At 46.7% G+C, this 61,085-nt stretch overlaps 12 protein-coding genes across 12 annotated transcripts; 6 read left to right on the top strand and 6 right to left on the bottom strand.

The window, feature by feature from the left end:
- Nucleotides 1-3,400: 3,400 nt before the first annotated feature.
- Nucleotides 3,401-4,501, bottom strand: fabG2 (putative oxidoreductase; the record flags this gene model as incomplete). The annotated part of the gene is made up of 4 exons (XM_031152294.1): nt 3,401-3,913; nt 4,049-4,076; nt 4,131-4,287; nt 4,336-4,501. 4 exons carry the CDS (start codon nt 4,499-4,501, stop codon nt 3,401-3,403), a joined length of 864 nt encoding a protein of 287 aa, XP_031003857.1.
- A 902-nt stretch (nt 4,502-5,403) lies between these two features.
- Nucleotides 5,404-5,724, bottom strand: LHYA1_G007364 (uncharacterized protein; the record flags this gene model as incomplete). Its single annotated transcript, XM_031152293.1, has 3 exons — nt 5,404-5,501; nt 5,557-5,649; nt 5,703-5,724. The coding sequence occupies 3 exons, from the start codon at nt 5,722-5,724 to the stop codon at nt 5,404-5,406; spliced, it is 213 nt and encodes a 70-aa protein (XP_031003856.1).
- Nucleotides 5,725-6,178: 454 nt separating this feature from the next.
- Nucleotides 6,179-8,962, top strand: prp4 (Serine/threonine-protein kinase; the record flags this gene model as incomplete). Its single annotated transcript, XM_031152292.1, has 6 exons — nt 6,179-6,885; nt 6,936-7,156; nt 7,208-7,853; nt 7,902-8,193; nt 8,243-8,596; nt 8,753-8,962. The coding sequence occupies 6 exons, from the start codon at nt 6,179-6,181 to the stop codon at nt 8,960-8,962; spliced, it is 2,430 nt and encodes an 809-aa protein (XP_031003855.1).
- Nucleotides 8,963-16,184: 7,222 nt separating this feature from the next.
- On the top strand, nt 16,185-17,707 carry ran1 (Negative regulator of sexual conjugation and meiosis; the record flags this gene model as incomplete). The annotated part of the gene is made up of 2 exons (XM_031152291.1): nt 16,185-16,941; nt 16,998-17,707. 2 exons carry the CDS (start codon nt 16,185-16,187, stop codon nt 17,705-17,707), a joined length of 1,467 nt encoding a protein of 488 aa, XP_031003854.1.
- A 9,561-nt stretch (nt 17,708-27,268) lies between these two features.
- On the bottom strand, nt 27,269-28,261 carry LHYA1_G007361 (uncharacterized protein; the record flags this gene model as incomplete). The annotated part of the gene is made up of 2 exons (XM_031152290.1): nt 27,269-28,079; nt 28,155-28,261. The coding sequence occupies 2 exons, from the start codon at nt 28,259-28,261 to the stop codon at nt 27,269-27,271; spliced, it is 918 nt and encodes a 305-aa protein (XP_031003853.1).
- A 332-nt stretch (nt 28,262-28,593) lies between these two features.
- Nucleotides 28,594-29,617, top strand: LHYA1_G007360 (ADIPOR-like receptor; the record flags this gene model as incomplete). Its single annotated transcript, XM_031152289.1, has 3 exons — nt 28,594-29,127; nt 29,179-29,409; nt 29,459-29,617. 3 exons carry the CDS (start codon nt 28,594-28,596, stop codon nt 29,615-29,617), a joined length of 924 nt encoding a protein of 307 aa, XP_031003852.1.
- A 2,164-nt stretch (nt 29,618-31,781) lies between these two features.
- LHYA1_G007359 (uncharacterized protein) lies at nt 31,782-33,440 on the bottom strand (the record flags this gene model as incomplete). Its single annotated transcript, XM_031152288.1, has 3 exons — nt 31,782-32,166; nt 32,382-32,896; nt 33,009-33,440. 3 exons carry the CDS (start codon nt 33,438-33,440, stop codon nt 31,782-31,784), a joined length of 1,332 nt encoding a protein of 443 aa, XP_031003834.1.
- A 1,026-nt stretch (nt 33,441-34,466) lies between these two features.
- On the top strand, nt 34,467-35,999 carry anxa7 (Annexin; the record flags this gene model as incomplete). The annotated part of the gene is made up of 3 exons (XM_031152287.1): nt 34,467-34,689; nt 34,742-35,658; nt 35,715-35,999. Coding segments are annotated over 3 exons (1,425 nt in total), but the record flags the coding sequence as incomplete, so codon positions are not given.
- Nucleotides 36,000-48,605: 12,606 nt separating this feature from the next.
- On the top strand, nt 48,606-50,026 carry dus4 (tRNA-dihydrouridine(20a/20b) synthase [NAD(P)+]; the record flags this gene model as incomplete). Its single annotated transcript, XM_031152286.1, has 6 exons — nt 48,606-48,667; nt 48,731-48,809; nt 48,875-48,931; nt 48,996-49,041; nt 49,088-49,363; nt 49,431-50,026. The coding sequence occupies 6 exons, from the start codon at nt 48,606-48,608 to the stop codon at nt 50,024-50,026; spliced, it is 1,116 nt and encodes a 371-aa protein (XP_031003842.1).
- A 113-nt stretch (nt 50,027-50,139) lies between these two features.
- gld2_1 (Glycerol 2-dehydrogenase (NADP(+))) lies at nt 50,140-51,165 on the bottom strand (the record flags this gene model as incomplete). The annotated part of the gene is made up of 2 exons (XM_031152285.1): nt 50,140-50,721; nt 50,743-51,165. The coding sequence occupies 2 exons, from the start codon at nt 51,163-51,165 to the stop codon at nt 50,140-50,142; spliced, it is 1,005 nt and encodes a 334-aa protein (XP_031003843.1).
- A 1,146-nt stretch (nt 51,166-52,311) lies between these two features.
- LHYA1_G007355 (putative CDP-alcohol phosphatidyltransferase class-I family protein) lies at nt 52,312-53,820 on the top strand (the record flags this gene model as incomplete). The annotated part of the gene is made up of 1 exon (XM_031152284.1): nt 52,312-53,820. One exon carries the CDS (start codon nt 52,312-52,314, stop codon nt 53,818-53,820), a length of 1,509 nt encoding a protein of 502 aa, XP_031003840.1.
- A 3,488-nt stretch (nt 53,821-57,308) lies between these two features.
- On the bottom strand, nt 57,309-60,664 carry het-6_11 (Heterokaryon incompatibility protein 6,OR allele; the record flags this gene model as incomplete). The annotated part of the gene is made up of 2 exons (XM_031152283.1): nt 57,309-59,263; nt 59,407-60,664. 2 exons carry the CDS (start codon nt 60,662-60,664, stop codon nt 57,309-57,311), a joined length of 3,213 nt encoding a protein of 1,070 aa, XP_031003841.1.
- Nucleotides 60,665-61,085: the final 421 nt, after the last annotated feature.

Genomic DNA, 61,085 nt, shown 5'->3' with positions numbered 1-61,085 from the left:
CCCCGGAGCCAGCGGAGCGTCACCCACTAAATTCAAGTATGCATATACTCCGCATTTGTAATAATATATATTTACATATCGTGGCGTTAGGTGACGCTCCGCTGGCCCTCCGGGGGCACTGCCGTGGAGGCCGATTAGCTTTATCTATCCCATCCTTACCTATGGGCAGCTTTATTATAGCTTTTTTACCGCCACATTGTAGTTCATGGGCAGCTTTATTTTGACACACTATTATATCTTCAGGTAAATCGGCCTTCTATTACCCGGGTTTATGCAGCGCTGTAAATTGCTCATCCTTTCACGTGCCACCCCTTTAGGCCAACCAGATTTGTGTGAATTGGAGTACCAAAAGAGTTACACCCTGAACGGTTCCGCGCTCAGGTGAATGAGTAGGTGGACTGCTGCCGCCAGCATGTTGCTCAGTAGCATGGCATGACATGTTAGCTAGTGTGAATTGCTTGCCACAGCAATCTCTCATTCCCTTCATAAACCTGCCAAAATCAAACCTCTTTGCACTGCTCCGTACCTTCGTCCCGTGGACCCTTCTTCAACCCTTCGATCACTTGCTGGCGGATTTCGAGACTCAAGAGCATTGCGAGAAGTCTACCAAGATGTCCCAGCACGTGCAAGTCATCTTCCATGCTCCACTCGTGGATATGAGGATGGATGGAGCGGATCCAGCACCTGAAATCCAATGTCTCAGAGAGTCTACCACACCGGCAGATTTACAGGATTACGATACATGCGCCCCTGAAGCCGATGTCTTATTCTACAATCGCAGTAAGTCTCCCCCTGCCATCCGTATAATGGGACTGACAATATCAATCAAGGTGAATGGGCAATTACGACGACCGCCATGACAGTCATGCCCGATGGCTCGTTCTCTGAAGAGGGCTCTGGGACCTCCAAATTCGTCAATTGGTTTCAAGAAAAGCCAGCTTTCCATCCATTTCCAAGACTGCCGCTCGAGCTTCGTCGACAGATTTGGAAGCACGCCCTACCAGCTCCATCCATCTTCTACGTACGCGAAAGTAGTTACATCTATGCCCCGTATATCATACGCGTTGATATATACCGGCAGAAACATTCCGTCGCAAAATCACTGATTCTTGCTTGCCGGGAATCAAACAAATTGTTTCTCGAGAACTACACCCACGTTCGTCACCTAGCCGATCATGAATCCGCCAGCCACCTAGGACCTTACCTTCAGAATCTCGAATTACAAGCGGAAGGCCAAGCTGTGAATGGTCTTGGAATACACATTCAAGGTCGTAACGAATACTTTGATCTTTCCCGAGACACAATTTTTTGGGGGGAAGTATCCGCAGATACACTGCATAGATTTGGATTTATATTTGACGCCTCAAGAATAAAGCATCTCGCTTTCACTCGAGTAACTCTTAAAGAAGAGTTACAATCTGTGGAACTCGAAGATAGCATGAAAGAGCTCATACAACAATGCTCTCGGCTCGATTCTCTCCGCATAGTATTACAGGAACTCGATGGCGACGTGATTAGCTTGAGTCGCCCGGCCCCCGCTGTTGGCTACGAACCATGTTTTCTTGAGGTCGATAAGGATTTTCTGGAAATGCTTCCAGCGCATCCAGCGCAGGATATTTCCAGCTGCTGCAGAAGATATCACTGGGAAGCAGAAAGATGCAGGACTCGGGTTTCAGCACTCGCGGACGAAGAAGGGAACACCATATGGAAGCATATCAACTTCAAGGTGTCCGTAGTGGCATTGAAGTATGACGCAGCGTGGTCTCTTGAACGCACACCCGAGCGTCTGGATCTAGTACCGTTGCATCCTCGATACTATGGAGTTCGATATTGGACCAGCAAGCCCAGAGGAAAAGTGGATACTACAATGTTAAGGATTGAGGTGCTGGACAGCGACGTCTTTTGCTTTAGAGATGGAACTTTAGTCACGGATTTTGACCAGCAGATTTTGGACTGGGATGGGATGTACTAATACATATCTTCCTCGATTACAACTAGTATATGGTTGATCAGTTCATTGCTACAGTCGCTCTTCTGTAAAAGTAATAGAAATCCTAGTCTTGAAATTGAAGTGCTCGAACATTAACTCGATGGTTCTTTTTCCCTACTATATCAATTCCATTTTTGACCCTGGAAGAAACTGTCGCTTCCAGAGCCGAATGCCAAGACAATACCAGCATTATCTCGCTTAATTAAGGGGTTCCATTAGCATTCTATAATATTAGACATTACTTTGTAAGTTTTACCTAGGCAGATTCAGTATCTAAATCTACATCTTGCCGCTTCGGTTTAAGCTGACAGCTCTACGACGTAGCTGGACCTGTCAAGCAAAGCCTTGATTCCGTTTTCTGTGTTCCGCCCTAGTGATCTGTTCATGCAGGGTTCTCGGAAGGGAAACAGTCATCGAGAAAATAGGGACATTTGAGAGACATTCGGATCTAGAACTGTATACTAGACAATCATCCTTAGATTGGAATGCAGTGGCTAACTTACTTTACTGTTCTTAATTTCCTCGCCAACGTGATCTCTGATCGTGGAATTGCGTGAGATGATAAGCTATTTTGGTATCCATTTGGGCACGCTCAGATGCTACTCAGGGATTGCAGTTGCGTCCCACAGGGCTCCAGTTATAGTCATTCTCGATCTCCTCAACGAGCTCCGGGGCCGTCTCCCACTGCATCAAAGCCCTGCCATGACACCGAATCAGGCTCCAATAATGAACAGCAATGTTCCCAGTTTCAATTTAAAAATTCTTGCGATAATTCCGCGATTCTGAATTGGCCCTATAGCCATTATTAATAGCCATTGCAAAGCCGTTGTTACCAAGGAGCCTTGCAGGTATCATTAGCTCTCACCCGTAAGGAGCATATCGCGGAACCGGCAGCGAAAAGCAGCAACGAAAGAGAGAGTTCAAGACAACTGACCACAGCCATAATCCCCTACTACTCCACCCTGAAGATGCTAATCTGATCGAAGGCAGCAAAGTCTGCCACACAATGTCATTACTTGTACTTAAAGTGCCCTCCAAGCCTTCTCCATCCTCAATATCGCTGTCCTTCCACCTCGTACCTTGCAGGGACTTCTCAAGAAGATGATAGTGCGAGGAGGGTGGTCGGATTATGATTTCGTGGCTTTCAATAATATGTAAATGAGAGAAGGGGGGTCAAAGAAAGGGTTGTAGCTTGAAGATTAGACTGACTGTACACTATATTGCAAACGAGTTGGCGGGAAATATGCAGTCTTGACATCGTGGGATCGGAGGGTTCTGTTATCTTACCGGGGAACTTCTGATTAGTGAGAATGGAACTGATAACGGAAGAAACCAGACAGTGCGGGACCAACCACCAAGATGCCGAGGAGATAAACGAGCGGGAAACAGTGAAAGTCATTAGTTTGTCATCTAGATATTCCTACCTCCAGTAACCATGATGACCTGCCCAGTGATGTAACTAGACAGCGGACTTGCCAGCATAAGAATACTGCTCGCCGCCTCTGTAGCCGTACCCGCCCTCCTCAATGGAATATCAAGATTCGCATCCGTGGATTGCGAGCCCTGTCCCTTCGGTATGCCCAGAGCAATAGTCTCTCCATCAGGCGTAGTGACAAATGCACCGTCCTCCTTTGCAGCCGTTAACCTAGTCAAGATATGTCCAAAGGCAATCGAGTTTGCTCGAACACCGAACTTGGGGCCCCATTCCTTTGCAATCGTTTTTGTGAGGCCGTTGATTCCAGATTTCGCGAGGCTGTAGTTGGCTTGTCCGGCATTGCCGTGGACGCCGGAGGTGGAGGAGATGTTTATGATGCAACGTGGCTCGCCGTCGGTAACGCGAAAATAAGGGGCGGCTTCGCGGACGAGCTTGAAGGGCGCGGTGTTGTGGAGGGCAATTATGTTGTCCCATTGTTTGTCCGTCATCTATCACACCCCGCATCAGCGTTGCTCGTTCAATTCCAAGGGATCTTCTTGTTTTGGCATATTCAGGCCTAGCATTTCCCACGGATCTGCCAAGCAGCGGATACCTATGTGGTGTTGAAGGGTCTCGAGTCTTACTTTATGTATGACGCCATCCCAAGTATAGCTATTGAAGATATCAACGGGAGGTCTGGGAGCGGGGGGAGGATTGCTTGCTTACCCAGCATTGTTCACAATAATGTTAATCTTGCCATTTCCGAAGTCTACTGCCTTCTTGACAAGAGTCTTCAGGTATTCAGCATCTAGCATATCCCCAACAACGGCAATTGCATTTCCACCTGACTTGTTGATGCTCTCAGCCACACCTTTTGCTTTAGCTGCACCGTGTAAGCAGGTATCTACCATTCGAGTCTAATTATGCCTACCAGCGTCGATATCTGATATAACAACCCTGGCACCCTCATTTGCAAAGAGACGAGCTGCTTCAGCACCAATGCCTTGCCCACTGCCTGTGATGATAGCTACTTGGCCGGCAAGCAGACCCTTGGGGTAGTTGAGATGGCCAGCAATCTGTGACGCGCGTTCTGCCATGGTGGATATATTTGAGATATGTAGGTTCAAGATATGATTAAATTAGAGAGGTCTTTTAAGTGGGAGGGACATGGCATGTTAAAGCACAGCCGTTGAGTCGAGTTGTGATATAAAGATGTGGGGAAATACTAGTAACTTCCCCGGATTTTAAAGCCGAGGCTACTATAGAGAGAGATGCCGATGCCGATAGCCTCGCGATGATCTTACAGTATTAAACTTTGAATAATTCGACTATCAAGATACCAATTACCTTATGCATCTAATATAATTTCAGCTTATACTTTCGGTTCCTCTGTGATATTTCAGGTATTTGCTGCCATACTTTCGTCGTATAGGCAGACTCCGACTAAATCTCGACACGCGGTCTTAAGACATCTCCCGAGAATCCCCGAAGTCTTAGGATTTGTTTTGGGGGAGGACGGGAGGGGTTCAAATAGCTGGCAGACCTACCTACCCATGGTTGACACGATCACTTAGTATAGTGGATAATCCCCCTAGGTCATTGATGGTATGGGCAGCTCTCTCTGTTGAAGCCCAAGACGGCGAATTTCTGGCCGGCAGCAGGAATAACAGGTACTTGAGCCTCAGTTAGATATACCTTGGCTAGCATCTGCAGTCCAGCAAGCTTGTATCCACAGACACCTGTGTGCTGTATGCTAAGTCACAGATTAGGCAGTAATAGCCAGTTTTCTCCCCACAAGCTGCAAGGCGCCAGGGACAGGCCTCGAAAGAATAGAACAGCACAACATCAAGTATGGTCAAAAGCATTCATTTAAGGTTCGAGACTGGTGTATCTGCTGCCTCATCCATGTTACGCTTCCATCCTAAATCCCACGAACGCCATATTCTCCATGCCTTCGACCGTCCATTCGTATCGCTGCAAGATCTCCTCATCCACAGACTTATTTCTTTCCGCTCTTCTTGATTCCTTGGCTTCCGGTGTTGAGGGGTCCTTTGCTGCCTTTCGCCTTTGCGGCCATCTCAGCCTTGGCTTTGGCATCTGTCGCAAACAAATTAGTAGGAGTGCACGTCGTTTGAGATAAATCGTTACCTACCAGCTCTTGTCTTTTCAGCGAAGGCCTTGTCTTCTTCATCCATCTCGCCCTTTGGGGCCTTCTTTGGGGCCTTCAAAGGCTTAGCCTTGCCACCTATATATTTGATTAATCTGCGGAAGCAGGCTGATAAACGACGCTTAGCTTACCTGCTCTGTCGGCGCCTCCCATTTTGTATTTTGATAGTCTGAGTGAGTGTGGTGTGGGGTGGGCGTGTAGAGTTCTGTGGCCGTGGAAGTGAAGTGGGATGTTTTGTGTACAGAATAGAACTTTGGAGGGGCAGATGGGTTTTGAGGTTTTTATGCCGCCGCCCTGCGCCTGGACCCTTCCCGCTAGTGACGAATAAGGCTACTCCAAAAGTTTGAATCCTTTGATATCGGCGGGACGTCTTGTAGTCATTCAAACCTGAATACTTCAATTTCGCGATCATATATCCCCACCGCCACATAGAGCTATTCTCGATTCCAATATTATGCGCTGAGAGTCTAGAGGAGACGTGATAGATTCCCGGTTGGACTCTTCTCACATTGAGACTACACTTTCTGAGCCTTGGCTAACACAACTTTTCCACCACAAGGGAGGGGGTCTACCGTCCGGGTACCGCAACTGCATTTGCACACACAATATGGCTTCTCCAGCCAGTTCTGATGAGGGAGAAATACGGGACGGGGGTGTAGAGAAGGCAACTACGTCGCTGGCTCAGTTCGAAGGCACTTCCGTTGACCGTCAAGACAGAAACCGAACCAGTAGCTCTACCTCGAGGTCGCCTGAAAATGGATACAGATCAAGAGATAGGAGATCCCACGAGAGGAGCAGGTCTCCACATTCCGAACGCCAACCTCGAGGCTTTAAGCGTCCGCGGGATGATGACTACCCCGACAGGTCTCGAGATACTCGGAGATTTAAAGTTCACTACGAAGACACGCCCCAAGATTATCATCGCCGCTCACGAGTATCCTATGAAGACCTAGATCGAACATCCGGCGCTTCTTCCGACCTCCGGTATGATGAACGCGATAGGCACTCCGAGAAACGTCCCCGAACGCGCAGCCGGTCGCCACCATATAGATCAAATCGTGGTGGAGATGTTTGGACACGAGGTGGGCAATCGAGGAGGGATGTAGGCCATTCTAGGGGCTCTGGCCACAGGGATACCAGAGGAGGTTATCACGCCAATGGTTATGGAGGAAATCGGGAAAATAAGGACCAGTCAGTGAGCAAACGAGGACAAAGCCCGCTGCCTGCTGATAATGCAAGACACGAGGCTAAACATACGCAAGGGAATCCACAGCAGTCTTCTGATAGAATTGCAAATAATAGCGAGCTAGCAAAGTAAATATCTATGCTTCCTCTAAGTAGACTGATGGCTAATATTCTTACAGGAGAAACAGTGCCGCCGAAAATCTCACTATCGAAACCCCTGAGGAAGAGCCTCTTGATGAAGAAGCTCTGATCGAGCAACGACGGAAGCGTCGTGAAGCAATCAAAGCTAAGTATAGAGGTTCTGCTACACCCTTGCTGGTACAAGCCTTGCAACTGGGAGATAAGACAGGAGAATCCATACCTTCTCAGCAAACCAGCAATACTTCTTCGGCTCGGTCAGGTGAGCAGGTCTCTTTGCGGTCAAAAGTACTCACTAATCTAGCCTTGTCAGCCTCGCCTGTTGTCTCGGCTGCGTCTACTCCTGCTGAAATGCAGGACGTAGGTTCGCCGACAGACTTCGCAATTACAAATGATCAGGATCTTGCCAATACAACCGGAGAGACCGCAGGTGGTGGCGAAGATGATGATGGGCCATCAGCAGCTGATTATGACCCAACAGCAGACATGAGAGAAGACAGTCAGCGAGATGTCCAGAGACATAGCGATGAAGTATCCTCCGGGGCTTACGATGAGACCAAGCCAACCACCGATCAAGATGTTTTGCTTCCTGCTGAGACTGCTCCAGCCGTAGAAAACCCAAAGAAGTCTGCTGATGAATTTGACATGTTCGCCGACGACGACGATGATGATATGTTTGCTGAAGATCCCGCTCCCAATGCAAATGCTGCTCTTAGACCATCCGATGATGGGGCCAAAGCTGTTGCAATCCCCACTGCCAAGGAGCTTGACATTGGGATGCTTGACAACTGGGACGATATCGAAGGATACTATAAAGTCATTTTGGGAGAATTGCTCAATGGCAGATACCACGTCCAGGCAAATCTTGGGAAAGGTATGTTCTCCGGGGTCGTTCGAGCTACGGATGTGACGACGAAGAAACTGGTGGCGATCAAACTCATTAGAAACAATGAAACGATGTAAGTTCTATGACCAATTATTCAGAAGGGATGCTGACTGCTTTACAGGAGAAAAGCCGGTATGAAGGAGATCGAGATCCTTCAAAAGATCAACGAGGCCGACCCAGAAGACAAGAAGCATATGATTCGACTCGAGCGACATTTCGAGCACAAAGGTCACCTCTGTATGGTCTTTGAAAATCTGAGTATCAATCTGCGTGAGGTCTTGAAAAAATTTGGCCGCGATGTGGGCATCAACCTGAGGGCTGTTCGAGCTTACGCTCAGCAAATGTTCTTGGGTTTAAGCCTGATGCGCAAGTGTAACATTCTCCACGCTGACTTGAAGCCCGACAATATCTTGGTAAGCAGCTCGCACCGTGGATTCAACCGAAATTTCTAACCATGAATAGGTCAACGAGACACGGAACATGCTCAAGATCTGTGATTTGGGGTCAGCATCCGATGCATCGGATAATGAAATCACTCCATATCTTGTCAGTCGTTTCTATCGTGCGCCGGAAATTATTCTAGGAATGCCTTATGATTTCGCCCTTGATGTCTGGTCCGTTGGTTGCACCCTCTACGAACTATACACGGGTAAGATTCTATTCACGGGTCGCACCAACAACCAAATGCTCCGCTCCATTATGGACTGCCGCGGCAAATTCACGACCAAGATGTTGAAGCGTGCACAATTCGCTCACCTCCATTTCGATGAGATGGCCAACTTTAGAAGCGTCGAACAGGATAAGCTTACAGGAAAGGTATGTCTATTTTTGTTTCATCCATGGGAGACTAGAACCATTGTGGCGTCTAGTAACAACAATCCGCTTGTACTGGACCCCACAGCGCTGTGCCTCCCTCCCACTCTTACTCCTCAAAATAGGAAAAGGCTTTCTGACTAACGTACGATTGATTAGGACATCATCAAAACCCTAACTTTCGCGAAACCGTCGCGCGATCTCAGAACTCGCCTCATGTCTGCATCAAACGGGCTAACTGAGTCGGAAACAAAGGAACTGGCTCTATTTGCAGATTTATTGGATCGCTGTTTGGCGCTTAATCCGGAGAAGCGGTGCACGCCTGCTGAGGCGCTGAAGCATCCTTTTATTACCAAGATGGCAAGATAGATGGAAGGGTAAGACCTAGTAGCGTTGAGCTTTGAAAATCCTACGGCGCATGTTGAAAGTCGCTCAGAAATATAGAATAGACTTCTAATAACAGCATGCGTTCTCCACGAGTCTCGGTTGCAGGTGTTCTGGTGGTGTTTCATGACTTAATAAGGATTGTATGATGTACTGACATTAACTCTGACATCGCTTTCCTATTCCGACATCTCATCTTCGCCGACAAACTCCATGGGTCCCCTTTCAGCAAATACACTGCCATTCCAGACTTTGTATACCTTACCTATATACATAAATGCCTTTTCAATAATATCTCCCACCGTTGTTGATATTTCTAGCTCTTGCTCCAGAGATGTTTCGCTCATTTTCTCATTACCCCTGTGAGGTAAGAGACAGATTAGAGAAGTCTGTTTATAACAAACACGGCATGTTTTTCTTCCCTTCTATTATGTCTTATCTTTATCATTATTCCATACATAGACTGGCTATTAGCATTCGTCAGACTCTCTACTGGGAGACGGGTTTGCATCTTTTGAAGTTCCGTCGTTCTGGAGAACTTGCCGGGTAAAGAGCAGTAGTTGAGAAGTGCGCTGGGCTTTATTGCCTGTTGTGGAGATTCTGGTGGGTTACGGATTATTTACTGAATGATATATGCTTTTCCTTTGGGGTTGGAGTAGAGAGGAGCGAAGTTTAGGTAGTACCTGGTAAGACTGAGCTCGGGATTATGAATAGATGCTGTGGTGAATTAGAGTTGAGAAAACTAGATCTGGTGACTTCTTAGGTACAGTTTCTTTGCTTTTTTATCCATGGATATATTGTGAGGGGATAGTAGATGTATCTTGTTATTCCGGATCAGAAAGTTTATGATGTAACAATAATATTCACGAGTGAAGTGATGTGCAAGTTGTGTCGTAGTTGCTTAGGTTTACTAGCTTGTATATGATTGAAGGATGAAATTGTAGGTTGCTTGGGAGGTAAGGGGGCACATAAGAACACTTCATAACGGGGTGAGGGTTTGAGAACTAACACATCCTATAGTTTCTAGAACGAACTTGCAATTTTTCTCAAGTAGTCTAGGGATAAGTTCTCAGTAGGCTTCTAAGCTAGATAAAGATAACGACATGCCTAAAGGGGCATAAAACATATCACCAAGGATGGCGTATGGCGCATCGAGTTACGCGTACCGCGCGCTAGCACTTCCTGCCTACAAATCCGTCGTGAAAGCGTATAGATCCCGAACTCCTGGCACTTCATCCTTATCCTCCACCCATGACATGAATCCCAGAAACCGAACTCCAGCAAGGCTGACGTCGTTGAATCCCTCAGCTTCCGCTTCCAGCCTCCATTCCGATCGGTGCTTCCGCAGGAATATATAGCTGATCTACAGTACCACGGCTCGGGAAGGATCCCGAGGAAGCGACCCCACTGTTCCCCCCTTTTCTGTCGAAGCGAAGGAACAATACGTTCCTAATCCTTCCTCTACTGATCGAGCCTTTTTATGAGAGAGAGATAGAGGGGAGAGGGATTAGAAGATGGGGTAATATGTATAATTGGAGGCGCTGTAGCTGATGGACCCAGTATAAAAACAGTAACAGAACCAGTTATCGCTGTCTTCGTCGTTTTCGAGGGAGCGAGGGTTGTAGGGGATGTATGTATGGTTGCTTGCTTCTCGCGCTTCCTTCATTCGGTTTGAAGTTGTGGACGGGGGTGTGTAGCTTGGTGGGGGTTGGAGATGTGGTTGGGGGGGTGTGGATTTGGTATGTGTTGTGTGGATGCTTTGGGGGTTTGAATGGATGGGATTTTGGGGGGAGTATGTTGGTGGTGGCACTTGTGGTGAGGATGAAGATGCCAGGGGATGAGATGTGAGGGGTGCTGAGGGATTTGGACTGAGTCTTGGGGTGTATGGTGGTGGTTGGTGTCTGGTTGCCGAGTAGTGTGGTGGCGACGGCATTGTAGACTGGAAAGTAGAGACTGACATCTCTATTTTCGCTTCCTTCACATGGATATTTGATGACTTATAATCTATATCCGACTTATTTGACGATGTTCTGGTTGTGTATAGAGTAAAGGAGTGACAAAACCTCAAGGGTAATTGAAGCAAAACAAGGGGACAAAATGGAAGAGGAGATATATGCTAACATCGAAACCTTTTACAACACGTTGGCTTCAACAGTAGGCATTGGTTTTTAATGGGGGGGAGAGATGCGCTGGCAGGCTGAAAACGAAACGGCGATCTAGCTCACGTCAGAGAAGCTCAGCCTTTCGTGATCCAACTCTAAATCGGTTCTGATTCGAATAAGGTTCGCGAGAATCATCCAAACGCTTGTTTTTGATATTGGAAACTGCACCTAAACTTTATTGAATCCATGCTACTTGGTGAGGGGTTGGCCATCACTTAAAACAACGCCAAGTAGAGAACTTTTGCATTAGAAAAAACATGTGATAATCGAACTAGAGATAGAACGCAACTGCGAGTTAGCTGTTTGACGTTGCTGAAAGCAGAAACTAAGACAGAAAGTCTCAGCCTTTTAATTACAATCTTAATACGACGAATAGAAAGATGTGTTATTTCTGGAACGTGGGGAAACTTTGTGTCTGGGCGAATGGGGTGGTGGTGGGCCGAAGGATCAATAGCCTTCAGGTCAGCCTTTTAGTCTGCAGGAGTGGTCGTCGTTAGGGTCGTCAGATGCTTGCGTAAGGACATCCTCACGGATCCTGTATATCGGGTTTGTCGGGTTTGTTTCAACTCCTTCAATCCACGACCCATGATGATGAATTGATTACACAAAGATAGAAACAAAGATACGACTCGACCGAAATGCAGCGACTTCACTCATTCAAGCGCCCAAGAAAGCCAAAATAGATAGCCATACCCCATTCAAAGTTTCGAATAAGATATTTATGATGGTCAACCTCGCTGAGAAGACTTTTGACATTTGTGGATGGTTTGACGAGGAAGTGAGTGCCCGAAGGGCTCGACAGGATTGCAGTTAGATATTGAGATAAGCCACGGTGTCTCGTGATAGAAGCAAATAGAGAGTCGTCCAAAAATGAGCACTCTAATATTCAGTTCATTTTGATGAAAATAATAGAGATCGAAATAGCATTTTTGGAAAATTTAATAATAAGGTGGAACGGCCGACTTGGTGATGAGGGGTCGGGCGATTTTAATTATGGAAGCGGCTAAGGCGTCTTATGAACTAAACTCCGAGTGCTTTCTAATTCTGAGTATCATAAGAAAATAATCATATAATCATAAATGAAGCTACAAGTGTAGAGATAATACTCGCGTGTATCAAAACATTTCGACAAGCGCCGGCCATCGTAGGGCAGAAATAATGATAACATTCCTGTGCCCCATTCGCAACTTGTGTACCAGCAAATCAAAGTCATATCATGTATGTGAGTGAATATTGCTATTTTCATCCTCAGCTCAGTGCGGGTGCTTCCCCACAATGTTTGGACTTGGACTCGAGCGCTTCCAGCGAATGACAGGCCGTGCCGTATCGACGTTGGAAATAGCTTCACCCCAGCATGCCACTTGCAGTACAAGTGATGGACACAGCAGCAAAGCGGCAACACGTGCATACCATTCCGGTCTTGTCTGGTCGTCATGCAGATTTATGGAACACCAAATTACATGTCGGCTATGTTGAAATAACTCTATTAACCTTCGCCGCAACCTCACAGACTTATTGATGCGATGCACTTTATATCTGTTTCTGCATTGTTGTTCCGTTCCATCTATACCTCCGTACCTTGATCTTGCCTCGGCCTCCGTGAAGCAGAAATAGACTTCAGATTTAAATGCCTGTGCAAGCAGGGTGTTTCGGCCCAGCACGATCTCGTGATACGAAGCAAAACTGGGGATAGGAATGAGGTGAGATGTGCCGGCATGGAACATGGTTCACATGTTGGAAACGGCTCTCAGATGGCAGGATCCAGGATGCAGATTATGCATACCTCCCTCACCCCAAAGCAAAAAAAGAAATCAAAGAAAAGAACCCGAGGAACAAAAGACTAAGCCTTATCCCAGGAGTGCAGCTGAATCTTTCACTTGAAGCTTCGGATACGTATAGTATCAGTTCTCATGTGTTGCCGCTGTAGTGCGAGGTCACTCACTCGTATGCACTTAGCCAACCGTGAGACAGAAAGTCACATATAAATGGTGAGCAACACAGATGTTTCCGCAGTACGGTCCTGTATAAGGCCAGGTTGTATGTATCTTGGTAAATGCGCTGGATGCAGGTAAGACGGCGGAAGTTATGAAGTACGGAGTACCTCCGTACGGCTTTCTGCAGTTTAGGGGCTCATAAGAAGTGACTCACGTGATATGCTGGGAAGCTCTGCTCTCATGTTGCACGAAGCCCTTCGCGAAATCGCGTGCAGCATCATTCCTTCTCAAGAGTGAGTGGCCAGGCCTTGTTTGACACCACACCACACCATACCATCTGTTTGCGCCTCGGGAAACGAATCTCACTCGCAGGATCTGCTTCTCAATCCTTTCGGAGGCACCTTCCTTTACCTGTCCTTGAAGGCTTGAATCCACCCACACCAGCGCCAGTACCGTATGAGGCAAAATTCAATACTGCGCTGCACAAACCCACGAATATCAATATTAGCGAAGTAAGAATCTAAAATCCGTTATCGATATGTAAAACTTAATTAAGATTTGGTGTAGTTAACTCTCCGAAGAACAAGACTGGCGGTGAGTTTCAGGGGCTGATTGATTGGACGGTAGGCAGTTTTGGGTCAAAGCTCATTAGACACAAGTTGTGTCCAATAACACGCAAGGCTGGCTGGCCTACCTGCCTGTTGGAACTCTGTAGCTTGAAGCCTCAAGCGGGAGCTCTGGCTGGTGGCTCGTGAGATTCTTTAGGCGGCTGGTAAAGTTACCATGCCATCCCGTCTCTAGGATGTATTTTGTTATGCTGGGGAACAGCGGCAAGCAGAAAAGTGAGAGAAGGCTGGCATTTGCAGGTGTAGTGCTGTTAGTCGATGTTTCCTCGACGTCGATCACAATGACACCAGTACCTGCCATACAAAGTACTGTAAACCGCAAGGCCAAAACTAGTGATGGCTGAGGCATGAAACTCACGCAGTGCAGTGAAAGTTCCAGCCTGCATGGATGGCGTGGATTATGCCCTGTTTATGCACGTTTGTGCAGAGATAATACTTCGTACAAGTAACTGAGCAATGCAGCTTGACCAGCGAGGCTGTGGAAAAATAAGCCGGCAGTATATAAAGAAATAGCCAATAGATGATTCAAAGGAAACTATTGGCTGCAAAGCACAAACCAAGTGGTAAACTATAGGTTCATGCTAACTATGAGTGGCATATAGTGGGTAAATAAAGCATAGATTAACGCGTACTTCTTTGCAGTTACGATACCATTAGTCACAATTGGGGCGTGGATTTGCCTCTACGGAGTAGAATTAATATTCTTTTCTTAGTTAGTTTCCATATTCCTTGTCAGCGTGCCGGCGATCCTTGTCTCGCTTTGCATCGCACAGCGCCACCGGCCCACTGCCCACGGCGAGACATGCACAAACCAATCAGTGGCAAGCAGTCCCGGCGATCCAGCCTCGAAAGCAGCCTCACTTCTCCCAGAGGCGATGGTGATTGGGTGTAAGCGGGAAATAGAGATTTGAGAAATGACACGAAAAAGTTGGGAGTGGCTGCTTGCACTACAGCGGAAGGTGCCTAGTGCATGGGTGGCCTAGTCGGAAAGCAGGTTTATTCCGTACTCTGTTCCGTACACCCCATTCGTAACAAGGCTGTCCATTGCTCGGGCGCAGCAATCCACACCTCTATCCACCAAAAAGTCAACGTCCACCACGAGAAACACAGGCGGCGAGCAAGGGTTGAAGGCTTGAACCACGTCGCTGCTGATTTGCTGAAGCGCCCGGTTTCCATGCCCATGACCATGCTCACTCGCCGGAGATTGGCTACAACGGTTGAAGGCGTGAAGCAGATCCATCCTACTTTCTTCGCGACGATGACACATCACGATGCAGCAGTAATTCGAAATCCCATCCATGGCCTAGAGACTTGCCGAAGGCACCTGGGCTCGATCGACAGAAGATGAAGGAACAACCGAAGGAATTATTGGAGTGATCTGGCGCCCAGCCGTGCAAGATTGTCACCCAATCAGACGGCGACGAAGGTGCAAACTTTTTATTTCTTGCATTGATCGTTAGGAGCCCATGAGTGGCAGAGGCACCAACGAACGAATGAAAGCCATACTGTACCATACGGTCCATACCGTATCGGCGTCACCTGTAGCAAAAGCTTCACCTGGTCTCATGGCCACGCAGCCTGCCTGCCGAGGGTCTCAGATGGTTGTCTGGCTAGCACTGGAATTCATGCGATCCCATCCGTAAGCGACACAGGGCGACGAGTGGTCTTCTTGCCCAGCGTACTGGGCGCCACAACAACACGCAAACAGCCACCAACTGCGACACACATCCACTCACGTATGGCATGGGCTGCAATAGTCGGCTCGAATGAAATGGTATGACCCAGCATAATCTGCAGGGACGGAGCACCAGGAGGATTGTGCCCGCGACAGGCCTGTATTTTCCCAACGCCCGCCTCGCTCACAGTCCAAGTCCCCCAGACGCACAGACTCGGAGTGAGAAGACCAATCCCCTGCTGTTTTGCGGCCTCTGCGTCACAAAGGTCATTCGGACCCCAGCAGCACTAATTAATGGCTCATACAGTGGTAGTAAGCACCGCCTTATTTCATACGCCGTAAATTATCTTGCTCGAAGCCTCGAACTACCTAGTCAGTCGTTCCTACTAGTTCAACCAGGTTATCGTCCCGTCTGGGAACTTGGGAAGCCGGCGTAATTCTGTAAACTAAACTAGCCTGCGCCGGAACTAGTAGTTGATATACATTCTCGTCTCCCCCTCCTCAAGCGTCACATCACCAACCTCACTTCTCAACATCTCTATTGCGACTCGACCTCCTCCACCACTCTCCTTCGTACCTAACCGTCGCGTCTAACGAACTCTTCCTCTGTTCTCTTACCCCAAGACATCTCTCTTCACAACACAGCTGCACAATCCACACCGCGGCAACCTGAACGACGACATTTAATTCCCAGGCATAACCATCCAGAGGATATTTTTGGATCCATTTTCTTTGTGTGTTCTTTGGACCATATTCTTAGGACCACTTGCCCATTCAAGGGAATTTTTGACTTCGGTTTCCATTTTTGCCATGTCCAATGCTCTATTGACACTGCCACCATCTCCCCAAGGAATTTCCTACGGACCACAGTTCCGGAGCTCAGTATCACAACCGCCATACAACTCGCCTCTTACTCCACCTCACACACCTCCGCAGTCACAGGCGCCAGCCTTGAGGACTCGTGCGAGCTTACGCCAATCGAATACCCTTCGCCTGAAGGTCCCTCCTCCACCCGAATCACGTATAGGTATATTCCTTGGAAAGTCGTTGCAATTAAAGACAATATTGGGAACTGGTGCCTATGGTGTGGTTTATTCTGCTTTCGACTACAACACCTTGACCTGGTATGCGGTAAAGGCCCTAAACAAATACAACCCAAATGGAGAACCTTTGGACAAGAGACAACGGGACTTCCAGTCTAGGGAAATCCAGCTTCATTACGCCGCCTCCGTACATCCTAACATAGTCTCTATGCTCAAGATTGTGGATGACCCAGAATGCACCTTTGTCATTCTGGAATATTGCCCGGAGGGTGACCTTTTCTCGAACATCACCGAGAGAGGCACATACGTGAGTAATGATGGTCTTGTCCGGAATGCCTTCCTCCAGATCCTGGATGCTGTTGAGCATTGCCACCGCTTGGGAATATACCACAGGGACCTCAAACCGGAGAATATTTTGGTTTCCAATTCCGGCATGAATGTATTGCTTGCCGATTTTGGACTTGCGACTACCGAACCGGAGTCCGACGACCACGGTTGCGGATCAACCTTTTACATGAGTCCAGGTAGGCCTTGTTGAACCCTTCCCCTCTTATCATCTAACCGTTCTCGTTCCATTTAGAATGCCTGGATCAATCTTCAAGGAAGCCATCATACCGATGTGCACCAAACGACATATGGTCCCTAGGTGTGATCCTGGTTAATCTCACATGTGGCCGCAATCCGTGGAAACAAGCTTCGGAAGAGGATTCCACATACCGAGCTTTCAAGAAGGACCGGAATTTCTTGAAGTCCATTCTTCCACTGTCGGATGAACTGAACGACATTCTAGGTATGGTTTTTGAAAGCGACCCACAGAAAAGGATCACAGTTGGCCAGCTCAAGCATCTCATTTGCCAATGTCCCGGTTTCTCGGCACCAGTCCAGCCTCAACAACTACCACCACAATCCCCAACTTCACGCAGCGTGTCTTCCAACAGCTCCAGCGATTCGTATGGCTCCTCCAACGAGTCAATGGTATCGTCGACCTCGTCGATATCATCAGATGGCTCTGACTTTTCCGCTTGTGATTCTCCGATGGACATCGAGCAAGATTTCCGAGGCGACGTACCAGTTGCCACCAACGGACCAAATCAACGCCACCCACCACAAGTCAAACAGACATACGTTATTCCCTCGCATTCAGACTTCCAACAACAATACTACCAGGGCCCAACCAAACAGAATTCCTTAGAGCAGCCATGGATATACGACACTTCTTATGATCAGGTTCCCCCTATGTGTCAGGCCCTACCTGCTTTCCACTCCGCTTTCCATCATTACCAGTTTTAAACGGTCTTTGGCCGTAGTTGGGATTTCCCAATGGCTAAGCTTTGAAAGCTTTATGAACTTGTCAATGGTCTCGTTACATTTTAGATTGTCTTCCATTCTCCCTCAGGACACCCGGAACTACAGTGGTATACACTAGGACATTGGTTTCCACACCCATGGTCGCATCAGGGATTCCGTACATATACCGCCAGGGGAAACTGGTGAACCATTGGAATCTTCCACCTGAGGATACATCCGTCTGAGGGTCTCCAACCCACATCAGACCCCAAAATTTGAACCAAATAACGAGCAGAAGAAAAGCACCTCGTGGATTTTCTGTTCCACTCAGCTCACATGTCGTTCTACTGTATATTTTTCGTTTTGTTTAAACATTTAGCACGGCGCACAGGATAAAATGGTGGTTGGTCAGACTGTTTTGGGCAAAAGATCTGATTTATATCTATCTTACATAATTTTTATTCCATTGCGAGGCGTTTCAATAGAGCTGGCATGCTCCGAGATTCGGGAGGTTGAATCAATTCTTTGGTTGGGAAAGCATACTGCAAGCGAAGACGCATGCTGTGGAGTACATTGTCTGGGTAGACATTTTTGTTTTCGATTCTGGTGGAACCATTTGGTCGATGAACATTTTTATTTGCTCAGTAGGAGGATACCCAGGGGAATACGTTTAGAAGCAAGATGATCATCAATGTTGAAAAGGTGGCTCACTCGGCTAGTGATGGCCTATTATATACGTTTTGGGGACCAGATAATGGTCTCCTACAATATTGGAAAGGAAAAAGAAAGATTTAGTGTACATTTATTTACATAACGAGATTTACGAAGAACTCGAATAATGACGAGAAATACAATACCAGATTCACATCTTATAAACAATGTATCTTCATCTACTTGCAGCTGTCGTGACATCGACAAATATTAAAATGATGAAGCTTGATTAATTTACTTACCCCTCCCTCCCTCGTCCTCAATTCAGAGTCGACATCAGCTACTACTATCGCATCCTCGTATTTGGACTTTAGCCGCAAAGTACATAGCATCACCAAACTTCCTGATTTCCTTTTGTTGAACCATTCGGCTTACGCCCCGGCATGCACACATAACGCCCCAAATTATCTAAATTACGCAGTAGCGTTGTACTATACAGTAGCTTGGCCTTGGCCTTGCATGAAAGATATAGCTTCGATTCAGCTCCCTGATAGGCGTAACGCTTGTCGCCACCGTTCGCCTTACTTTTGGCCCTGCGCTGGACTTGGCTGTGTAACCAATAACGGGCAGTCCTTTGTTCTGATGAAATCTGACATGCATGCATTTACTGGACAGAGAGAGAGAGGGTACCTGTCACATGCTTGGGGTGATTGGATGAGATGGATGAAGTGGATGAGGGATAAGTAAGTCAGCACTCTGGAATTGCATGCGGAGAAATATCCGCTGTTGGTTGTTCACCCTTTTTTGCTTGATGGTGTGTAGTGGTGGGTGGGTATGATGGTAAGGTACCTAATAAAGTAAGCACATAGCATCAAAGAAGGCAAGTAAGTATAATACAGTACGACGTCGTGTGTCAAAGCCGTAGGTAAGCACAAGACAAGGTAGGCAGACTCGGGCGGGAGTGGCGTTGCTGCCTCCACATCGACGTGTTGCGATGGAAGTGAGGTCTCCACGTGAAATATCACTGTCACTCAGAGCGTAGCCTTGATGGTGAAAAGTCCACAATTTCTATTCTCGTTGTTTTTGTGTACCGTTGTTTTGTTGTATCTAGGCAAGTGCAAGCAAGCAGGCATGTGTCGAGGCTTATTGTGGAAAGCTATGCTCTAGAACTTCTTGCGAATTCTACGTACGTAGCTACTCGGTGTTTCCCGTTGCTAGGATCACGAGGGCTAAAGCCTTGCTTCTCGTGTGTATCAAATTTTCTCGTTATCATGCCGATGATCGATTTTGTAACTCGAGTGCAGTCTAGAATGAGCATGTATATTTCAAGGTACTCAGTAGTAGTAGGTACAGGAATCTTGGAGGTGCAAGTGAATCGATCATGTGTTACAATGAATTTTGATCAGAGGTCTAAAGATGAACTGCCTTAGAACGATCATGATACTTCTTGTGGCTCTAGAGAGGGCATCTATCCCGCTCTGAAAGGATAGGGTTGCGGCATAATGAGCTCTGCGATGTCTAAATACCTAAAGGTGGTCTTAAAAACTCGCAAGCTCGAAAGATCAGACCTAGCCACCGGATTTCCGGTTGGAAGGGCGAGAGATAAAGACAAAACATGAAGAGAAGTTAGAGCCAGTGCAAAGTTTCATATATCTATTATTCCCACACTTTATCTTGGCCTAAGTAGGAGAGCGTCGTTTCGCTGTAACTCTTCCTATTGTTCCCCCTTTCCCTCTCGCGTAAATCATTGCCCGTACTCCACTCCCTGAGTGTCGTTGATATACACAGTAACACACTTAACTTTTGGATCCCGCAAACACGTGTAACGGTCCCGAGCTCCTTTCACTATTATTATTTTTCGCTTTATCTGGCGAGTCATAGACTTTGGGATGCTAAGAGCCTCAACTCAAAGCTAGCTAGAAGTAGTCCTTTTGAGGACCGCACGCTAAAGTTAGTGTCACGTGGTATATGAATCCGCGAGAACACTGTATAACAGCTGGAGTACCATAAAATTACGGCAGATATTTGCACGAAATTTTCTTATTGAAAAATGTTCTGGGTTGACTGAGCGCAAAAACCTTCGCGCCCTTATTAACGGTAAATGTGGAAACCGGGCCCGAGATTTACGACATATAGTAAGTATTCTAGAAAGATGCGCCAAGACATAATTTAAAGGTCGGGTATCAGCTGCATATGCTAATATGACTATATTAACATCACGAGTCTACCACCTTCTGAGAAGATTATTACTCATAGAATGCTATTGTGACATCCAGAGCATCACGCTCTGACTCAACGCAAATGGAATCGTAATAGATCGGTAAAACTCCTTTTCCTAATCATGATTATATCAGTAATCTTCGAATTAGCACCTTTCGGCACTCCATTCCATTTAATAATCACGTGTATAGACGACTACAACAATGCATCAAACACTTTCAACTGCTTAGTATGGATTTGTATCGCCTAGCTTAGGTGAACTCAAACCTCCCAGACTACTGAATACTCAGTTAGATCTCCCTTGCTATCCTTTACTCCGTAAAAGAAGTCCGCGAGAATCACGACCAGGCTAGTAATCACGAGGTCCTTCTCTTTCCCAACCTCCTGAATGATCAGGATCGAACATCAAACATGCAATATGAAGTCAGAAAGGAGTCAGCTCCCGTGTCCGGATTGCTGGTCTCTGGTGTCTGCGCGAGACTTCACATCGAGGAAAGTCACTTGTACACCGCCTCTTCAAACGTTTAGTACTAAGTTTCCCAACTATGAAGTATGATGAACATCTGTGCGATTGTGACTGGGGAGATGAAATCGGATCGCCGGGACATATGCGTTTGCATCTAAGGCATACGAAGTAAAATGGTTCTCCCGTCTTGTCCTGAATTAGTTTTTGTCAAAGCGTACACGGTGTGCCGTCCAAGTCGATTTGGCAAGAGCCGTGATTGGCTAGATTCTCACTTTGGGAATTCCACGGCATTGGTCGGTGCTCAAGCTTGGGTACAGGACTCTGGCGGCTTAGGCTGGATGCTCTGTCTCGGGACTGGAGGAGGCATTTGTAGTGGGTACAGTATGTGAAGTTGCTATCGTCCCGCATGCAGCTTATCGATAGTCCATCACATAAAAGTACCCCGCTCTATCTGCTACTGCAGTCCTGGCTACGTGATTCCCACTACTGGCCACGAGTACTCCCTAAAGCAACATGAAAGTCGTTTCCCATCCGTTGTGGAGGTCGGCTTTGAAACTATCTTCAGAAACAACCTAGCGCTTGCAGCTGCAATATCCAAATGAACACGCTGTAACATCAAGCCCACTACTAAGGCTAGCAGAAGGAAAGGCAGGTAGGACAAGGCATTATACCGTATGCAGGTCTAATAACATGTGAGGTAATAGGACAGTATTTGATTGCTCGGACGTTACACCTTATGATGCCAACCGTCCGTCACACGACATGACAGCCGCCGAAACGTGGCTGCCATTATTGCAAGGGATAATAAGGAAACGAGGAGAGACAGTAGTCTCGGTACGTGGGTTGAGATGGAGGGCAACATGCAAGGGAGAAATTGGGAATGATTTAGCATGGGATGAAACTTGTTTTACTCATATGGTTCATGCAGAGTGTCGGACTCAGAACTTCTGAGCCTGACTTATATTGAGCTACCCAAAGTGGACGATGGTAAAAGGCTTTTCCGACCCGAATCAGCTTTAAGAGTTTGCCACGAGCATAATCACGAGAAATGGTTAGGTAATATCAAAAGAATGACATGAAACCTGTGATTAATAACTAGAGCGGCCCTTTGATGTTTTCTGATTTGTATCACGCGATTAGAATATACAATAGAATATATGAAAGAAAGCCAAAAGATCCAGCGAGATCAGGTCACGTGAACTAATATGTCTTTGGCATTTTTATTGTTTGACAATAATAAACTCAAGATGAGCCTAACAAATAAAGAGCTCCATTTCACACTTTAGAGCTCGGTCTACTTTTACACCAATGCAAAACGTCTCTCCAATTTCCGTTCAAACTACTCTCGGCGGCGTCAACCCAAATTATTATTCAGTTGTCGACGAGTAGCTATCAGCGCAACGACCTCTTCATTGCTTCTTCCAACTTTAGCATCTGGATCTAGTATCCTAGCTTTTACACGATCTACATTAGCCTCATTGACCATAAACCATCCCATCGCAGCCAAGATCTTATGCCATGAGGGTTGGGGGAATTTGTAGCATGCAACCTAAGCTCAATGAAGAACTTGAATAGTGTGTAAGGGAGGACAAGGTTAATCAATCCAAATGAGTAAGTAGATTATAGCCATCGTATGCAAAGATACCCAAACAATTCATACCAACTTCAGTTGACTTGAATATGTTTAAGTTGAAGTCAGGTTAAAAAGGAACTCTTATTTATAAATGTAATATGTGAGTTGAGTATACCTTGTAGAGATTGAGTTCAGTTGAACAATAATCCAACTCGGCTTAACTTATTTCACCCTCGGTATAATCAATTAATCATAATAGAAAGGCTCAAGGTAGTTCAGCAATAGGGTTGCCTACATGACAATTGTTTGCATGTGCCTCACTCACATCAGTATGACCGTAAAAAATTTTAAGCCTCATGTGGAGTGTTAATCCATCAATATAATCGGGCAGAGAACTGCTAGCTTTTTAAGAAAGTGCTCTAGGAACCAGAGTTTAGGAGGCTTTTATAAGGTTTGGGGAAAGAGCCCGCTCTTAGCGAGTAATAGTGACTGCTCCTTCCCCTTTTAAGTTTCGCCTCACCAAATTTACCACGGTCCACGAAGGTCTTAGAAGAAAAACAGATTAGATCACATCGCACAATAAAAGAAATGTAAATCACCTACCTCTTATAAGACACATCGTCCCACTGCTCCCTCCCAATTTTTTAATTTTGTTACAACTTGCTACAACAACAATGATTCCTCAACAAGAAAGCTCACTTATCCTCGAGACCCCCCAACAATAACTCGATCGCATCGACGGAATCCGAGGTCGTGATATTTACGACACCTATAATATCGAAATACCATCCAAAGCCTCCAAAGGATCTCGATTATACACACCGAGAAAGCGGATCCTCATTTATTCTGCAAAGCTTGCAGCGGGTCATACACGCAGGCCCGTGCGACCACTCGTCGAGCCAACGGGCCTCTTTGAACCTCGGGGTCGAGGCTCTCCATCAACTGCAGTTTTGAAGTGGCTCAAGAGTATCAATCGCACTTTGCGCGACGTACCCCAAGGGGAAGAAGAGATGACCGGAAGACCATTTGGCTCCACGGAGCACCGGCCGTTACTTGGTAGCGGGTCTCGGAACAAAACAAAAAAGTCAAAGATCACTCTACGCCAGGTCAAAAGCGAGAGCGATGTGACAAATGGCAGGTCGCGTTCTGAACCAGAACCTGCATGGTATCTTTGGCGGAAGATAGCTCCAAAAACCAACAAGCACGAAGATGCCGACGATGATTTCTGCATACCACATCATGATAGCCTTGAGATTGCTAGGGAAACCCGCGACTCGACGGACAAGATGAGGAAACGCGTAAGGGCTCTAAGCGCATACCATCGAGGAAATCTTATGTTGAACGCGGATAATATTTCTGAAGCTGAAGATGAGATACGGCGGCTTGGGTGGCTCAATCGAATTGCTATGAGAGGTCGGAAAGCGATGCATCTTGCGTGATGTCCGATCTCGAAACTACAATTGCAAAGAATCATTACTTATGGCCCTTGACACAACTAGCAGGAGTACACTTTTAATGGCCTCGGCCTTACGGCAGGATCTCCTTTTGGCCATTGGTCATCTGAGATTGACTTTGTGTTTGTAAGTCTCTTATTGACATCTTATTCATGATTTGAGGCAATGTAATCAGAATTTGCAAAGTTTCCTTATTGATTCCCTTGAAGAACTTTAGGTATTGTTGTTACATTTCGATGGAGCATGGCATTATCGCCAAATGTAACTTCAAGTCATCGCACTATAAGCTGCACTGGAAGTTGGAAAGAGCAGAAGGATTAAGCTGTGAATTTTGGGCGGATGCAGACGTATTTAATTTTGCGTAAAGTGATATACGAATGCTTTCTGGTAAGACAGCCCTGTTTGACTCTTGAAACAACTTCAGAGTCCTCACCAACAAGCAGGGCCATAAAAAGAGACATTAATTGCGACCCGAAAGGGAAAGAGCGCCTTTCATGCTCCTAAAGAAGCGGCAAAAAGGGGAAGGAGCGACCCTTACCCAATTCGCCTGAAGGCATGGGAACCATCGGGAACGAGCGGCCACCGCAGCAGCCTAAGGTAGCTTCAGCTCTAGGAGCTAAAAGCAAACTAAGGGGCAAGTGCGACAAACCAACAAAGCAAAGAACACGTGCGACAAAAGGGAAGGACTTGTGCGCACAGCCACGTGACGGTTGAAAAAGGGGTTCGCCTAAGCTTTGCGCTAAAGTCTCTCCCGACGACACTCCATCAACACTGCACAGCCTGCCATGAATTTCGCGCGGGAATCAGCAGTTAATGGAACAGAGTTGAGCCCAACTAGCTCAGAAGACAGATGACAGATGAAATCATTCTCTCGAGTTTTCTAGAGGAAGTTTGGTGAGCTGAGAGGGAAATGGGCGCCCGAAATAGTCTGGACATATAAATAGTGAATGCGAGAGACTTTGACCTAACATTTGACCTCGTTGTCGCCTTGCAATACTACCAGAAGTGATATTCGTGATACTGATCCTCAGCTTCATAATTACCCAAATCAAGAACTTCTAAGCCCCGACAGATGCGTGAATGACTCGCGAACACCGCGCGTTGAGCCCTTGCGAAATACCATCAGGACCGAGGCTAGGTTCGGGATCTCGGTTATGCAATGTTCATTCGGGCAAAGTTGCCCACCGGCTGTTCGTGATGTCGCCCCAAAGGAGTTCCATATAATTAATATATTGCGAGGAAAGAAGTGGAAGCAGGACTCCCATTTACAGCCAGGTATGGATGAACATGGTGGGCCAACCCGAGACTCCGAAACCTCCGTGATTGCAAATTGCGACTATTTTCGTTATAAGTCTATAAATTAGGGCATCAACCCGCCCAAGACTGACTGGTAAGTGGTGACGCGAAGACTCTGCCATCTGACCATACGGTCCGAAACTTAGTGTATTCGAGAATGTTGGCATTGACATATCGTCTTCATTAATCCCAAGCTCCTGCTACCTGGGTAGGTGTTCTCGGCCTTCGAATCCATTTCACACCTTCTTTGGGATACATTCGTGGTTTTGTTGCAATTCGTATTCATAGCCCTAGGTCCGAACCCTGAGATATTCATCTAGGGCTTCCAAAAAGAATGTTGTGGATTTGTTGCACATTGTATTCAAGGACCTGGAACCGAAGACTCGAGATATCATCCAGACATCCATGATGAATATTGTTATTCTGTTGCACATCGCATTCGGGGATCTGGGTCCGATGCTCGAAAAAATTGTTTGGCCAGCCAAACAATAGGTATTGTGGTAGTTGTTTCAATACTACTATCTCAACGGATGAAAGGCTATTGAGAAGGTTTAGAAGAACGGCCAGCTGCTATGTATCGTCATCCCAAGATGAAGAAAGCTGGGTACCTCAATGATGCCCTAAACAATATGCGACCATGAAAACGCACCTTTGGTATAAGACGATGCGTAACTATATTCACTACAAACGTATGGGTACAGTGAATCATGTCAATGGTTAGGAAAATAAGCTATACTATGAAGTATTGCGCAATCAGACCTAAGAAGTGGTAGGGTTTATGCCAATGGCCAGGCAAAGAAACTATACTACAAGGTATTGCGCGATCAGACTTAAGGAGTATTAAGATGAGACGAGAGCAATAGGCGATACGTAAGATAAATCAAGATGTAAGCAAAAATCTCCTCATAGGATACTCAGTCTGAATCGACACAACTGCGAAGTGCAACAAAAATCAAATCATCTCGGTTTGGCGTAATTTATACGCTGAATGGGCCATCCAGATGCTCCAATTGGCAGGTTTTATGACGAGTGGGGCCGAGAAGGCCTCCGACATAGTAACTACCAAGCTCGAACGGCTTCTTAATTCGATGACACGAAGTATACCTCGTGAAAACTTTCAAGTGCCGCAATGAGCTCAAATATGGAGGAAAGGTTCGCGACTTCACAGGCCACGCATAAAAATATAAGCTAAGGAGAAGGAACCTTTGAAGCATATAGAACCAGTAGCAATAATGAATCACCCCTGATGCTACCATGCAACCTTGTACACGACTGGCCACACAGTCCATAAGTTGAGATATAGAATCACATTGACCTCATCTAGAAAGGAATTCTGTAGATGACTCTTGCGATAATGATATGCGAAGTGACGATGACAATCTGAGTGACATCAGAACTCCTCTAAAAGACCATGCTAATCCTAAGACCTGCCGGTGTGGTTTTGTAGCGCATGTCTCTCTAGCGTCTCTAGCCCTCGGATGTCCAACTGTCAACCTCCACAGGCCGCTCTCACTTTAAAGCTTGGTGCACGAATACACGTCAACTGTGAAATGCAAAGCTTAGCTGACGCCATATGTGCTCAGGCTTTGCAGGTTTTCACCGCTCCCCCATTGGAGCGTTTCTGGGATCCAGAGCGTTGCTAGAAACGTCGAGCATTTTCTGATGAAGTTGCGAATGGTCCGTCAAATACGAACCATGGCTTCGGGATGTTGGACCGGACAGAAATATGAATGCTTGGTAAAGATCATTCGGGCCGACCCCAGCGTGTCCTTCGTGGAGTTGAGAGATGAGTATGTTGGTCATTTGCGTCAAGCGTCTGTAGGAGCATAGGCCATGTACTGATGGTCCGAACCTCTTTTGATGAATATTGTAATATCAATTCCCCATTGCATGATTTTCGAAGCTCATCGCGTTTTCGGTTTCCGAATGATGACCTTGGAACCTTCCAGCTGCCAGCCGACACCATAGTATTTTGTCAGTGAAGTCCAGGTGGTGCTGACGTACTTCTCCAGGGATGGCTTGTCGATGCTGAGATAGCCCCGTCCAAGGCACTTCAGTGTTTGTCTTCTTATTCCCTCCTCAGCAAACTCCATAAGCTTTGCCTTGTACCCGTCCACGCTCCTTTTGACCTTCCAGAAAAGAAAGTAATTGTCGTGAGCAAGGGCACGTAGAACCGCATCCACTTTCGTGTCTTGTAAACCCCATTCCAGCCTGACAGAGTAAGCCTGAGCCAGGTCGTTTTGTCGACAAGCCAAGTCTAACACTAGATATCCAACAAATTCGTTGAGCTCAGTCTTCGCAAGCGGCTGGGTGGTATGCATCTTCTTGAGTAGATGAAGTATTGCTGGATGGTAGGATTCCATTTGCTTCACCAGAATTGATAGTCTGATACAAAATATATATGCTTGAATCGAAAAGTCGTCCACCCTGTTCGAGGCCACAATGCCCTCGCGTAACTTTCTCATTGCCATAATTAGAGTGGCAAGATCCCTTTGTCCCGAAATATCAACGTTTGCGTCGACGACCGTTCGAATGTTCGTTGCATTCTGCGGAATCTGTCGTTGCGCCTTATCGCTCCTTCCATTCTCCTGGGATATGTCCATTCGCGCCAGTCGTCGAAGGAGCTCATCACCGCGACCCGCATCCGTACAGAAGGCCATGTATCTCTCGACGATTTTTGCATGATATCGCTCTTGCGCTTTGTGGTCGAGGAGCCTGCGTGTGCCACGATCAATACATATCGACGCGGGGAACATGTGGGGTATCAATAAACAACCGCATGCGACGTACCTATTGTCTCCTTTCGAAGGCAGTCCCAGGGCCTCCAGAGGATCCAAATTTGCGGGTTTCAATCGACTCCATGGTGCTGAGTTTGCGCGACCTCCACGGGCCGACATTGAAAAACTAGAGAGGTGGGCGGTGATGGATGTGATGTAGTTGAAGCTGTGAGAAGGAGAAGAAAGGAGACGGGACGGAAGCCAAACGGCTCGTTTAAAATTGGCACCTCTCAAGTCAATCGGCAGCGGCGACCGCAACAGAAAATGCCCCGCGACTCAACTCTTTTCACTCCTTTTAAAAACACCAGATTTTCCCCTGTTTGATGTACGCTGTGCTGCGAATGATTTTGTATATCTGATTGTATTTTGTCACATAAGCAACTTCTTAAATGCTCGCCTCTTTCTACCACCAGATTAAAGCTACTCTCTCCCCTTCTTACTCGTACCACCTCATGTCAGCCCGCCAGCGACGCCCGTCGACGACCGAAGTCACGGAAGATGTCGTAAAAAAGGTTGAGAAAAAGATAGGAAATGCATTGACTGTGCTTTGGGATGACTTGCCAGCCTGGCAACGAGACAATCATTACATATATTCTGGCTACCGGCCAACCTCGGAGTCTTTCAAGAAGTCTTTCGCTAGTCTTGGCTACATCCACAACGAATCAGTCAATATATACTCTCATCTGCTAGGAGCAGTAGTCTTTTCCATAGCTGGAGTCATAATCTACTCTGCAGTCAAGCCAAGATATGAGACGGCAACATCATCAGATGTTTTGGCGTTTTCGTTCTTCTTCGTTGGGGCGGCATTGTGCCTGGGCATGTCGGGCACGTATCATACGATCTCGAATCATTCTCTAATGGTTGCCAAATTTGGTAACAAACTCGACTACGTTGGAATTGTATGCTTGATTACTGGAAGTTTTATCCCGGCTATCTACTATGGCTTCTATTGTCACCCACATCTGCAAGAGGTTTACTGGACTATGGTATAGTAGTACCCCGAGTTTTAGCACGGCGTATGCTTATTTATCGTACAGATGACTACTCTTGGGCTTGGGTGCACTTCGGTATCAATCTTCGAAAGATTCAGGACCCCAGCGTGGCGCTCATACCGAGCAGGCATGTTCGTGGGAATGGGGCTATCAGCAGTTGTACCAATCCTTCACGGTATCGGAATATACGGTGTAGAGGAAATGCAAGATAGAGTGGGAATGGCCTGGATGTTACTAGAAGGGTTCCTCTACATCCTTGGAGCTGGCTTGTACGCTGTGAGTTATCCTTTCACGTGATATATATTTCAAATTCTAACTTTCACAGGCTCGTTGGCCCGAAAGATCATGGCCAGGAGCATTTGACATTTGGGGGAGTTCCCACCAGATCTTTCACATGCTTGTTCTTGCAGCTGCTACCTCTCATTTGTACGGCTTAATGAAGGCGTTTGACTACCATCATACCACGCTGGGGCTCAAATGTTAGATCAAGTGATCCAGTAGGGTGATAGACCAAGGATAGATGTATTATAGGTTAGATTATAAGGAACCAGACTGTTCCGTGGTGGCCGTAGTATTGGCTATCTTGTATAAAACCCCCCTTATTTTAGTTTCCATTCCTTTCGAGCGCTATCGCGAGACATGGTTACCGCTTCAAATCTCCCGATCATCGTGTGGGGGAGGTCAAAGAGGAGTCATTTTCAACCTTAGCTTACGACGCATCCAGATTACGTGGAGATCCACTGGCTGCGCTCAAGCATATTTTTGAGGGGACTCTTCAAGCAGGGCATAATGGTGATGAGATATTCTTTCTCATCAATATATGTTGCTTCTTCAACTCAGATTGCCTTGGGTCTCCACGCATGCCAGTTGCTGAAAGAGCGACTAGGGATTCGTCTGCAAGCATGCTTACTTAGACTTGCCCGTTTGGACACTTTTGCGGGAGACAAATTGGTATTGACAATATGCTTTAATCTTGTTTTGGAGCGTGTCTAGAAGTTCATTGCGGTCTTTGACCTTGTCATTTCTGAATGTACCGTTGTCGACTTTCGCGGCGGCTTCCATTCATATTATGTCACAATTCTTCAGATCTGCGAGGGAATTAGACTTCTTTGTCGTCCCCGAGGATCAGCTGACCAGCTCGGAGTTGATACTTTGTTGATTCTAGCGGACTATCTTAATATCTACAATTTTGAAGACGAGTTAAGTACTGGGTATAAATGTATCGCAGAGACTCTAAGCCTATGGATACAGAATCTTAACAAGAAGCCTACAAGTAGGAACTGAACTACATGAGGTTCGGTATTCTGTGTTTTTTCTGAGCTCTGCTAACCAAAGAGCAAGTTCCTTCATTCAACATTAACGTAATGATAAGAGAAGCAACGTGCAACAAAGAATTCTTATCACGATCGGTAAAGCATCGGGTGTTGGTGCTTCAAGAAGTTGTCATAATCTCCACTACGTGAATATGTTCAAGCAAAGGCTAATATAGCATTCAAGGCTAGACAACCGTTATCAAGAAATGCGAAATGCAACGAAAACTAAAAGGGTGTTCAGAGTGTCTAGTCATCGGCGGAGAGAGTGAAAAGGGGGAAGTCACTTAAGCGAGGACTTCGAAGAACTTTGTCAGAACATTCCTATACCCCCCTTCCACCGCTTAGCTAGTTCCCTAGCTCATAATTGTTCATTGCAGGGTATCTGACTTGGCCCTATAATATTTATTGCAACTTGCAATAAAGTCTGCGGTTCCCTTAGGCAGAGTATCCACTCACCCTACTACGTCCAGCGCCATACCAACTCCCCCTCAAAAAAAGGGGTCTAAAAGCCACCACCAAGATCTATTTCTTTCTCCCTCGACACCAGAATTACTAAACTGCTAGAGCTTTCATCACTCTGACCAGGGCTCAGATAACCAACCCAGCTCACGTCTCCTAAATTGATAAACAATTTATGATTATTAAAGTTTAGGAAGAAATGCCAAAGAAACCGATGAATGAATGAACATAGACACTTGACAGCAAAGCAAAACCCAACCGAATCAAAAAAAAAGAATGAGATGCGCTCCCATCTTTGAAGGGCGCAACAAAGCTGACAAGGTCAAAATACCATTCTGACAAGATAACACACACAGAGACACAACGCGAATCCGCGGAAAGAACCCCGTCGCATTTCCAACATCGCCTTTGCTTGCTTGGTTGTGCAGTGGTATGCGGAGTATATTTATACTGTACAGCCAGCTAGTGAGTACGTAATGTACCCAAATACGCTTGGAAGCTTGTTCATATTTGGGACGAGCGATGGTTGAATTGGAGACTCTGGCAAACCAAGTTAAGTGATGGTTAGAATACCAGTGGATATGATAATGAATGATCAAAAGGGGTTAGATGAGGGACGTTTTATTCATACTGACTAGACTTTCCATTTAATTGCCTTGCATATGAGTACATGACTAGGAAACACCAGCACCTTTCTTCTGCGATATTGGTACCTCGTCCAGGACAAATGCTCGATATCGTATCTTGTGTGTGTGTGAGCTGAGTGGTCGGGGAATCCTGCGTCTTATATCTCCCCCGAAACCTGTTCACCCTCAGCCCAATTCTGCTGTGGCCAAATCTTGCGCCCTATCTTCTTCATCCATCCCAAGCTACCTCTCAGCCACCTCCCACCTCCACCTCCACCTCTTCCACCTCCACCTCTCCCACCTCCCTCTTCCTCTTCGCCTCCTTCTCCTCCATCGCCAACCTCGACTTAACCAACAGTCTCTCCAACCCCACTCGTCCCGCCTCCTCCCAATTAGCCTGCACAAACGCCTTCACAGCCGCTACATCATAGAACCCACGCTCATCCTGCTTGACCGCTTCAGGTATCACGCCTTGGAATTCTTGTCCTTCCAAGACGACGGCTTTGATGATTCGGATGGACGCGGCTCGGAGTTGCCGGTCGACGTCTTCGACGGGGATGGAGCCTTTGATGACTTCGCGCAAGATTTCGTCTTTGTGGCGGAGGAGCTTCCAGGAGGCGAGCTTTTCTTCGTATCTATAACGTGGAGTTAGTTTTGCATGATTGTAAATGTTTCGGAAGGATTGAGGTATTAGAAATGGGGTTGAAATTTTCAAACGCGTAGGGAGGTGGGGAAATGTTTACTCTTTTTGAACGCCAAATTTCTCGAATGCTTCGTCTCGGATTTTATTTCGGGTTAGCTTTTGTTCGGTGTATAGTCCCTAGTGACAAGGTATCAAGGTCAGTTTCACGATATTCCACGGAAATTGAGACAGTATTGTAGGAGCCATGAACTGTTGCTGAGATATCCAAAGTGCTTACTTGCCTCTTCTCGACATTTTGGAATGAAAACAGTGATCCAGTCATTAAAGATTGGCCGTTTCGCCATTCGTTGCCGGTCATTATGCTTCAACTTCTTCTTGCCCGCCTCACCCCCTTCCTGTCCCTCAGCTGGGAGGTCCCCAACAACATCATGCTCCTCCTCTTCCGCATCCTTCTCTCGAACCCAGAACAACTTACATCCTGCAGCGTAGTTGAACATTTCGGATTGAGAAGAAAATGGCTTCCACCACCTCTTCTCATCTATACCTATGAAGTTCAAGACTTCCGATGGCTTCTTTGTGAGGAAGACCATGCTTTTTTTGCGGTCCAGAAGCTCGATATCTGGGATTCGTAGGTAGAGGCCACGATCATTGACTGTAAGACCGAATCGTCGGATGGTAGAGCCAAGGATGTTCCACAGGTCTCCGTGAGCACTATGGAAAAGCTGGGAACAACCGGAGTCAGTATTGTTTGGAATGGAGAGCTGACAATGTCTCCTATGTCGTGAGACATTTATAGTATATAGGGACATCGAAAGCGGGGGAAAGTCGACTCACCTCCCACTGAAAGCGTTGGAGGGAGTGAATATAATGGATATCGATTTGAACATATTTCACTTCCTCCGGTTCCGCGGATTTGGGAGAATGTTCTATAGAAGGCAGGACAATCTGAGGCCATGGGACGGCAAGGTTGACAACTGACTGTCCATGATTCTTAATCACCGACACAGCACCTAGCACTTCCCCAAGCTTGTCCGCAACTTCAATCCATGGTCTCTTCTCCGGATCATAATCCTTCAGCGCGCCAGTCACGAGAACATCGACATCCCCATGTGTTGTCTTCCCAGGGGCCTCAATAGGACTCTCCACTTGAGTATAATGTTCGCGAAGAGCGTGTAGTGTTTGTTTCAAGACATGGTCGTAAACTGCTGGTGGCATGCGAGGTGTGGGGAGGGGAGAAGCATGCGATGCGAAGGCTTGGCCACCCATCGTGTGTGTTGTAGAAGATGATGCTCTTGACAATTTGAACCACTGAGACGACAGTCTTTTGCTGGGTAGAGAAACTGTAACTTATTTCCAATGTGGTAGGCGTAGTGGGGCATTAGGGGATGTTGAGTGTCGCTTCTTTTGACCGGGACGAACCTTTAAACCAACACAAAAGCACGATGTTGAGGTATCTTGAACAATTCTGCAAACTGGAACGCTGACGAAAAGATGATGGACTGAATGTACTAATTCAAGAGAGAGAACATAATTTTAAGATGAAAGCATAGGTGCAAACTCTGAGTCACATCTTGCGAGAAAGATTGGTGTTTGCTGGTGAGAGAAGCAAGCAAAGTGACAGCGGCCGCAATTTCAGCCAAGGTTGCCGTTGCCGCCTGGAGAGGAAAGCGGCGGCAGAATACATGTACAAGCACACAGTGATTATGTGGTACGGGGTTTCATAGATGAATTGAAGCTATTCACAGAAATGGATGCCACGGAATATGTTGTTGCCGGCCAGAATGAATACCATTCAAATATACTCCCTACTATTATAGGTACATAGGTCTACGTCATTCAGCCCTATGGTTGCGCAGTCAAACAAAAGTTTCAAGCTCTGGACACTTTGCGCCCAACCTACCCCAACACAACTCAATCTCGTAAGCAACATCTGCAATTCCTCATCTAGTCCGACTGTACAAGTGCGACCCGAATCCGAGTCAGAAGATGAAAACCCTCACGGGAGAAGTTTCTCCTACAGTACGCAATCTCTTTGCAGGCCAAGGCGCTTGGCAAGTGGCTGATTGATGTGCTGCGCAAACCTGACCGTTCGTGCCTAAGAACCAGTCAGCACTGCCCCTCTATCCCAGCTACTGCTCGAATACTGGATCACCAAGTTGGTAATGCGCCTTCACGTACTTATTATTAGTACAGCACAACCGGTGACATAGAGATCCTCCTTTGCTACCTACTTTCCTTTAATCCATCCTCCCTCCTCCAACTAACCTACACAACTCTTCCTTCTTTCAGCAGATTGTTCTCCAACGATATCTACTCTTCCGATGGCATACAATCAACCCCCATACCAAGGTGGAGGCTATGGGGCTCCACCTCCAGGCCGTAAGTCAAGAATTCGCAGTGACCTCAACAGCTGAACTGATGGATTGGCACGCAGAATATCCTCCTCAAGGCTACCAACAACCTCCTCCCCAAGGCTACCCCCCGCAGCAATACGGCGCGCGCCGCAAGGTCGTTAGTACACAAATGAAGGATTGGGACTGAAAGCTCGAGCTAATGCGCTGGAACAGAATATCCTCCACAGCAATACCCCCCTCAGCAAGGAGGTTACCCACCTCAACAAGGATACGGTGCTCCCCCACCACAGCAGGGCTACGGAGCTCCTCCCCCCCAACAATACGGCCAGCCCCCTTATGGCTCCCCAGCGCCCCCACCTCAAGGAGCTTACGGTGCCCCTCCACCCCAAGCATACGGACAGCCCCCACCACAGCAATACGGAGCACCTCAAGCATACGTTCAGCCGACACCTCCATCCCTTGGCTACGGGCCCGCTCCAAATATACAATGGGACCCAACACAAGACGCCGAGGCCCTACGAAAGGCAATGAAAGGATTCGGCACAGACGAGAAGACGCTCACCCGCGTACTCGCGACCAAAGACCCCTTACAAATCGACGTCCTGCGCAAAGGCTACAACCACCGCTTCGGTCGAGACCTCATCAAAGACGTTAAGAGCGAAGTCAGTGGCTGGTTCGAGACAGGATTGTGTGCTATTATCCGCGGTCCTTTGAATCAAGATGTGTACCTCTTATACGAAGCCATGAGTGGACCGGGCACAAAGGAGAAAGTCCTAAATGATGTACTTTTGGGGAGATCGAATGCGGACATGCGGGCTATCAAGGAAACATATCACAAGACCACCCACCGAACTCTCGAACACGATGTCAAAGGGGATTTGAGCATGAAAACCGAGCGGCATTTCTTGATGGTTCTGGCGGCGAATAGAGCCGAGGAAAGCGCACCTGTTATCCCACAACAAATCGATCATGATGTGATGGAGCTGTACAAGGCAACTGAAGGCAAGATGGGCACTGATGAATTGCTTGTATGCAATATTTTGAGCCAGAGGAGCGATGCTCAGATTAGTGCAATTGCGCATACCTACAGGCAGAAGTTTACTAGGGATTTGGAAACTGTCATTAAGAAGGTAAAATACACCCATTCCCAACCCCTAAAAGTCTCTCGCTGACTGACCTTTTCTAGGAATTTTCGGGTCACATGGAAGCAGCCCTCCTCCAACAACTCCGAACGGGCACCGACAAAGCCATGCGCGATGCCCTCCTCCTCGAAGACGCCATGGCCGGCGCTGGCACAAAAGATCACCTCCTCACAAACCGCGTGGTTAGAGTTCACTGGGATAGAAATCATCTACAGCAGGTCAAAGGCGCGTACCACCACCTGTTTAAGAAGAGTCTCACGAACAGGATCAAGGGGGAGACGAGTGGGGATTATGAGAAGTTGCTTGTTGCTTGTTGTGGTGAGAATTAAGCTGGTTCTGGTGGTTCTTTGCTCATTTTGGTTTTTGTATGGATGGATGGGGCTGGTGAGCGGTTTTTACTGCCGGAAAGGGATTTTCGAATAGGATAGGAATTAGGATAGGTGTATGATATTACGATAATACATGAAATTTGCTACTAGTCACTTTCTTGCTCGATTCGTCACCTCCTTTGTGTTTGTTAAAGGAAGTTGCAAGTGCTGCTAGCTTTGAGCTAAACGCTTGCTTTGAATATTCTACCATGTGTATTACAGGGGCAGAGAGATAAGTACTCGTACAACTACCGTAACTATATACCTAGGCAATATATCATTTTCCAGCATCTGAATTCCGGAAGAACTAAGTCAATTGAGAATTATATCGCGTGTGCACCGCCTATGATATTTACTTTCTCATTCAAACACTGTTTGCTTGCCTTACTTAGATATGTATCCTTTTGATCATTTTAGATATGTTAGAAATATAAGGGGATTAAGTAATATAAGTAACCTATTTATATGCGAGGGTCGATTTGCTGTGAATGTCAGAGATTCTCTACGATCCTAGGACTTGGTCACTAGAACGGTTCCGGCAGCCTCATAAAAGAAATCGTTAATCTTGTTAGGATATACGATCCGCTCTGGGATCCGCTCTAGGATCCTCCCTAACCTTTCTAGTTATATAATCTAGCTTATATAATCTAGCATAGCTTAGTTAGTAAAGAGGCATTACCTCTTTATATCTATAATACCACCTAAATGCTAAGTATTATTAACTAGAATTAAGTCTATACTATATAGTAGAGAAGTGATCACATTACACGTATTAGCACCTGTAATACTAATAAATCTCCTGGAATTATCCATGTAATGTTATACCGCTTTATTATCCTCGCTGCAGCATTGTCAAGCCATGAACTTTGACTGCAATACACCATAGAACAGTATTTATTACCGCATATACTATCTGTTTCCTCTCTATATTTAAAATGTCTGCTAGTTGGTTTCTATGCTACGTCGTCTTCAACTATAACGTCTCGATACTACATAGCACTAATACCTACGTTCCACATACCGGGATCGATGCTAATCGAAGATCTAGACTTGTTTAGGGTGAATGCATCCAGCTGCTGTGTTCACTTCACGCCTTAGAAAGTAGGTATGATATTACCTTCATTCTATGTGATGCATTTCCACTAAATTACTTTTCTCTTTTATATAGTAACCTTTTCCTAGCGCATCTATTAGCTGACGTCGATTGAATGATTAGGTAACCTTACATAAGGGAAGCCTGCCAATTTCCCAATACTCTATTTTTAAGTCACTTTGTTTAATTTCGCATTTTACTCCTACCCCTCTATCGCATCATTTTGTTTCGTCTCCAGAGAAAAGGGCCTGAAGACGCCTTCTACACTTATTACTCAAGAGTAGATATGAATAGTTATATATCGAACAGCAGTGCTTTGTCACTCATAGTAGTTTCAAAAGATTAGAATGATATCAAGTTAACAGTGAAGAGGTTTGGGTTGTGTGGTTTTTATGGGGCTAGGACGGTGGTTTGTTTATGCTGTGTTATCAAGGGAAGCGACATGTGTCGGATGGAATAGGAGGCTGAGAATAACGAACTTGATAGGGAAGAGGAGACCGTTGTTGATGGGGAGGTTTGGTGTGGTATTTTATACGAATTCCAGAAAAGCCTGTTCGCGATAGATTACAAGGGGGGGGGATATGTTTGATTAAATGGACGCTGGAAATGGCGAACTGGATGGGGAAGACGGTATTATCAAAGGGAGGTTTAAATAGTAATTTATACGGATTCTAAAAAATGTAACGCTTGTTAGAAAGCGATTTTCATATATATCATATCTTGAATTTGCACGCGGTACTAATATACTATGTATTTCAAATACTACTATTTCTCTACTATAGACTAACTTGGCGTAAAATTCTTTCAAATATAAAAAGTATTTACTGCTAAGTTTTTAGAAGCATTCTTTGTTTGGAAGCTCTTTGTTGCGCAGAATGAATCCATCCATAGTAATATAAATCCCATCTTTATGATAGCAAGAATAACCGGAACACATTTCTTCCCCTTAAGAATAGATCCACTTGGAAAATATAGCCTGCTTCGGCCTAGGATACTTTTGGCGTAGCGTTTGCGCTAGTATGATAAAAATATTTTAACCTATCTGATGCATAGACTAGCTTTGTATTCTTTGGACTTTGTATTTGCACATACTTTCTAGAACCAGACAGCCAGACAGCTAACAACGCTTTGTTATGCTGAGATTTGTATGGCAGCGGTCATAATTTAGAAAGTGTTTTACTTTCAAACATATGTTCTTCATCGTCGTCTGGTAAGTGAATCAGCTCCTCATTCTTCCCTTCGAATTTCGACTTCAGATGCGTGTACGGCAGCCTATCATGCGTCGTTTCAAAGCATTGATTCGAAGCCAACTCTATCTACTACCTCAGCTGTGCCCGATCTCCTCACCATTCCGTCGTCATCAATGTCCCCTCAAATGCTCAGTACTAATATATGCTATAGATAGCATCACACTTCCATCGAATCATCGAAACCAGTCACAACCTCAGTCATCTATAATGCTCGTCGACAGGAAATTTACCCAATGATCTCGTCATCAAGTCATAACTTCACAAGTAAGAATACAAAGTCTTTGTTTCACCATCATCGACTTCTCTAGTCAAAGCAGTGAGTGAAAGCGCCCAACGTCGATCTGCTTTTTCCAACATCTTGGTTTCAGCCTTTTACTTTCTAACATCTATGATCAAACATCAGCTATTGAACTGTCTTCCGTCCGATTTACATTCAATGACTAACACTATCGCGGTCGGCAGGTCCACGCTAAAGCTACTACACTCTTTACATCGAATTGCAAAACCCACAACAACCGATAGTAGCTAGCGCTATTTGCTGAGACAAACTCGTCGAAAACCTTCACCCGTCAAAGAGTACGAATCTACGAATACGTAAAGTTTATCAACGGTACGAAGAGCGTTTCCATATTCTCAGCGGCATCATGCCAATACGGTCCAGTACAACCAATCAGGAGCGAGGAATAAGCGAGTACCTAGTAGTGTTCTTACTTTTACGAAGTAATACTGTCAAGTGACTATATTTCAAGTTCGAAGATACCCGTGAAAGGAAATCCCAGTCTTTGTGCCAAGTTTGTGTTTCTTTGCATTGGTTGCTAGCCGTAAATATTGGTTGTTAACAATTGATACGAAGTACGCTTTTGGCCAAGTTGCCAATGCTAGTTCATCAAGTGTTTTGAGTTTGGATATTTTCCGGTATGTTTTTCAAGTTTAACGGTGTCGTCACAGTATCATTAAATAAGGAGTGAAAATGATTGAACAACGTGGATGGGTCTTGCTAGCGCACGACCGGGTCCTAAATTAGGTTGATTTGTCTCACTCTTCTGGAACAAATAATGCATGATGAGTCAATATGCCACTACCCGCGAATCAGAAGGGTTGTATGGAAAGGGGCAAACGATATATTATTACGTTTGTCTTAATAGCCGATTAAACCTTGATTAGACAGAGCATTTGATTGGCTTAATTAAAGCGGCCCTAAGCCCTTTCCCGAATAGGACCGAGCTTTTATAGCTAGCGCTTCGTCTTTGAGTTTGTGGCTAGGACGTTTGGAGTTTTATAAGCTAGTGTCATAGAAACCTTATAAGCCCGGATATCCCTTCTTTGTCTTTATCTAATTTTTATCAACCCCAATTTATACGGCACGTTGTCGTTGGGTAAAACGCGCCTTTAATAATAAGATTCCGGATCTGCAACCGACTATGTAATAATTGCCTTTTCTCACTTCTAAATCCCTGCATATGCACGATGGTTACAAAGTATTTGAGATTAATTTTACACGATTTGATTAGATGATTAATCTGGGTAGTTTAGTGGATCCAGGGCTAATAAAAGTTTTTAATAGGGAAGCACGCTAGCATCGACTTGCGACAGCTGGCTTTTCGGCATTTCTCTCCTACATATCCTGCGACGAAGACCCATCAACACTGCATCCATCGTACGGAATATTCACTTAAACATGAATATCACTACTTCGGATCCTTCGCAGCGCCAACCAGCAATAACAGCTGCGATGCCGAATGAGGCAGAGATGCGGGACGTGGAACTTTCGGGTGTGGATGATGGAGATCCCAAGATCGCGACCGGCAGCGGCAACGGCAGAGGCACAGCCAGACCCACCAGTACCACCGATCCGATGACTGCAGAAGAAAATCTAACGTCACATGATGCAAATGCAAATGGAAACACTCACGTGGTCATCAACGGGATCGGGCTGGCAAATGATTCTGCATCCAAGTCAGACGAAACCTTGATCCCTATCGTACCTGCCGTACCTACTGCATCTACACAGAGTCCGCCGCTGCCAGTAAGAGAAAATGGCGACTTACCCAGATCAGAAAGTCAAACCCCTCAACATCAACACGTACAACAAATACCACCACCTCCTTCCCCTTCCCTATTCGTAACTCCAGAGAAGGAGAAGCGGCACCTTCATGAACTCCAATCCGCCAAAGCCGCTGCCGACTCCATTAAAATCGATAAAGAGGTTGCACAGTTGAATGAGCACATCTTAGGGGCTTCTTCAAAGGCACTCCAGAGACTTTTGCGCGAGCACTGGAGAAATTTCCTCTTTCAGGACGCCAGTTTAAATCATCTAAGCTTTATATTCCGAGCTCTCTTGAAGAATACGTCCGTTGAGGTTATGAATCACGTGGGAGATACCCTTGTTTTCAAAGACCGACTGCTTGACCTTGCTAGTAATAGCGAGGCGGTTATCCAAAAAGCCCTCCACAATGCAAGCATCCCAGAACTTCTTGCGTGCCTCCCTCCGCAAGAACTAGACAAGGTCGTTAGCCATCGCCTGAAGACGGCGCCTGCGAAGACTCTTATTACATGGCTGGCCGAGAATGATAGGCTTGGATATCAGATGGATGATATCATTGAGGATGGAGAAACTGTTATGCCAAATGTTCCGCATCCCCCATCGAGAGATGTGGAAATGACAAATGGAGGCCCTGTAAACGGATTTCAGCATAGTCCACGTACTGACTCTCCTTCAAATGGATTCACTAGTGGAACCTCACCGACGAACGGACAGCCGCTCATGCCGCATGCTTTCTCTGATAACCCCGTGATAGCTACCCAGGAACGAGAGCGTCACGCCGAATATCTGCGATTGAGAGGTTTGGAACACTACCAGTGGCAGCAATACTCGACCACCCCTGGTGCTCAACGTATGTACTGCCCAAACTGCAGATCCCACTTTTTCGACGTGTCCGGCTTCAACTACCATATATCTAAGAAAGTTTGCCACAAAGAGCCGAACGGTTTCAAATTCTCGTGCCACAGATGTTACCAAGGGTTTAGTACAAAGCAGGGTCAAGAGTATCACTGTAAGAAAGAGGTTTGCGCTGGGAACGATGGTCCACCTCTAGAAGCACCACCCGGTCCTTCGAGTGTATCTACGCCTCTTCACCCATCTATGGTGCAACAAAATTCGTCAGGTCCTGTGCCTTTGTCAGCTCCGACAGTCCAATCGAATTATCCGATGCAGACAGGTCCAGGTCCTGGTCCTGCGCCCGTACTTCAAAGTCAAGTGCCTGTTCACCAGCCAGCAGTTGCTATACCACGACCATCTCTTCATACTCCGGGCAAACGAGAGCCCCCCTCCGACGTTCGTCAGTCTCCGTCTCAGTTAACACCTGAAAAACTTGCAGCTTTGCAACAGGAACTCCAGGATGAGGATGACAAGTATGCGACGCTTCGTGCTGCGGCACAAGCTCTCCCGGTCGCTTCTGAGAGGGACGCTAGGTTGGTATCTTTAAAAAATGGGAATGCTTCAAAGAAGTCACAAATTCGCAAGAAGTATGGAGTCAGTCTCCGCCTGCGCGAAAAAGATAAGGCTGCTGCTAGGAATGCAGTATCTATTGCGGCGCCCCCTCTCAACCCACGCCTGAATGCCAGCTCGTACATGGCATCTCTGCCAACTCCTACATCGAGTGCAGGGCTAACTGCACCAACTACTGGCTTTTCACCTATCAACGCGGCACAACGGAATGGCCCATCTCCCTTGAACGGCCTACCTTATGGACCGCCGCCGTCCAGCCTCTCTCAGCGTCCCCCGATGACTAATGGACCACTAAGACACGCACAAGCAGACCAGCCTTCAGGCAGTGGCTTTGGTATGTTGGTCAACAACACCCACCCCCGATATGCGCCCCATAACCAAATGACAACTTCAACGTATGCTGAGCAGCAGCGTAATGCCAAGCGTCGGCGATCAGAAGATGACGACGACGGCCGTCAGTCATTTAGGCCATCATTCTATTCTAGCCATAGCAATACACCTTCAAGCACTGCTCCTCCTCGTCCATCAAGAATGTCAATGATGGAACTAAGTTCCGAAGATGCTGCCAACAAGTACCCTAAGAAGTCTTTAGCCCCTGGACAGTCTCAAGTATCTGGTCCCAATAGCAATAGCCCCGCCGGGAGCCCCTTCGAAATCTCGAGCACTGCTCCCGTCAGAAGAAAATCCGGCACAGCCACTCGTAACGAGGATACACCCATGACAGATGTCAGTACAAGAACACGACCTGAACCCGTCTACATCTCCAGTGAAGATGAAACCGAGAATGCGCCTGCGCCAGCCCCACCACGTCCAGCATCGTCCCGCGGCGTCCTACCATCCATCGAAAATATCAGCGCTCCTGATTCTCGCAGAGTAAGCCTTGGCAACCCCGGAATGCTCGCAAGACGTACTAGCGCTCCTCGACGCGGTAGTTCTCTTCGCGGTAGTTCTATTCGACGAGCCGATACCACTGAAGACGACGATGGATCAAGCCGCAGCTCTACTGCCGCGCAAACCGAGCCTTCGGAGGACCCTAAATACAAGGCGCGGACGTTTGCCGAGCAAGCTCGCATCGCGGAAGAGTTTGCGAAGAAGTACGGAAAGGGCGGATTGCGGGATTAGAGTTTCTTGGATTTACGAGAGAGCGTGTTACTATTAGACCGGGACATCACATGATTCACTGGGAGGGCGTTTGTGGTTTGCTTTGCTTGTTGGATGAATAGCAGCTTTTTGCGATCATTCTTATTTGCAACTAGGAGTTTCGGAGGGGGGAGAAGAGAGGGGAGTTTGTCGTCACCGTTTGGTCTGGAAATTTATAGTCTGCGAAAGGATAGACTTTCTCTCACGCAAACTTCGCGTTGACTTGTTACTCCTCCATACAATAGCATAGAAGGAGCAAAGCAAATAAATACAGATAATCACCAGAATTACTCATGCTGATCAATAAGCTTCCACGCCATGATGCCTTCCTGCGTATAACAAGTAATATACGGAGTAGCGTGATAACAATCTCACATACAAGAATCTCATAAAGTTAATAATGCGGTTAATAATATAGCCTTCGCATAAACCTCCCCCGTGTTCGTGTCTGATTAACGCCGAGAGTCTACCTATATCATTCACGCTGCTTTTGTCGCTTTCGAGCCAATGAAAAGACGTGGATTGGGAGGAGTGGGCTTTGGCTTTAGTTGATTACTGTACTATACTGTAATTTACTATGGATAAGACGCGACGTGACGCGACGCTACAATAGTGGAGTGGAGTGGAGTATACGAAGTATAGGTAAGTAGTGGTTCACTTCGTATATCCGCGCACTGCCGTGGTCTTGGCTTGGTTTAGGGGCTGTGCTGTGTGCTGTTTGATGTGTGGTGCTGGGCTGAAGAGGGAAGGAGGATGCGAAGGGGAGGTGGGAGACACGGTGCACGTGATGGCGGTTTAAGATTTAACGTTGCTGGAATAGTGGAACCAGAAGGGAGGGCGATGAACTATCTACAACACGTTTCAAGCTCGTGTTTGCGATAATATATACAAGTACCTTCTTACCTACTCCATATGATATGGTAAGTTACGCTTTATTCTACTACGGGTGGGGAGTTATGTCGCCATAGCGTGGGATAATTTTAATGGCAATGACGGCGATAACTACGAAGTACAACAGGGAGAGCTCGCAAGGGTGTACCTAGCCTAGGTATGTATTAAGGAATATAATTGCCGCAGAGCTAATCTTCGTGCAGGGATACCCAGCACATCAATCGATCATCCATCTTCCACTCGCGACCCTCAATATGAATAACAGCGGACTCCACGTCTTCAGCGTCGAGTAAGCTGTAAATTGGAGATGGGGAAATGGCTTAGCACGGCAGGATATTCGGAAGGCTATACTGCGAAGGAGAGAGGTGGTGTTGGTGTATCCAGCAGGATGTAAAGGGCAATGGCCGCAGGGAAAGCATTCGAGCTTCGAGGACATATGAGAGCGTTGGAATGCGTATAAAGCAGACGTCTACGATTCGAATAACGATATGGAAAGCCGGCGTTGAGGAAATATGGCCCGAAGTGGGGATGCTCTTTCTTGTGATCGCAGAAGCGTTTTATACTTCGTATTCATGGTGGTCTAGTATTCCTCATCTGCGGAGCTCAGATACGGTAGGCAAGGCAAAGTTTTACTTTGGAAGTACTCGTAAGAATGATGGCCTACTGTCAATCCTATATCTGCTGTCATTTACCTAAACGTTCAGTGCTGGGGTACGGAATCAGAGGACGTATTTACATTTATCACGGAGTACATGGACTATTAGATCTGTTCGTGTGGTCAATATGGATATGGGTGCCAGAACACATTGGCCAGAACAATATGCTCCTGCCAATATCGAAGATTCTGTCAAAGGAAATATTGTACTTGTCGTTCCTGCCTTTATACAAGTTTCTTAATCTTATCCTCTGCCTCTATGCCACAATGCTTTATCCTTGGACTCGTAAGACGACATATTACAATTTCTAAAATTATACTCCCGTTTTTATAGCTAGCCCGTCTCAAGACTGCTATATCGATAATGGAGTGAAGTTGCTACTCACACTATTCGTGTCTTTGTATTTCAGCGAAGTCCTGTTGAACTAGATGTCGATATAAAGACAGGGTTTAAATCAAATGTTTCCATATGTTTGTTAATATACCTCCTCTATTGCCTACAAGGGTTTTTCCGTTTTCTGCCCTATGGCTGGTAATAATAGATGCAAGATACGTATAGCTAGTAGGTGTCAAGGACGTCGAGTTTCCTCTGTCCTTCGCATATGAATTCTCGCCCCCGTGAGTTACCTGTACTGAAGAGTCGTTGTCAATGCTATGAGCATGCCGTTAGGTCAAAGAAAAACATTAGATAATTCTTCTAGGTAACGTTTTTGCATTGCGCCGTAAGTAATTAATGTATTCCTAGCGTTCTCACTTTGAATTCTAAAAGGCGTACTCTGCACAATGGAATTCTCCTACCATCTCCTGATGGCGGCTTTTATTCTTCAAGTGAGGCTTTCGTCGAGGGCTAAATACTTTAAGATCTCCGTGTTCTACCTGCTACTTCGCAACTTTCTCACTGCCTCGAGTGGTGTGGCTTCAGCACGGAAGCTGTCTATAGTATGAGTATTATTCGTATTCTCTGCCCCCTTTAACTAAGTAAACTACATATCCTCAGATAATTCGTAAAGCATAATGGGCTGTCTAATACCCATAAAGCAGTAATTGATACGAGGTTTAATTAAGCATACTCCGTATTCCCCACGTCTCTGCCCATCGATAAATACGAATGCCATAATTCCCAACATCCAAAGAATCAAAAGACGTCGATCGGCCCGATTAATTGACAACACAGAAAATACAGCCATGCCATAATGCCCAACGATCCTAACGTGCATTATGCGATTAATGCGCTCGCTCGCTCGCGGTTGATTTATAGCAACGCACTGCACATCTCACTAAAACAACACAACACATCAATCAAACCTTGATCAAGCCCGCAAATACAGTACGCGGTACAGTATTAGCACACGTCCACTTTTTCCAGATTCCGACTAACCTTGAAGGCCTACGGAGAACAGGTCACAAATACCTCCGTAGATTCTCACACACTCCACTCGATCCACCTTTCCTCATTCGCAACGCACCTTTCTCCAAGCCTAGTACTGCGAGGCTGCGCGCATTGCATATAGGATCGAGATCCATGACTACAGAACAGTACTCGCTACTCCGGACTCCGGACTGATTTCGCTGTATGGAGGGGACGGTACTGTACGCATACTGTACTGCGGCATTTGCTTGATCTGTACGGAAGATGTAGATCGTGATCTGGGGTGTATCGGGCGGGCACCCCGCCCCGTCCCCTTTTTTAAAAAGGAGGTGGGTGGGTAAGGTAGGTAGTGGGGGCCGTACCAACGAAACGATTGTTTGTCCGCCGTCTTCCGTACTAGCTGTACTGTGAGCGATTTGGAGAGATATGGGAAAATTTATGTTTATCTTATAATTGCACGCTTTTTGCGCTTGCGCTGGGAGGATGATGATATTTGAACAAACCGTCGTCTAATTTTGTTTTGATTCTCTGAGGATAGATGTCGACACATGCGTGATAAACATGAGGTAGGATGAAGTGACCGGATTACCAGGAATTTGATATGTTGCTAGGAAAGCTGTTAAGGATGTGGGTTTTGCAAGTGAAAGTGAAATAGTTTATTCATATGATTCAATGTAATCACAATGAAACTAGTTGCTGTCAAATCTGTATTGCTGTCATTTATCTTTCAGCTTGGATATTGCATCTTATATTGATGATCCACCTTAAGGATTCTCTGGAGAATTCTTGGGTCAGGTTTTTTAGGGCAACTTACTTCACACATGTTAAGTGTCAAATCGGTTATAATTTCTGGCTAAATATCTTTGGGAGTATACACCATAGGTCTTATACTCGGCTGACTGGTGGAAATCTTGACCAGGCTGCAAGGACTTCAGGAATCAGCGCAGCTTTCGATTTACTACCCTGCATACCCAGTACTATTCCCAGTGCACCTTCCCAATTTGATCAGCTTTGCCTGCTCTGCACGTCTTGCGGGTTTCAATTACGCATGATAAAACTCCATCCGCATGCTCATACTCCGTCTTGACCATCAAAAAAACTTCTGCTTCCATCTGAAAACACTAGAAATATTCTCCATCCGAGCCAATGATTCACCCCGCAACATACTGCGGCCGTCTTTCATGCGGCCGTCCAAAAAGATGTATTCTTTCGGGTACATAACCCGCCTTCGGCTTCTCCTTCGTTGACCAGGGTTTAGACTGCTCTTTCGCTACTGGCGGGTTGTAGGTCTTGCCCTGTTGATCCTGAGGACGTGGGGTTCGGTCCTTTTCCCCAGCGCGGGGCGAGGAATTTGACTTTTCGGAGACTGGACCTAATTCAGGCGTCCCTTGTGAATATCCTACTTCAACGAAACCCAGGTTCGAATAATCCTGTCCTAAGTTTTGCTGTTTGGTTGCTACTGTCCTTGTTGGGTTGGGAAGGAGAGCCATCGTTTGGCAATGAATTTTCTATTGTTGGGGTTTGACTTTTTGCTGAATCAGACGCGAACATGGGTGGCTCAGAATTCCGAGGCGATTTGAAGGAGTCTTCTCGAGCCTTTTCGATGGCGGCAATCATTTCACTGTCTGATGGTCCATATGTGAGGGCTACTGAAGGTATATCTCTAAGGGCAATCTGCTCCGAATCCTCAAGTTTTAAATCCAATCCCGACTCAAGTGCTCCATTCTGGAGGCTTTCAGGCAGCGGAACTGGAGCAGATAGGACTACTGTAAGCGACAGGAGAATCATAGTGAGGTAGTTAATTCGAAAAATCATGCTTGGACAGCGTTCTAAAAGCAGAAAGTGAGCTACTGCTGATCACATGAAGAAAAGTGAAAAAGACGAACCATTCACAGCATTAAATATGTTGGGTGGCTGTATGAGACTATCAAAAATATCTGTTTGACCGTTGTGTAGCACATTTTCGTTGATGACTGAGTTGACAATTTGACCGGATTGATTATCCGTCATTGTGGCCCCGGAGCGTACCTTTCTTCATATGTCACTCCGGCACGAGGATCACCAAGATATTAAAGATACCCATGAAGAATGCCACCGCAATTGACAAGAATCAAATACTTCAAATCCAAGCACTTGGGACCCCCCGATCTGGATGCCCTGAAACAAGGTGGAAGATCGGCGGAGTGAGAGGAAACTGAGACCACACTGGAATGAAGACATGAGTAACGGGCCGCCGAGCCTCTAATAAAAAACTCAAAAGAACTGACTGTCGGGAAATGGTCTGACTTTTGGGTACGAGGCGCGGACCTCCAAGAACGTTCTCTAGGAACAAACAAGCCCAAACTCTTTTGTTGTCCGCGGTGCTTGAAGAAAATGAGCGCGAAATGAACGCCAACTATCTTCCGCTTGGAAAATTCAATATATCCCAATGCAATCTCAAGAGAAATGAGGTATTCAGAACTAAGCACTATATCAAGAAAAATGATTACAGAAGTTCGTTAGTGGCGTGGCTGCCGTCGAAAAATATATTTGTGCCAAGCCTTTTCCGCCACGTGAATAATCACACTTTTCTTCTCACCATTTCAAAATGCATCCGGCTGACCCTTCCAAGAGACTCTAATCGCTTGATGATGCTCCGTTATCTAGTAAGCAGTTATCATAATGCCCAATATCACAGAGGGCGATGGAGAAGCGCTGCAGCTCCCTTCTTCATTGGATATCAAGTACGTGTGGGGGCCGTGTACCGACTTTTGAAGTGAGCAAGCATGAGGCTAACGATTACAAAGTCCTCTTCAGCTTTTTGATATTGCCAAGTCTGAAGGCAGGCCATTATATACTTCTGCTCCTATGGTCAGGTATAGTAAGGTATATCTTCTCTTTCCGTACATGTGGTTCGGAAGGAGGGTGCTGATGAGGGGTGCGCTATGTAGCTGGCATTCCGAGAAACTGTAGCCCGGTATGGAACGGATTTGACTTGGACGCCTATGGTACGTTCCTCTCCTCAAATAAGGAGGTACATGGACAGGTTGAGCTCATGGAATGGAATCACAGATCCTGGCAAAAGAGTTCAATCGTTCTCTCTTTGCACGTGATAGTGGTAAGCACGTGAAATTTACATCTATCCATCCCCCTCCTTCACGCAGCAGCCGCTGGTATTGCTTTTCTCTCTCTTGCCAGTCTGATATCTGCCGCAGACTTCACCACATCTCCCACGGCGCCGCCAACAATCGTCCAGTTCGGCTGCAACTCACCAGATGAGATTTCCCGCGCAACTACCCTACTCGCCCCGTATGTCAACGGCATCGATATTAACTGCGGGTGTCCGCAATCATGGGCGTGTGCAGAAACCCTCGGTGCCGCCTTGATGCACAAGCGGGAGTTGGTAGCATCCATGGTCACAGCAGCAAAGAACACACTTGGTACCCCCATCCCATCCCCACAATATCAATGCAATTCCCTCACCTAACACTTTGGCAAAACCCCCAGCTTCCCTCGGGTACTCAGACAAGAAAACGGTCTCGGTAAAGATCCGCATTCACAAAGACCTCCGCCAAACCAGCGACTTCATCAGGACCGTCGAAGCAGCCGGCGTAGATTTCATCACCATCCACGGGCGCACGAGGAGCACGCCCTCGCACCAGCCCGTAGATCTCAACGCAATCGCCCTCCTCACAGCACACACGACGGTGCCGACTCTCTCCAACGGCGATGTATTTTCTCTGGCAGACGCACACGAACATGTGGAGGCTACGGGTGTCGACGGTGTGATGAGCGCACGGGGCATTCTTGAGAACCCCGCGCTTTTCTTCTCCACAGCGCACTCCGCATCCACATCCACATATGAGGGGTGCAGTTGGGGGGTTGTGGAGACGTTTGTGAATAATGCGATAAGAGCGCCAATCCCTTTCAAGTTGATTGTGCATCATTTGAGTCAGATGTGTGGGAGCGATCACTCGCAGAGTGGGAAAACGCTGCTGACGAAGGAGCAGAGGGGACGGTTGATGGCGTGTAAGGGGTTGGGGGAAGTGATTGATTTGTTGGATGAGGTGCGTGAAATGGAAGGGGGGTTGAGAAGATATTGAAATATGCGAATAGACGTTCTTTCGCTTTTAAATCATATTGTAATTGAGCTCGAGGGCTATCATTTAAACGCCAGATCCTTTATGGATCTATTCCAATTTGTGCAACCACTAGCTTATGCCTCCTCGGGCCAAACGTCGTAGCCAAAAGTATCCTTCATGTTCACAAATCTCGATTTGCGACCCTTAGCAACCTTATTTACAGCCTCAAATTCTTCATCGGTCAACGAGATTAATTGAGCATTGCTCTGAATCCGCACTGGATTCGAGCTCTTGGGCACAACAGCGTATCCCCTCTTGATACCCCACGCAATCAGCACTTGCGCCAGAGAAACACCCTTCTTTTCTGCAATGGCAATCAAATCCTTATTCGTGGCTACTTTCTCACCAGTTCCAGGAACCTGGTCCTGCGAGCCGAGCGGTGAGTATGCCACTGGCACGATGTTTTGCGAAAGACAGTATTTGATGAGGTCGTCTTGCGGCAGGAATGGGTGGATTTCAATCTGGTTGAGGGCTGGTTTGACCTTTGCATATGCGAGAAGCGAAGCGATCCCTTTCTCGGTCCAGTTGGATAACCCGATGGACTTTGCCAGCCCTTGATTGTAGAGGGCTTCCACTGCTCGCCATGTCGGCTCTTGGTTCTCGGTCAGGTCCTTTTTGATGACATACTGGACGAGAAACGTAAGTACTTTGTAGATCTGAAGCAAATGAAATCATACCTTTCCATCAGGTCCGATTTTGACACTGTGGTCTGGGTTCTTCTCAGCCGCGATTGGCCAGTGTACCAGAAATGCATCGACGTAGGGTGTCTGCAGCATTCTGAGGGAATCCTTCAAACTCCATTCTACGTCTTCTGGTTCGTGCAAGTGGTTCCACACCTTGGTTGTGATGAAAATATCCTCTCTCTTCACCGAGGGGTTGTTGGACAGGAATTCTCGCATCCCAGACCCAACTTCTCCCTCATTCTGGTAGAACCATGCGCAGTCCAGATGGCGATACCCTGCATTCAGGGCGCTCACCACTGCCTTATGTGTCTCTCCTTTGCTACCCTCATTGGCAAAGGTGCCGAATCCAAGCGCTGGAAGGGACACACCATTGTTCAGCTGGATGATTGGACCTGTAACTGCTGGAGCTGCTGCCATATTGTGTGGCTGGTCGGGTACGGTACGGTGCGGTGCGGGCGTGGGAAAAGAGAAATTCGAAGGACTGAGGTTATCTGGAAAGTGGGGGCAAAGCTACGGAACCTGCTGTCCGGTAATTGCAAATATGTAAGTTAAGTAGTATCTGAATCGCGGCGGTGAAGGAATTGAAGACTCTTTACGAGGTTTTGTCGGACCGTGGTCGAGCATACGTATCAATTTGCAACAAGACGGACGACGCGGCGGCCTATGACGTCTAATTAGCCCCTCTATTGGAGATCTTTGCAAGAGTCAGCCTTGGAGGGGTGATTCGAGAGATGTTGCAGGGGTGGAGGAAAAACCCTCGTCGCTTGGTGTTAGAGTCTTCTAGTCCGCGTTTGGCGCCGGCTGATTTACACCTCCTTAGTCTCCTGCAAGTCAACGACACTTGTCTCCCTAAGACTCCATAATATCCCCTACGGCAGTACTTGATCGGCTTTACTATCTCCCAATGAAGCATAAGGTGTACGAGAAAAGGGGATTGGAAAACGTGAAATGTGGAAACCTCTCGTTTGGGCGTTTCGGTCATATCATGGTAAATAACACCCATGTCACTCAACGTCAGTCGTGGATCTGCCTCCTCTTGCACCCCTGCCTAACGCCATCACGTCCTTCACCAACGAATAGAACCAATCCCAACATCCGAAAGGTCGGCTTTATGACCTGATTATACTTCGAAGCAATTCCCTCTGCCTGAGAATATGCAAGGCTACTCGAACTAACTGCAGAATCCCTCAGCCTCTGCATCAACTTTGATCCGCTTTTGATAAAGCTTTTCTCCCAAGGCTGCGATACACTGGATCACTTTGTTTCACGATTCAGCTCGATACCAGAGGTATTTGTATAATGTGGAGCCTCATTTGATAAGGAGACGAACGGACAGCATATTCCAACTTCACATGTTACGGCCACTTGTCCGCTTTCAGGTGAACTGTCGACTCTCCCATCCCCGACTATTCTCTAGCCTTGTTTCCGTTCGGTTACTGCTGATATATACAATGAGACCATGTCCCAAGAGGTTGTTTTCTCTTTCATTCTTCATTCTCCTACTTCCCAACTATCCAACGTGAAAACTTATCAAACTTTTCATCAAACATTCATACTTCCAACATGCCTGCCTTCGAAGACAAAGAACTCGGCGCTGATGGCAAGAGGCCTGAAACTCCTTCCTCCACGAACCCTATGGTTGAGCACTTGCACAAGGTCTTTGTCAATGGATCACCTGCAAAACATCACAGCACACTGGAAGTCCCAGGCGAGAATGAGCACGGTGGAACTATCGAAGTTCCAGCAACCAGATCTGCCATAGCAGAATCAGAAGCCCTCATGCACTCTCTGAGCATGTCTCCATCTCAAGTCGACCGCCGAGGCTCGCGTAACAGCTTTGGGGCTTCATTGCCAATCCCAAGATCAAAGCGTCAATCCCGTCTCTCTTCTGTTGCAACTGCAGATGGAAGACCAACAAGACCCGGCATGCCGGCCATACAGCCTACTCGAGAGATTCTTTCGTCTCAGTTGCAGGATATGTCGTCGATCACGACATCTGCTGCCAAGAACATGGCTTTTGCCTTTGATATTGACGGTGTGCTTGTCCATGGTGATCGCCTGATCCCAGAAGGGAAGCGAGTTCTTGAGATCCTCAATGGAGACAACGAGCTTGGCATCAAGATTCCTCACATTTTCCTTACAAACGGATCAGGGAAACCTGAGGCGGCCCGATGTGCTCAACTCTCAAAGATCTTGCACTCCCCAGTCTCGACTGAACAGTTCATTCAGTCCCACACTCCCATGTCAGCGCTGGCTGAATACTACGAGACTGTCCTCGTCGTTGGAGGAGAGAACTACCAATGCCGCGAGGTGGCCAAGGAATACGGGTTCAAGAACATTATTGTCCCCAACGATATTGTTGCAGCACAGCCCACCATCTCCCCACTAAAGGAGTTCTTCACTGCCGAACAAAAAGCGACATCCAACCCCAAAGATTTCAGCAAAATCAAGATCAACGCCATCCTCGTCTTCTCCGACTCTCGCGACTATGCCACCGATCTTCAAATCATCATGGATCTGCTCCAATCTGAAGATGGCGTACTGGGCACCATGGCGAAAGACCCAGTCTCGCAGCGCATCCCCATCTACTTCTCCCAGGGTGATCTCCTGTGCCCCACCGAACACCCCGTGCCCCGAATGTCGCAAGGCACCTTCCGCATCGCTCTAGAAGCCATTTACAAAGCCGTCACTGGTGTCGAGCTTGAGCGAGTCGTGTACGGCAAGCCCGAGCTGGCCACGTACAAGTATGCTGACGAAGTCATGGCTTCATGGATGGGTACTATCCACAATGACGAGCGTCTCCCCGAGAACATCTACATGATCGGCGACAACCCACAATCCGACATTATTGGAGGCAACATGTACGGGTGGAAGACCTGCCTGGTGCGCACTGGTGTGTTCCAAGGAGGCGAGAACGACGAGAAGAACCCGGCCTCCTTTGGGGTGTTCAACAACGTTCTCGAGGCCGTCCAGACCGCGGTGAAGAAGGAGCTTGGGGAGGACTTCAAGTTCAACTGGAGCGACGCCATGAACCCCGTAACTGCTAGTCACGCTATTTCAGCCATCGAGTAAACGGATGGATTGGGGTACGGATAGGGATGATTACCACGATTTTTCTTTTTTTTCAATCATAAACCCACAGCATAGCGCTGAATGAGATAGATACTCGTGTTTCCGAGGTAGATTGGGGTCAGGCGTTTAGAATACCGCATCGCTCCTGACAAGTGAGCTTGATGAACAATTGATTTTACATTTTATACCAGCCGCCATGCAAAGTTTCGTGTGCTCGTGCGTGATGTGCGTAACTATTGCCTAGTTTTCTCACTGTGCTGTATCCAAGTGTCACGTGTGCCTTCCCCACATTGCGCTTTGTCACGTTATTCGCTCGCCAGGTGACAATGCTGTAAATTTGAATGCAAGTTGGCTTTGTTTGGACTTTGGCATACATCGCCGTCAGTCTATTATTACCGCTGTCTGTTGTGGCTGTAGATGTTTGGTGGGCGGTTCATTAATTGATTGTAGCTCATAAGCTGCATCAAAGTCTTAGTCACCGTGTCACTGTCAGTAACGTACAATTCCTCCCTTATCCCAACGACCTGGATTTCTTAATATCTCTTTCACTACTATAGCACCTAAAAGAAAAGTATATCTTCTTGGGTTGAGATGTACGAATTTAAAACACAGTCTAGCACTTTTTCTTAAAGCATATTCTCTAGAGCCTGGTCATGAGTCAAAGTGCCATACTCTATATCAGGTATCTCTTCAACGCTATTGCGTTTGTTCGTGTTATTCGTTTCAATAATAATGTATAGATATAAGGGGGGTTTTTTTTGGAAGTGATTGTGTGGAGAATCTTATACCTGAGATGCCAAATTACTCTCAAGTAAAGGTAAGAACAACCTAGGTTCTGCCTTCTTGCCAAACCAAACTATCCGAACGTCCTGAAAGGGAATTGAATATACAACAGGCGACAGAACATTCACTCTCTTTTATTAATTTAATGTCCGCTTGGTAGCATCGCTAACTGCTTTTGCGTTGGCCGCGTCGGGAATCAGCCCTTCTTCTACAACATCGCATTGTATATCAATCACAAGTAGTCATTCCTACAGTTTGCCTCCCCACACTCATTGTATTCAAATAACATTCGAAGTCCGTCTCGACTATTCTAGTACTCTCATAAACTTGATTCTTCGTCTTCCAACAACTAGCAAACACTCCCTCTCGCTGTTTTGGGCGGCGACAAACACCACCCGCGATGTCAGTTTCGGAGGAATTCTCATCGACACCACTTTCCAAAGAACCCGTCAAATGGATTCCCACAGCTCCTTTATATTCATTTACTCCACCCCAAAGCACCACGTCAAGACGCGTATCAGGTAAGTAACTTTACAGAAGTCATGTCTTTCGGAGGGTGCTATGAAAGAGAATAACACTGACACTACTTCATCACAGAGGAGTCTGCTGTTGACTTTGAAACGGAGTATCCACCCTTGGGAATGTACGGTAGAGTACCCAGAAAGCGAAGAACGTCTACGCAGTCATCGACGACCTTTACTCCTCCTCCCAGGGATCTGCCGCCAACGCTCATGCGTATTACGAAGACTCCACCCCCAGCGCCATTCAAAGTGCCATCTCCCATGCCTAATATAAAGCCAGTGTCAACCGTCATTAGCCAGACAGTGCCAGATCTTGCACCCAGCACCCCATTTGCAGAGCCAGATCGAATTGAAGAATTCGAGGAGTCGACCCCAAAATCCACAAGACCCGCGTACAGGGAGCCTCAATCCTTAACAAACCGCAACAAGTCGCCCTTCCACCTAACACATACCCCAATTATCGACGGCCAATCTCTCCTAGCAGCAGTACAGGAAAACCCAGAAGCCATCTACCTGAACATCTGCACCTTTATGCACAACCTCAACGAGGCCGAAGCCCAGCTCAAAAGTGTCACCGAAGACTACCGTGGGGCTATCCGAGACTACGAGTGCGAACGTGCGACATGGGATGAATTCCTGAGAGTTGAAAAAGCTAAGCAAGTCGTGATATGGAAATTTATCGATAGGTTACAGAGAGGCGACGCGAAGTATACTTCTTCCGGACTACCTGCAGAGAGTAAGAAGAAGAACCAGGCTAATCTTGATACCTATGAGAACGAGAACAGGATCGCACAGTTGTCAGAGGCCGTGAACGAGGCTGTCAGTATTGGGGAGAACTATCCACCGAGCGTGCTTCCAGTTTTCGATACAACGAGTAATGGAAGTGGCATGGCTGGATCGGTGGAATGGCCAATGGGCATGGATCCCGGCGCAGTACGTGTAATTGATATCCCCCCTCCCCTTTCCCCGCCACCCCCCCTTCCTCATAATACACGAAAGAAAATCAACTCACACCTCGCACACAGCGAATATTCATCCCCGTACCACCCATCAGCCCCAACGAAATCATCTCCAGGCGCAAACCCAGCGGTCTATCCTCCTCCACAATCAACAGCATAATCGGCATGCTCCCCCCGCGCTTCTACGGCGTGTGTCCCATGTCCCTCATCTCCTCCGCTCCCTGCCCCCTTTCACCCTGCAACCTAGCCCGCATCTGCGACTCCTACAACGATGAGTCTCGGGGCATGGGCTGCGAGCACCTTCTGAGCGGCAGGCCGTGCCGCTACGTGCACGAGTACCGCACGTGTGAGTTCGAGGTCGATCAGTCCCGCTGCTATGTCGAGAGGCCGGGGAAGTATGGCAGGGAGCGATCGGAAGGATATTGCATTATACATAGCCAGAAGAGGGTGCATGAATCGCAGTGCGATGTTGAGGAGTGGAGGGCTAGGGAGATGGTGGCTGGGTTGAGGAATGTGCATTTGCAGGGGGTGTATAATGAGCAATGAGCAATGAGCAGTGAAAAAGAAAAGATGAGCCTCTGATAGAGCATGGCAAGGAGGTCAATATGGATTGGGCGGACGTCAGTGATAGATAGTTGGGGAAAGAGGATATATATTTGAAAGGGGACTGGAGTTATGGCGTTGAAGTATACACAGCTGTTGGATGGAAGCAAGCGTATGTTTGTTGGAGTACCTATGGTCTGTACTTATAGCGATATACCACTCATGCACAGCACTGAGTGAGTATTCTTCACAGCCTCGTTCATGCGTCTTGATGAGGATATACTAGATCCGTACCTTTCAAAAGATAAAAATCCACACACATAACCTCAACCTTAATCTTGATTCTAACTTTCATTCATGATTTTTCAATATCTGCATATTCTTTCGAGAAACTCAGCACATATAAACAAGCCTTGTATTGTAGTTTCGTCTCATACTTATGGAAGTGAGCATTTGAAAGTACCTGACACGTGACTGTTACCCCTATTTATCCCATTTTGGGTGTTTGAGCAAATTGCTTTAGTCTATAAGTCTATAAGTCTATGTAAAATAATTGAAGGAGTTAGTATAATAACTAGGTTATACTTCTTTGTTATTTAGTTTGAATCTTGATGTTTGATACTATACTGCCCGTTTTGGAGGTTGGTTTGGTTTGGTTTGGTGAATCGGAGCTTTGCTTACCTTATTTTAGCAGAAACCTTGCTGCTTCCCCAGAGCCATCCATTGCCTCCCCATCCATAATGCCGTGGACATAAGCAGCTCCAACAAGCTCATAAGAAGCGTTCTCCTCGCTGTCTTCCATGTCATTAATCTCTTTCCCATCAAAACCAGTTTCGTGTGCACTGTCCTTTCCACCTTGCAATGCTCCCCTTCCATCCACCCTCTTGACCACAAAAGGCACTCCCGAGCCCTCAAATACACACACCTCGTCACCCACCTCACACCCTTGCATAAACAAGCCCATCCTGCCCTTCTCCGTAATGCCAAACGCACGCCCCGCACAAGTGATATTAAGATGCTTGATACGCTCTTTCAACCTTCGCACCATATCCTCACCACCAGGAACAATATCTAGATTAATACCCCCGTAGCCCAAAGCTAGTAGAATAGTCATCAGACCGAGATCCATCGGCGGCACAGGGCGTATGGGCGCGTCGGGGAGCGTGAAATCAAATATAGGTTGTGAGAGATCTGCGAGAAGCGTGCGTTCGAACATTGCACGACGGGCTGCGAGAATGGCGGGGTCGTGCCCGTCGTTGGGCCCGATGCCGAGTTGGTACCAAGATATTAGAAGAGTGGTGATGGAAGTAAAGGGGGCCTCTGGAGATGAATCGAGGGGTTTGGAGGGGTAGACACGGCCTATGTATTGTATGCGATCAACGGATACACCTTTGAGTTCAAGTATATTATTGTCTTCATGGATCAAGAAATTCGGTAGCGTTTCTTTCGCGGCGCTATAAAGGGTTGTCTCATTCATGGTTTTGGCCATGGCGTTGAGCCTCTTCAGTGCCCTCTCTTGTTCTGGACGTCCACTAAAGCTTATTTCGTCGTAGCTTTGCATATCTGCCACACCCACCAAGATACCTTTCAGCCTCGGATGCTGTAAAAGCTCGAGGGTGCCGTCGTAGCCAATTAATGGCAGACATGGTGGATCTTCGAGGCTCCAATCTGGCACCCATGATGGAAGATTTGGAAGTTGGCTATGGCCGTAGGTATAAGCGGTGCCAGCATGGGCGAGGAAGTCCAGGCGACGGTTTTCTGGGCCGGAGGAAAGAAAGTGCCGTGCCACAGTGGTGAAGAATTCGGAAAGTCTTTTTGAGTAGTCTGGGGTGATTTGCGGATTCACGTTACCGAGCATTCTGCTATTGTTTAAGAGGTCGTTGAACACCACATCTCCAGCCAACCCTGAAAGATTGAGTAGGGCGTAGACACGATCTTGCGTGTTGGTTGCTTTGAATCTGCAGCCGGAACGAAACATGCGAACCAGGTAGTAGAGGAGAGATAAATGCTGATCCTCTGCCGAATGCATTGATCTGAATTCTTCCATGATCCTGATATACTTGATTTTGAGAGCATCTGACCCTGAAGAATTAGGATCCTTGTTTTCTGTCAAGGAGTATAGCTTTTGCATGCTCTGTGGTTCGCTCTCCACTGCCATTGCAAGCCGGGAAAGTGTGACCCAATCAATTTCTGCATTGCCGTATCGCACTACCACATTGCTAGACATAACCTCTTGGACGACCCATGATCGTTGAAACCAACGATTCTGTAGCAGTCTCTGCAATGCTTGCCATGCTGGTTCTGGCGCATCCAGTGAATAGTTAGACGAACCCATTACTCCACTTAATCTGGTTCTGATCCAGAGCCGTCGAGCTAGGCTCAAAGCCAGTGTACTTTCCTGGTCAGATCCCAGCCAGACAGTTACTTGCTTTGCATTTCTATAGATACCAGCCATAATCGCTATTTGCTCGGCTTTATCAGCATCGCTCGATTGATCAATACAGATGGCGTCGATCCAGAATTTCTTCTTTCGCCATTTTGATCGTAAACCCTTGAGAGCGACAAGCGCTGAAGAAGTGGTCCTGCATTCTTTACCGTTGAGTATCATAGTGGAATTGGCCTCGCTCGAGCCCCAGACTGCAAAATCGCAAAGTCAGCGTTATTGATGGAGAAAATTTGGACTGGAAGTGTTTAATGTCTCAAGATCTCTAAAATTTTAGAAATGAACATTGTAATTCACAATTCAGTTGAGAAAAGGTATTTTTCGAATGCGTGCATACCATAAGAGACTGCAGTATATTTTGGAGCAGTTTCAAGGTTATACCACGACATGCTACAAGTTATGACTTGATCTTCGGATGCAGAAGGGTCGACCTCCAGAAGACGAAAAAGGCGGGGAATAGACCCTTCGGCCTTTTTGTTCGATGGTGAGGTTTTGGCCTTTGAGTTGCGGCTAATCATGAATGACTGAAATGTAGGCCCGTATCTTGCAAACCTATGGAGGGCTGAAGTAATATATGAATTGCAAGCCAAGTAAAATGCGTCGAGAGTTGCGCCCACAAGCCTTCTTAGATGCGCGATCCGTTGGGGGAATCCCATTCTTCGCCAAGAAACTCTTCCTCTGCGCACTCCCTGTATCAGCAGCAGTGCCAAGTGATCTCTTGCTCTGATGACGGACTCATCAAGTTTTTGAAACTTTTTGACTATTCCAAGATCTCCGAACCTTGTGAACAATCCCCCCACAAACCCACCAATTGCAGCTCTGTTCTGCCCCACTGCTACGACCAAGGCCACAACCAGATACGGGAGATTTTGCACAGCCATCTGAAGTGGCGTTGTGACTGCTGTGATTTTCATACATCTGATAAAAAATCCTGTCCAGGTCTCGTTCAATCGCATAGCACTCTCCTGCTTCAGGACCTCCTTGTCTTTAGTAGCGAGCCATCCTGAGAAGAACTGAGCTGTATCCCAGTCCCTGCTGAGAATCAACCAAAACAGTTGCCCAAGCCAAGGTCGATTTTCATCTAGTTGGAAGAAGTTGAAGATCGTTTCGAAAAGCAAATGCCAGGCCAGTGCTGGGCAAAGAAGTAGAATCAGGATACACAAATTTCGCATCTCGTGCCATTGCAAATGATGCAGATCGCAAGTTCTTTGAATAGTCGCAAGCCCAAGCCTCCAAGCACGAATTGCGAAACTGAAGAAGAGCAGCCCGGCGTAGACTTTTGACTTAGGGCTCCGCAACTCGGATAACGAAGAGACGGCATCAGGATGATTGACTCCGTATGATACTAGGGCTGCGTATGACGAATAAATTGAGATAAAGATTGTAATAATGCCATAGTCAATGGCTCCAGCCACGAAGTAAATGAGTATAATCTCATGGTTCCAGTCGTACAGATCAAGTGGATCTGGATATCTCAGAACACATATATCCCAGAATTGCATAAAAAGGGGGCTTTTGACGAGGTAAAAGCTGTCGTTCTGATGCGAGGTGGAAACCCGGTCAGCAAAGGCGCCAATGGAGTTGAGAAGCCCCATTTCGACGCAGCAAGATGCGAGATTGACTCCGAGTTTTCCTATACTTCAACTTGTTAACAAGCAAGTTCCGATCTGCTCATTCTCCAGTGTGTGATGGTTGTATGTGTGAAGATCCTTTGCACTTTATCACAGATACAGAACAGCTTTCGTGGAGCTGAAATGCAGTGTTGGGGCTGTGTCGGTGGCGATGACAAACCAAGGTGGCAGCTGAACAGGGCACTGGCAGAGAAAATCGAATATAAGCGTTACAAATACTCTAGGATGGCGAGGATGGTAACAGAACTATATTTCTCACTGCTGTAATAACGATCAAGTAACATGTGATGCGGAAAGATAAGTATACATCCTTCGATAGATCTATCTCGAGTTATTTGAGGGACTGCTGGAATATATGCCGAGATTTAATCATTGAACATAAGGC

The sequence above is a fragment of the Lachnellula hyalina genome (assembly GCF_007821495.1).
Source record: "Lachnellula hyalina strain CBS 185.66 chromosome Unknown contig00108, whole genome shotgun sequence".
In the NCBI taxonomy this organism is placed as follows: Eukaryota; Fungi; Ascomycota; class Leotiomycetes; order Helotiales; family Lachnaceae; genus Lachnellula; species Lachnellula hyalina.
Note: the sequence above shows the minus strand (reverse complement) of the source record. Positions and strands in the feature narration are given on the sequence as shown.